This window comes from Gossypium raimondii, chromosome 7 (assembly GCF_025698545.1).
Source record: "Gossypium raimondii isolate GPD5lz chromosome 7, ASM2569854v1, whole genome shotgun sequence".
Taxonomy (NCBI): Eukaryota; Viridiplantae; Streptophyta; class Magnoliopsida; order Malvales; family Malvaceae; genus Gossypium; species Gossypium raimondii.
The window spans coordinates 288,664-359,532 of NC_068571.1; the positions used below are offsets into that span (position 1 = coordinate 288,664).

At 33.8% G+C, this 70,869-nt stretch overlaps 8 protein-coding genes across 22 annotated transcripts in view; 7 read left to right on the top strand and 1 right to left on the bottom strand.

Moving 5' to 3' along the window:
• The first annotated feature begins 15,484 nt into the window (after positions 1-15,484).
• LOC105769930 (uncharacterized) lies at positions 15,485-21,935 on the top strand. 11 transcript variants are annotated; one of them, XM_052633430.1, is made up of 10 exons: positions 15,485-15,957; positions 16,335-16,497; positions 16,705-16,905; positions 16,990-17,235; positions 17,347-17,494; positions 17,610-17,841; positions 17,954-20,008; positions 20,441-20,495; positions 20,583-20,816; positions 20,934-21,935. In XM_052633430.1, exons 1-7 carry the CDS (start codon positions 15,618-15,620, stop codon positions 18,286-18,288), a joined length of 1,665 nt encoding a protein of 554 aa, XP_052489390.1. In that variant the 5' UTR covers positions 15,485-15,617; the 3' UTR covers positions 18,289-20,008; positions 20,441-20,495; positions 20,583-20,816; positions 20,934-21,935. The 11 variants fall into 11 exon arrangements, with proteins under 11 accessions (XP_052489390.1, XP_052489388.1, XP_052489382.1 ...); XM_052633428.1 differs by having other exon boundaries at positions 17,954-18,937; positions 19,101-19,210; positions 19,813-20,816; XM_052633422.1 differs by having other exon boundaries at positions 17,954-20,495.
• On the top strand, positions 19,776-21,935 carry LOC105769945 (probable protein S-acyltransferase 7). The gene is given in 6 exon segments (XM_012590928.2): positions 19,776-19,962; positions 19,965-20,008; positions 20,583-20,816; positions 20,934-21,018; positions 21,021-21,179; positions 21,182-21,935. Coding segments are annotated over 6 exon segments (957 nt in total). The 3' UTR covers positions 21,430-21,935.
• A 2,589-nt stretch (positions 21,936-24,524) lies between these two features.
• Positions 24,525-26,676, top strand: LOC105769937 (glycerophosphodiester phosphodiesterase GDPD2). Its single transcript, XM_012590917.2, has 6 exons — positions 24,525-24,918; positions 25,000-25,184; positions 25,426-25,485; positions 25,578-25,955; positions 26,037-26,233; positions 26,320-26,676. Exons 1-6 carry the CDS (start codon positions 24,834-24,836, stop codon positions 26,540-26,542), a joined length of 1,128 nt encoding a protein of 375 aa, XP_012446371.1. The 5' UTR covers positions 24,525-24,833; the 3' UTR covers positions 26,543-26,676.
• A 5,825-nt stretch (positions 26,677-32,501) lies between these two features.
• LOC105769867 (NAC domain-containing protein 83) lies at positions 32,502-33,805 on the top strand. The gene is made up of 3 exons (XM_012590813.2): positions 32,502-32,921; positions 33,015-33,274; positions 33,354-33,805. The coding sequence occupies exons 1-3, from the start codon at positions 32,741-32,743 to the stop codon at positions 33,648-33,650; spliced, it is 738 nt and encodes a 245-aa protein (XP_012446267.1). The 5' UTR covers positions 32,502-32,740; the 3' UTR covers positions 33,651-33,805.
• Positions 33,806-40,789: 6,984 nt separating this feature from the next.
• Positions 40,790-43,648, top strand: LOC105769907 (uncharacterized). Of its 3 annotated transcripts, none has more exons than XM_052633205.1 (6): positions 40,790-41,090; positions 41,517-41,660; positions 41,901-41,983; positions 42,585-42,726; positions 42,813-42,896; positions 43,031-43,345. In XM_052633205.1, exons 1-6 carry the CDS (start codon positions 41,088-41,090, stop codon positions 43,097-43,099), a joined length of 525 nt encoding a protein of 174 aa, XP_052489165.1. In that variant the 5' UTR covers positions 40,790-41,087; the 3' UTR covers positions 43,100-43,345. The 3 variants fall into 3 exon arrangements, with proteins under 3 accessions (XP_052489165.1, XP_052489166.1, XP_052489164.1); XM_052633206.1 differs by having other exon boundaries at positions 40,791-41,090; positions 43,010-43,345; XM_052633204.1 differs by having other exon boundaries at positions 40,792-41,090; positions 43,203-43,648.
• Positions 43,649-63,477: 19,829 nt separating this feature from the next.
• LOC105765734 (uncharacterized) lies at positions 63,478-63,954 on the top strand. Its single transcript, XM_052633436.1, is given in 1 exon segment — positions 63,478-63,954. A coding segment is annotated over 1 exon segment (477 nt).
• A 2,684-nt stretch (positions 63,955-66,638) lies between these two features.
• Positions 66,639-68,111, top strand: LOC105769876 (CASP-like protein 1F2). Its single transcript, XM_012590824.2, has 3 exons — positions 66,639-67,380; positions 67,449-67,572; positions 67,666-68,111. Exons 1-3 carry the CDS (start codon positions 67,148-67,150, stop codon positions 67,921-67,923), a joined length of 615 nt encoding a protein of 204 aa, XP_012446278.1. The 5' UTR covers positions 66,639-67,147; the 3' UTR covers positions 67,924-68,111.
• A 132-nt stretch (positions 68,112-68,243) lies between these two features.
• Positions 68,244-70,869, bottom strand: part of LOC105769850 (uncharacterized) — a 2,932-nt gene continuing 306 nt past the window's right edge. The window contains exons 1-12 of one of the 3 annotated variants that reach the window (XM_012590772.2): positions 70,829-70,869; positions 70,341-70,547; positions 70,174-70,248; positions 70,035-70,093; positions 69,802-69,937; positions 69,610-69,706; positions 69,458-69,524; positions 69,275-69,373; positions 69,100-69,189; positions 68,865-69,019; positions 68,626-68,727; positions 68,244-68,537 (exon numbers count right to left, since the gene is read on the bottom strand). The exon at positions 70,829-70,869 is cut by the window's right edge and continues 306 nt beyond it. In XM_012590772.2, coding sequence (XP_012446226.1) covers positions 68,366-68,537; positions 68,626-68,727; positions 68,865-69,019; positions 69,100-69,189; positions 69,275-69,373; positions 69,458-69,524; positions 69,610-69,706; positions 69,802-69,937; positions 70,035-70,093; positions 70,174-70,248; positions 70,341-70,547; positions 70,829-70,869 — 1,300 coding nt within the window. In that variant the 3' untranslated portion in view covers positions 68,244-68,365. Of the gene's footprint in view, positions 68,538-68,625; positions 68,728-68,864; positions 69,020-69,099; positions 69,190-69,274; positions 69,374-69,457; positions 69,525-69,609; positions 69,707-69,801; positions 69,938-70,034; positions 70,094-70,173; positions 70,249-70,340; positions 70,576-70,721 lie in introns of all 3 variants that reach the window. The other 2 variants (XM_012590782.2, XM_012590792.2) reach the window with 2 other exon arrangements.

Consider the following 70,869-nt stretch of genomic DNA (forward strand, 5'->3'; position numbering starts at 1 on the left):
TGAAAAAAATGAAAGCATGCAAAAGATAAGAAAGAAAGAAAAGGAGAAAAGTTTACGGAAAACTTAGGTACTTTTAACCTTTCAACTTTAATTGGATAGTCAATTTAATCTATTTTCTTATAATTTTTCGTTTTGGAATCCCAGATGCTTAGAGCTACCCGACCCATGTCATAATTTTTAGAATTGTTTGAGATTTTAGATGTTACTATTGTTGAATATTTTAAGTATTAGGGGTTAAATAGATAGATTTTTAAGTTAGAAGTGGAAAAGGACTAAATTTTGGAATTATTTGTTGATTTTGAGCAATAGGAACTAAATTGTGAAAATTTTGAAATTAAGGGTAGAATTGGAAAATAGGGAGCTAAATTTAGCTTAGAGTGAAATAAGTATAAAATTTTGAGGTTAAATATGGATATTAAAATTAGTCTCGATTTAGGGACTAAATTGAGGATTAAGCAAAATATAGTGTAACATTTGAAATTAAATGAAAATTGAGTTATGTATTATTAATTTATTTTAATTATTTTATTCCGTAGCAAATGTCGTTCCGGAATCCTTGAGTAAGAAGGGGAAAGACAAGGTCGACATCGAGTAGCTCGAAATATACGATTTGTGTTTCTATAATCCGAACTAAGTTATAAATTGTTGCATATTGAATTGTTGTGTATGGTAAGTATTGAGGTGAAATTTTTTGTACTTTGGGCTGAATTGATTCCATAATTGATTTAAGTGGACAAATTTTGTATATCATCAAATGTGTTGCTTATTTGAATATTGAATTGAATATATGTCTATGTGTGATAATGTACATATACGAGATTTGGACATTGGATGTATTGAAAAGTGAAATGGAACCCTATTAATTGTTTCGGGCTAAGTCAGATATAGATGGTATGCCATAGGATAGGAAGAGTTCAGGGATTTCTTCGACCTCGAGTTGATGAGGCACTGGGTGCCAATTTACTTCAATTTAACCAATGAGACACTAGGTGTCAACTTATATAGCGTTGGGCGCAGTTATTACTTCGAATTTATCCGATGAGGCATTGGGTGCCAAACTAGTGTGTTGGTTGGATCTGTGTATCCGTCCGAGTCCGAGTCATGTTAATAGGGAAAATTAAGTGATAAAAATCGAGACATTTGATATTGAATGGCAAAGTATGTGAATGGTGAAATGAAATAATAAGTGAAATATGAAATGGTAGACTTTATTGTGAATATTGATAAATTATGAACAATGAATTTATTAAGTGAAAATGGGAATGAAAAATGTCATTATGTTAGTTATTTTATCAAATGCCTTCTTAAGGGCTATTGCCATGTTTTGGAAATTGCAAGACTTTGAATGTGAACATTGGTGAATAAAGTTAGCATAATGAATTCGATATACTTCATGACATTTCTTCATTGTATATTACATCTTACATATTTATATCAAAATTTAAATTGTTCGGATTACAGAAATACCACTGAGTTATATTCAGCGTGCAGTTTTGTTTTCCGTGCACAGGTTAGGTACCTTCATTTTATTGTCAACTCAGCATCCAACAACAATCCCAAGCTCAAATGCGGTGATGTTCTATTTTGTAATGGCATGTACATATGAGGTCTTTTTGGTTAATGTTGTTGTAAATGTGATGATATTTTGGTTATCAAGTAATTGATGTTTATATGCATATATAGTTGAAGTTGAGATTATGTTTTGGTATGTAGCCTAGTTTAAGGTTTTGGTATGTGATTTTAGCTTAAAGCTTGATATCCTAAGTAGCTAGATGTTAGTTAAATATTGGAAAATTTGGTATGAATGTGAATGAAATGGTTGATGTCTTGATTGTGTGTTTCTATGTGATCTCTTTTTAGACCTTGGTGTATTGTAGTCTTGTTGTGCTAATTGATCACTTGATATAAACCTTATAAAGTGCTTGAATTGAGGTGCCATTTGAGACACATTGGTTAGATATTTGGATGTGTGCATATGTGAATTTATAGTTTTTTTACTTCATGGATGTGCTTGGCATGAAATGAATTTGTTAAGGATGAGATTTTACCACTTTTGAAATAAGGTATCGATATTTTGGCATTTGGTATCGATACCTTACCATATAAACAGTTTTAAAACAAACAAAATGCTAAATTGGTATTGACTTTTATTTGAATATCGATACTTTTTCATATAGTATTGATACCTAAGTTTTGATATAGTAAGCAGAATCATAAATTGGTATCGATTTTTTGTAAGGTACCGATACAGTATCGATACCAATTATGAAATATCGATGCCAACTTTTAAACTTTGAAATTTTACTCTTTAAACCCTTTTCATGCCAAAGTTATTACTAGTATATTCTTATTGTTTTCAAATTACTATGTTTGAAAGATATATAAATTGGTGAATTATGTATAAACTTATTATTTGTGTTTTAATAGTAGTTAAAATTAAATATTAAATAGAAAATTATTTGTATTGATTCATAACATTCTATTGCTCAATTCTGGCGACCGAAACGGGTGAAAGGTGTTACAGAGAAGGACAACGAAGTTCTTCACTTGCCTGCAAATCCAACCATGGCGCAGCTATAAAATCACAATGAGAAGAAAAGAAGAAAGTCCAAAAGCTAGAGCTATGTTATTTACTGTAGTCTCACCAAAAATCTTTGTTAGAATTATGATAAAGAAATCAGCATTTGAAGTCTAGAATTTCCTGAATGAAGAATATGAAAGAGATGAAAGACAAGAGAATGCACATTCTCAACTTGATCAGTGAATTTGAACTTTAGAAGATGAAAGACTCCAGATAGCTAAAAAGTATTCTAACATATTACTCTACATTGCCAACAAAGTAAGATTACTTGGTTCTAATTTTCCTGATTTCAAATTGGTTCAAAAACTTCTTGTAATAGTTCTTGAAATATTTGAAGCAACTATTTCTTCACTGGAAAACGCTAAAGATGTAACAACCTGTTTTTCAGTGGTATCAAAAGCAGTAGTTTCAGGACCACCATTTCGACGAGAGAGTTTATAGATATATTTAATTAATATTTATGAGTTAAATATGGCATAATAGTGAATCATGATTTAATAGATTTTATTAATCGGTTAGTTAGTCAATGTACAAATGGTGCATACTGAAAGTCAAATAATTTTGAAAAATGAGGCATCGGGATCTCATTTTTGAAAATTGAGCCTGTGAATATTTTATTCAATATTTAAAAGCTATTATATTAATGAATTGAAATTTGGTCTAAAAATTTTAGTGATTGAATAGTTAATTAAGGAAAAATGATTAAATCGTAAAAGATGTAAACCTTAATCGCTATTGAATTTTATTAATTAAATGGTTTTGAAAGGAAAAGTGGGAGGTTTTATGTTGCAAATAGACCATAATAAAGTTAATATATTATATGTTTTAATTTAATTATTAAAGTAATAATATTAATAAAACAAAAGTAAAACATGTTTCATCTTTTTCATTCTTTCATTTTTCACAACCGAACCACCATTTTTATATCTTGGAAGCTTCAGTCAAGCTAAGTCCCTTGCATATAAGCTAGTTTTCCACTTGTTTCTTGTAAATTTCATGTTTTTGAGATTGTTGTAGCTTAATCTAGTTAGCTCAGGGACTAGTTTGTGATATTGACAAAGTTTCTAAATTTTTTCATTGATGTTCTTGAAGCTTTTTAGGAAAATTAATTTTGATCAAGTAAAATTAAATTAATCAAATTAATTAAAATTAATATGATATGTTTGGAAATTAATTTTCAAGTTACACAATTGGCCCAATGGGTAATTGAACTCGAAAATCAGATCTGAGATCGTAAATTGCGCTTAGGAGCCCAAAACCAAGACCAAAATCCAAAATTTGGTCAAACCGGACTTGGTATGTGAAACCGGGTGGACGGTCCAACTGGTGGCTAGACTAGACAGGCCAAGTTGTCACTGACCTGAACTGAACCGACAGAAACTGAACCAGCTCGGGGTGTTTATGGTCGCATTCCAGTGGTCGAAAAATGGTCGATGACAGTGAGTGTTCGGTGGTTGAGCAGTGGAAGAATTACACTCCTACTGAGACTCTACTAGAGAATTTGGTTTCAAATTAACTATTCCAAAAATAATATTATTTTATTAGATTTAATATTAAATTAAATTTAATACTTATCTTAATAATATTTTATTAATTTAATATTAAAGTGATTTTTTTAATATTTAATTTAATTTAATGTTTATCTTGTAGATAAATATTCTATTAATTTAATAAGATTTAATATTAAACTAATATAATATTTATCTTGATAAATATTATATTAGTTTAATATCAAAATGATTAAGTTTAATTATAGTTGAATTCTCTAAACTCTCTCTATATAAAGAGAGCCTTAATTTATTATTTACACGCTTGAATCTAAAAGAAAGTTGTACATAGAAATTTTTCTGAAGAAATTATTTCAAAAATTTTTAGAGATTTTTTCTTATTTACAACTTAGCCCAAAAGTTTAGAGAAATTACAAAATTACCCTACTGGTAATTTTTATTAAATTTTTATTCAAAGTAAGCTCACACTCGACAAACGTGAGCTTGAGGATAGTGGAGAACACTACTTGATCGAAGTGTTCATCCTAAACGAATTGAAAATGTACAACTTTGTTTAAGTGTTTATTACTTTAGATATCACAATCAAGTTCTTGTTTTGAAAAAAAAAAAAAACTTTGGTTTTTCCCTTTCCGCTGCATTTTCTAAACTTGATTTTTCAACAGTTATTAAATTATTACTTATTCCATTCGCTCTAGAAGGACAAGCAAAAGTTTGGTTAGATGTGCTACCTCCAGACACTATCACCACCTAGACTGAATTTGCAAAATTATTTCCACGTCGAGTTGTACCGATGACTAAAGTAATTAGCACATACGAGGAGTTATTTGAATTCAAGCAAAGTGCTACTGAAACATTGGGACAAGCATAAGAGAGATTTAAAGTGATTATTCGGAAGATATTAGGGGAAGGCATTAACCTTCCACTACAATTGCAACATTTCTATGATGGGTTGGATGGGCAAAACAAACAGCAATTTGATATCATAGTTGGAGGGAGTATTTGTTCGAAAACGGGTCGCGAAATAGTCAACTTGTTAGAAACGGTAAGTGGCAATGAGCATACATGGGGTATAAGAAACTGTCGAAACAGTATAGTTCACTTCACAAGAAGGAGTAACTGACAATCCAGAAAGGGAAGTGTTGGAAGCAATCAAGTTGAATGAGGACAAGCCAGAGGAAGAGGCAATTGATAATCCGAAACAAGAAAATGATGAATTGGTCCTTTAGCTCGACTGGTGGCTTAAAAGTAAGGAACAACCAGAACATGTAAGTCCAACTACAACTAAAATGGTTCCTTCTATTATTAAACCGTTTTGGAATTTAAACTGCTACTTGAGCATCTGAAATATGATTATTTAAGAAAGCAGAACACATTACCTGCAATTATTGCAATAGGATTATCAGCAGAATAGGAAGGAGTGTTGTTGAGCATGCTGAAAATGTTGGATCTAGTGCCCTAAGTGTAGTATTTTCGTCTAAGTACACTTGTAATTTTTTTGAACAGATTGATTAATAAAATTATTCATGAATTACATTAATACTTTGTATATTGTCTTCACATGGTTTTTGCATGCAAATTAAAATGGAAGCAAATGTTGTTCATTGATTTATTTTAAAAATATAAGGTTTTATTTTTAAATTTTATAAAATATAAAAGTAGAAGGATTTTATTGGCAATTTTCCAGCCAAAATTTGAATTTTTGAATTAAATTAAAAATTTCTAGGACGAAAACTACAATTATGAAAGGCAGAGATTCCAAAAAAAATAAAGACAAAACACGGGGAGACCTTCTGAATAATTTAAAAAGGCAGAAGGCATAAAAAATCTAAAAACACAGAGGGACTCTTTTGTAATTTTCCCACCTTGCCTTTATAAAAGCCAAAATTTTATTCTATTCTCATTTCCTCTTAAAACATTTTCAGAGAAACCTTTTTATTTTTATTTTTTTATATTCTCTCTGCTTCTCTATTTTTATGTTGGTTGGCTCCGCTGTTGGAGAAATGAATATGTCAGCCGACTTTGCCGCCGAAGAACCAAGCGTCTCTAAGTCTCTGATGGCGAAGAGTCGTGTACGATGTCCAAAAACTTTTTCTTTTATGTTTGCAAATTCATCTTTATATTCAATTTTCAAATTATCATTAATCTTTAAAAAATGTATTTGATTAACGAAAACCCTGTCTAATCTTGTTTTGATTTGTTTGTTATTCAAAAAGCTGTTTCATATTTTGTTTGCAATCTGTTATTGTCACTTTTCCTTGTGTCCTCACTGGCAGCCAAAAACTAATTAGGTTTCAAATTAGGGTGTTGAAACGGTTAACTGTTGGATTAACCAAATCGAATTAGTATAAATTGAATTAATCAAATTTTTTAATCAATTAGTCGTTAGTTGAATTGAAAATTTTTCAAAAAGAAAATAATAAAATCGAAATATTTCTGTTAATACATATCAAATTAACAAAAATTATATATTTTTATTTTTTTGTTGAAACAAGTATAAAACATATAAAAAATAAATTGATAAGGTTCATTTGGTCGAATTAATCGAATTAAAATTACATATAATTTATATTATTAATTATTAAGTTCTGTTAATTACTTGATTTTGAACTAATTTATTTGATAATTGAATTTCTAAAAAATTATTAACCAAAATAAATTGATTAATTCGGTTTTAACCGAAATTTGAACATTCCTATTTCAAACCCTATTTGCAAAAAAAAAATAAAACAAAATGGGCTTTTAGGCGCTGAAGATAAAATGGATGAAATTGGGCCTGAACTCAATTCAGGATTTTGAAATGGAGTTTAAACTAAACTCTGCATCAAATTTATGGTTAAAACAAACCAGGCTTGAAATTTAAAACTGGACCTTGAATGACAATTGGGCTTCAAAATTGGATTGAAAACACTTGGGTTAATATGGGCCTCAACATTAAGCCCAATAAAAGATTAAAGAATTCATAGAAAAGTGATTGTAACAGCCCATTTTCAGTGAAATCGGAACAGTGGTTTTGGGACCACAAATCTGAGTCCAGAAGGAAAATTATTGTAATATTATTTCATGATCTGCATTATGATAGAAATATCGTATGAAAAATTCGTAAAAAAATTTTACTGATTGCATGTTTAATTGATAAAAGGACCAAATTGCATGAAATGCAAAAGTTGAGTTCTAGTAGGTATAAGTATCAAATAGCTATGGAATTCAAAATTTGAGGTCCTTATATGGAAAATAAACCATTAAGAGGAGTTAGTAGATAAGTATGTTGGTTCATCCATGGAAAATTAAATAAAAATGACTAAATTGAAAAGTAAAAATAATAAAATATGATAAATGATTAAATAAAGAAAATATCATCTTTTTCATCATCTTTCCCAAATAATTTTACATGGAAACCCTAGTTAGAAGAGCTTGAAGATAGCAAGCTTATTTAGCTCAATTAGGTGAGTATTCAAGTCTCGTTTTTAGTAATTTTTATGTTTTCGAGATTGTAATAGCTTAATTTAACTATCTCGGGGATTAATTTGCAAAGTTATCAAAGTACTAAGGTTTTTCCATGGATGAATATAGTTGAATTATGAAATTTTGTGGTAGAAAATGAAAGGTTGTTGATAGGTAAACAACTTTTGTAAAGGGAATTTTGATGAAATTCATGGAAAAATTATGAATTTTATGAAATACATGGGCTGTTATTGTGACATGTAAAAATTGACTAGGTTTAGAATAAGGATTAAATTGCATGAATTTCATTTTCCGAGCCTAGGGACAAAATTATAATTAAATAAAAGTATAGGGGCAAAATAGTAGTTTTTCCTAAAATGTGAATTGGATTGAATTGAATATGAATTGTATTAAATTAAGCTAAATTTACTCGTATAGATCCGGATAGACCAAATACAGAATTGGATCGAAGAAAAGAAAAGTATCAAATTACTAGACTACAATTCACGAACATTTGTCAAGGTAAGTTTGTGTAATTAAATTGTATATTTATATGTTTTAAATTGAATGTTGTGTATGTGTATTGTATAATTGACATGTATGAAAATCGGTGACATATTTGATAATGCTCGATAAGTATTAAGTCTCGATTAAATAAATAAAATTTGATAGATACTGGGTTCCCGAATTGGTTGTGGTCCTGCATATGTTGCGGACACACCATAGCTTGAAAGAGCGTCCCATTATTAGCTCTTATGAGTAGGGGTGTTCATTCGGTTAACCGACCCGAAATAACATTAACCGAATTAACCGACCTTTCAAAATTTTTAACTGTTAACCGAACCGAAAATTTTTCAAAAAAAAGTAACCGAACCGAAATTTTTTCGGTTAATTCGGTCGGTTAACCGAATTAACTTAATTAACCGGATTACACGAATTACCTGAATTAACCGAATTAACCGAATTGAATCGCTACATAATTAAATTATTTTTAGACTTTTAGACTTTAGTTTTAGTTTTAGTTTTAAAATTTTATTTTTATTTATTAAATTATTTGTAATTTTTATGATTGGGTTGAGTTGGGTTGGGTAATTGGGTTGGGTTGAATACTTGGGTTTGGATTGGGTTTAGATGAATAGTGGGCCTATTTATATATTATAATTTTATTTATTAATTTTTTCGGTTAAACCGAAAAAATTTGGTTAACCGACCGATTTCGAACCGAATTAACCGTTAACTGAAAAATTAAAAAATAATTAACCGAACCCCGATAAAAAAATTTCGGTTAACCGACCAATTAACGAATTCGGTCGGTTAACCAAATTTTTTCGGTTTTACCCGAATTTTGCACACCCCTACTTATGAGCATCCTGATATATGGCCCTCTTGAGCTTCATGTTATATAGTTCTTGCGAGCTTCCCGTTAATAGTTCTTCGGAGCATCCCGATTGGTTGTGATTCTGCATGTGTTGTAGACACACCACAACTCTTATGAGCGTCCCGATATATGGCTCTTTGTGAGCTTCCCGATTAAAGGCTCTTTGTGAGCTTCCTAATTAATGGCTTTTCGAAGCTTCTCGATATTGGCTCGCTTGAACTTCCTGATATATGACTATCTAGAGCTTCCTGATTAATGGCTCTTCGAAGCTACCCATTATTGGCTCGCATGAGCTTCTTGATTATGGCTCTTATGAGCTTCCTATTATACAGCTCGTATAAGCTTCCCTTTACATGGCTCACATGAGCTTTTCGTTATATGGCTCGAGAGAGAGCTTCCCGTTTATGTGCTCGTATGAGCATTCCCGAATATGAATTGACGGTTTACAGTTTTGTACACTTCATGTGTACTACCCTTGTATCCATCGATATTTTAAATGATTCAATGGGTAAAGTTCCGATATGAGACGATATGAATTCAAGATGAATTACTATGAGAAATACTTGAAATATAAAGATATGATATGTACATGTTCATGGACACTTGAAGTGATAAATACATGTATGTGGAAATTGAATATTGATGAGCTCATTCATGTTTCTTGGTATTTATGTGAATTACATGACTAACATGCTTGATGAGGATATGTGTTTAGGCAAATGGCCAAATTGGCTTAAGCATGTTTATTTGCTTATCTTAAATGTGAATTAAATGGTAAGTTAAATTTCCTGTTATACAAACTTACTAAGCATTAAATGCTTACTTTATTTTATTTCCTTTGTTTTATAGTACTTCGGAAGCTCGTTGGGTTGGAAGCTTGGCGGAGATACCTCACACTATCCAACGGCTCATTTCGGTATAAAAAGTAAATTAAATTTTAGGTTATAATGGCATGTATAGGCTAAAAGTGGTCAAGAATGTCATGTATGTGTTTGGTTGAAATTTAGCCATTGGTATGGCTAGTAATTCGTATGTTTTGATATGTAAAAAGTAGCCTTAATATGTTGATGTGTGTTTGAAATGGATAAATTATGGAAATCATATATGTATGTTGAGGTTTGATTTGAGATAGTATACATTTGGTAAAATATGCCTATATGTATGTATGGTTGTTTTGGTAAGTTTGGATAATTGAACATATGAGTTTATATGTTATGTATAAGACTTCATTTTGGTTTGATTTGGATGTATTGTATTGGCTTGAGAATATGTTAAAGTGTTGATGAAGGATAAATACAATTTGGGTGAGAAATAAGACTTGTAAATGGCCTTATTTTGTCTACACGGGCATAGACACAGACGTGTGTCTCAACCGTGTGTGACACACGGCCTAGTACATGGGCGTGTGTTTTGGCCGTGTGTCCCCTACAATCTTTAAATTTTAAAACAGAATGCTCAGAATTGATCACACGGCCTGGCACACAGGTGTGTGTCTTGGCCATGTGACCCCTGCACCTATACACGACCTAGCACACAGGCGTGTGACTTGGCCGTGTGACCTAAGTCAGAGAGTTATATAGGCACAGACATGGGCTAGGACACGGTCGTGTGCCCTATTTCGAATGCCACACGGCCTGTAACATGGGTGTCTCTCTTGGCCGTGTGAGCCACACAGCCTGACCACACAGACGTGTGTCCTCTGCACCTAGGAAAAATTTTAAAATTTTGTGAAAAATTCTTTGAGTACCCGGATTAGTCCCGACTTATTTCTATTGCATATTTTGGGTCTTGAGGGCTCATATAAGGGACAATATGATTGATTATGATTAATTTTTTATATGAATGGGAAATGATATGAAATGTTTGTACTTGATCTGTAAACTCTGGTAATGCTTCATAACCCTGTTCTAATGACGGATATGGGTTAGGGGTGTTACAGTGGTTTTTTTTATTAAAAATGAATATTTTGGGTTATTTTTGGATCTTCACTTGAAAATGTTTTCAAACCTTTCATAGGAAGATATTTCCAAACTTCTCGTAAGGATTAAATATTTAGTTCATTGTTCAAGTTTAGAGGTCTAATTGCGAGGTTTGTTTACATTTCAGTTTGATTTTAAAGGCCTAGTTGTAAGGTCTATTTTCATTTCGGTTTCATGTTCAAGTTGTGAGGTTTGTTTTCTTTTCCATCTTGATTGGATTTGGGCCGAAGATTGTGTGTTTTAAATTTTAAGATACACATTACATAGTTAGAATGTGATTAATTGAAGTCTAAGTTGATTTTTCGCTTAATCAAATGCATCATTTCAAGTAGTTTTAAGGCCTTTGATTGTTGATTCTTGATATTTTAACTTGATTCTCTATTTTGGTTATGGATTTGAAGTTAAGAAGTGACTAAAAGCTCTACGTCCAAAGGGGAGGAAAATGTGACAAAGCTTAGTCGGTTTTCAATTTGTGCTATTCAATTTTCATGTAACAAGCTTATGGTTTTTGGTAGAGGTGTTCAAATTTCGGTTTAAACTGAATTAACCGATCTAATTCGGTCAGAGGTCGGTTAATGATTTTTTAGAAGTTCGGTTATCAGTTAATTTGGTTCAAAATCGAGTAATTAATCGAAATAAATAATATATATTTTATATAATATATTTTTTATATTGACAATATATTTTTTGAACTTTAATCGAAATAAATAATATACATTATATATAATATTTTTTTAACTATTAAGAAAATGAACATTAGCAATTTTTTTGATATGTTTTATACTTGTTTTAACAAAAAAAAAACATATAAATTTCAGTTAATTCGGTTAATCGACCGAATTAACCAAAATATTTTAGTTCAGTTAATTTTTTTTTGAAAAGTTTCAGTTCAATTAACTGTTAAAGGATTAAAAATTTTAGTTAATTCGGTTAATACTAGTTCGGTTTCATTAACCGTTCGGTTAACTGTTTGAACACCCTTAGTTATTGGTGTGTTGGATGCCTTACAATTGACAATTGTGTTACATAATGCGAATATGTTGCTACTCATGTTTGGATGAAATGATGCGATGATAGTTGAGTTTATAATCCATGCTTAATTGTTAAACAACCCTATTAAATGATTTGGAATGTGTTCAACTATAGGTGGTATGTTATAAGATCCATAGAGCTTTTTAAACTTTGTGTATATGTTAAAGTTCACTAATGCACTTGGAAGTTATGTTATGGCACTAGCAAGCAATTCTTGGTATGATTGATTGGCTAATTCGTGTTTTTACACCATCGAAGTATTTGTAAATGTATATGGCACTCATGCGTAACCTTGGTGTGTTAGAGGTTTCTTCCGATTACAGAGATAGATGAATTATTTGTGTATCTAGATTTCATTTCCTTATTTGGTTAAAAAGGGCATGATTTAATTAGTAAAAATTTAAATTGATGTTGTTATGTGAAATCAAAATATATGTGCTAGTGTCACGGGCTGCGAATCTAAGCTTGCGATAGATGCTCACAGACGTCCCATGAAGGTCAATTGATTAAACGGGGCTCATTCGACCCACTTGAACTACCCAATTTGTGGAACATGTGGAGAAGCACATCTACTTGAAGCCTTGGTGACTCAGTAAAACACTTAAGGAAAACTAGGGTTGCCATGGTAAATATGAAAAGTAATATTAGAATATCTGATTTTGTAATCTTAGAGGATTGTGTAATTCCCTTAAGAATCTCAATTGTAGATTGGTTTTGATCTTGATCATTGATGTAAATTAAACTATACATTTGGATTTGGGAAAGCTCGACTATAAATAGAAGTCTCCCCCTCATTTATAATCGTCTCATTCATAGTAATTGAATACTATTTAGAGCATTTACTCAAATACTTGGTGTACTATTGCTTTCTTGTGGTTTTTCTATTCGATTTAAGCTCTTTTGTTTTTGAGTTGTTTTCACTTTATTTTTGGTGCCTTAGAGAATTTCCATTGAGAATTCTCAACTTTCAAAAGTTAGGCTAACTTAAGCAAATTTAAAGCAAATAAATGGCATAAGACTGCACAGATTGCAAGACTAGAGTTCTAGCCCCGTGACACTAATATATTGTTTCAATTGTGGATGGATGATGTAATGCCTCAATATTTGTTATTGTTGTTGTTACATGTAACTTAGTGTTTAGATTATTGTTCTGTGAGCAAGTTTCAAGTATGTTTGGAGCAGATTTTGTGGTTGAGCATCATTGATCATTAGAGTCTCAACATATCAAATACTTCTTGCAATGGCACTTTGTTTTCTAGATAATTTTGGCATGCACTTAGCACTATTGGGTTGTATTTGATACTCTTATTTCACATTTTAGATAAGGATTTTATGAAATGAATATTTGTTTAAGTTGCTTTTTAATTACTTATTTAGTCAAATTTTGTTATACTATGTCTTTTTAGTATGAATTTACATGTCTTGAACTTGTTTTAGTATGCTAAATTTATTCGAGTACCTTTGGTTTAGTGTCTAACATATTAGGAAACATTTAGGATCATGATTGCATGACTTAACATCTTATTTTTCTACATTTCTAGGCTTATGTCTCGAGACAGAATGAACAAAATTGTGTGAAACATGCATGCTTGGGTGCATATCTCAAGACATAGCATGCATGTATTAGGATATGATAGGCCGAGTCTCAAGACATGTAAGCCCGTAGCTAAAATTTGGTTCCAAAGGTTTCAAGTCTCGAGACATGGACATTTTGTCTCAGGAAAACATACCTTGTCTTGATATTTTGAGACCTAACTCCTTTTTTTACCAAGTTTGGCCCTGAAACGTTGTGTTAGGGCCCATTTGAGCTCACTATTTACTAGTACTGATCTGTAATCTTATGATATATTGTATATATGTATAGAACTCAATTCTATTTGTAAATTGATTTTATGAGTGATTTTTTGAGTTGCTTCGACAACGAATGTGGTGCTCTATATCTGATCGTTGTTCGAATCAGATGTAAGGTGTTACATATACCTTCTGGAGGGGCAAGGTATTGATACATATTTTTGAGGCATTGATACCTGATCCAGAAGTATCAATATCTATTCTTGAGGTACTAATGCCTAACCTAGAAGTACTTATACCTACCTTTATGATTTCAATACCTAATTGTCTAGGCTTGAAATTTAACAAGATTTTTTTATTTTTAAATGGTTATATTTCACCCTCAATTGCTCCAAACAACTATAAACTCATCATGTGATATAATATACCTCAAGAACACTACAATATTTAAAAAAATCCTTGGCAAGTGAGGTTAAGGTAATAAAAGTCAACAATTAAGGCCAAACCATTATAAATCATCGTGTCGATTTATTTTTAATTTCTTTACCTTTCTTTTGAGATTTTAAAAATTCTAATTCAACCCCCTCTTGGTTTTTTTAGCACAATTAGGACCCATGAACCATTGATGGTCAAATGAGAAATCCATAGAAGAATTGGGCTCCATCCAAATTAAAGGTTGTAGGGTACCTCATCATCCCCCTTCCTAACCGATAGAGAACCCATCTATGACGAAGGAAACATGAGTCAGCTACCCTAAGAAGCTTACTAAAAAAGAAAATAAACAACAAACAATGGTGAGAGAAAGCATGATAGATGCGAAAGAGAAAAAGATGGCAACTGAAGTGGGGGGTTGAGTGGTGTCAACCAGGCGACCAAACAATCAATCATGCGATAAAACTCTCTCTTTATGGAAACAAAAAAGAGGGATGAGAGAAAAGATGAAAATCGTGCTCCTAATTTCATTCTCTCATTATTAGTCAAACTAAAAATATTATAATATAAAAATGGGTAATTATTTTGTTCACTCTCTTTGAGATAATTTTTTTTTTCTATAAGCGTCCTTATAATATATTTAAATTTTTTAAAAATATATTTAACATTGTGGTTAAACCAGAAATTTTTTTTGGTAGATCGAAATTAAATTATAATTTTATGATACAAAAAATATAATTCCATCATTTTAATAGACTATATCTTTATAATTTTTAAAGAATTAAATCAAATTTTTATATTTTTAGGGCAAGCCAAAGTACAATTCTACCTTTATTAATTTAAAATTTTAAAAATTTTAAAGGGGGCATATGAAAAAATTTTCATTTTAGGAGGGCCGAGGCCCCTGCCAGTGTCACGGGCCCCAGTTTGAACTTGATAATTTTTTCTGTTTTGATCCTTAATATTTTTTTGGCTCATATTAGTCTCAAAACTCCAGGTTTAGTTTCTAAATTTAGATTTCGTTAAAGTATTGTGACATGACATTATTAAATTGTGTCATATCATCATTTGAAAATATAAAAAAATATCAAATATCGAAAATTATAATTAAATTATTTTATTTTAAAAAGAATTCAATTGATTGCATGATATAATCTCATAAATCAGAAAAAGCTACCGAATTTTAAGACTAATAGGGACAAAACAAATTCACAGACCAAAGTGAAAAAATTATAAAATTGAAGGACTAAATATTAGTTATGCCGGATTAAAATCAAAGAAAAGAAAAATAACAATATTTTGCCATTGATAAAAAGGAACATTTTTTGAAAAACTAGGGTGGTGTCGCTGGCAAATCTTGTAAATCATGTTATTATAAATCTTGATTGATTATATATAAAAAAAAAAAAATCCAAACCAACCTCCACTCTACACTTGAAACTCCAAAAATTATCATCGAGGAGAAAAAGGAGAAGATGAGATATGGCATTTCGAGGAGGAAGCGATCTTCCGTGCGGTGGTTTCTGATTCTCTGCGCAGCCTTTACTTTCATCAGCTGGCTTCTCCTCAATCTAAGATCCGTCGATGCACCGCATTTGACGACGGCCGCTGACGGAGCAATGCTGGATTTGCCTGCCCAGCTAGCGCTCAGGGAGCTTAGGGACGCCTTTTTTTCTTCTTCTGCCCAGCCGCCCACGAAATCTCCTGCCAAGAACTGTGCGACGGTGGAGGAAATGGGTAAGGTTTTTGAAGGCAAGATTTTGAAGGAGACTCGTAGGGTTCGAAGCATTATTCGACGTCACTTTTCTATGAATGGTAATTACTTTTCCTTTTCTTTATGATCTTTACCTGGATTCCCACTGTTAATTTAAAAAAGAAACACGTTCCCTTTCCATTTATTTTTCTTTCTGGAGAATTAATATTTCCTTTGGAATTTCAAATTAGGAGAGAATAATTTAAGGTTAAAATTAACCTTAATCAAATTACATCTATTGATTTTTAATATTGTTCACCCGCCCTATGGGAACTGTTCAAGAAGAACTCTAGGTTCCATTTTCTTGAAATTTTGATGTGGAAATTCTTTTTTTAATTATATATAAGATCAATTCCTTTTGAAAGAAGGCGAAGACCGTTTATATACAACATACATAAATACATAGGAGGAAAATTACATGTAAAATTTCCAATTTCAGGCGCTCCAAGAATTCGTGAGCTTCCTCCAGAGCAGTTCTGTAAACACGGGTTTGTGATAGGGAAAGCGTCCGAAGCTGGTTTTGGGAATGAAATGTATAAGATATTAACTGCTGCAGCATTGAGTATAATGTTGAATCGGTCGCTGATCATTGGGCAAACCAGGCATATTGGTCCTTTCTTAATCCTTTCTGTTTTGTGTTTATATGTTCTTATTTGTATACTTATTGTTTTAGGGGATATGCTTTTGTAATGCTCCTACCATATAAATTGTCTGGAAACTGACTCCAATTTGTTTGCATCTCATATGCCGTTGTGGCTTTCTTCATGCTTTTCTTGCGTTGACTTACATTTTTACCTTTCTTTCTTTAGGGGTAAATATCCTTTTGGGGATTACATTTTGTATTCCAATATCACCTTTACCTTGAGAGAAGTGAAGCATCTATGGAGACAACATGGCTGTGTAGAAAATTATGGAAGGCATCTGGTAATGAGGATTGATGATTTTGAGAAGCCGGCAAAAACAAATGCTCTGTGTGGCAATTGGAGGACATGGCCCCAACCTATTATATGGTAGGGTGTGAACTGTATTGATATGAATTGCCCTTGAATTTTTGTGGATGTTGTCTATAATTAACTGCTATAATAATACTTTAGGTATCAAGGTACCACAGATGCAGTAGGAGCTCAATTTTTTTTGAAGAACATACATCCTGATATGAGGGATGCTGCAACTGAGTTATTTGGAAGACCGGAATCACTTCAATGGCGACCTAATGTATTTGGTGAACTGATGAGCATTTTGATTTCTCCTTCAAGAGATGTTGAGGAAGCAGTTAATTGGGTTCTTGGTGGTGGTAGGGAACCTGATATTACATTGCACATGCGGATGCTTATGAATAGGTATGCTGGTGATATTAAATTGCTTGTTCTTTAAAATCACACTTGACCATCTCGAAGATTATAATTAAGCATCTGGAGGGTATTTAAATGCTTATGAATGGTTCTTGTCAGGTCTATAAGAGCCGCACAGGCTGCATTATACTGCCTCAAACAAGCAACAAGCAACTTACAGCTTGGGTCAAGACCCAGGGTGGTTGTAGTATCTGATACCCCATCTTTTGTTAAAAGCATTGTACCAAATATAAGTGGATTTTCTGAGGTAATACACTTGGAATCCCCACCCCCAGCCCCTAAATGAAACTAGATCTAAATTAATAGAAACATTCTTAAAATGGATAATAAGAGATACTGATCTAGTTGCACTTTTTCTTCAGGTTCTTATTTTTGATTATGAACTTTTCGGAGGCAATGTATCATATAATACTGATGCATCGAAAAATTTGGACTTCAGAGTGAAAGATTGGGGTCCGGCACCCAGATGGGTTGCTTTCGTGGACTTCTTTCTTGCATCTCGCGCAAAACATGCGGTTATTTCTGGGGCACACAAACGTGTCGGGACTACGTACGCTCAGTTAATAGCTGCACTAGCTGCAGCAAACAGTATAGGTAAGGACATGTTGCTCCCTGCATTAATGGCTCATGTTTCTAACAGCTTATTTAGGTGGAATGTACTCATCGATGAAACGGTATCTTATAACTTCTTGATTGTAATGTTCAGGGGAAAATTCGACATCTTCAGGTTTTTCTTTCCTAAGCAGCTTCCAGAGTAATTTATTGGCAGAAGGATTGAATCTTCAAGTGGGATGGGGGCATGTATGGAACCGATTCGCAGGGCCGTTGAGTTGTCGGGGGCAGTCAAATCAGTGTGCTTTCACGCCACTTCTACCTCCGGCATGGTGGGAGGGGGTTTGGCAATCGCCCATACCACGCGATATTAGCAGGTTGGAACAATACGGTGTCCAACTCTCGGAGAATGGAAGAATAGATGAAAATCAACTTCGTTCATATTGTAGTGCTAGGAAAAATACTGTGAAAATTGTTACATACGTATAAAGATGTAATTGCAATTCTTTGCCTCGTTCTATACATTATTTTTGAGTTGATTCATATCATATTCCAGGCAGACACCTGGAAATCTTTGCTAATTTCACACATACCCTGAGAATTTTGCTAATTTCATATATTTAGTGTTAATATGGATGCGACATAAATTAAAATGTATTTTATTAATCGTTTAATATTATCTTTTTGCTGAAAAAGATTTCCCATTCTATTATTTGGAGAAAAAGTATCGACTGTTGTTTCAGATGATTGCTTAGCTAAACATTTGAAAAGTTTTATTGATAAAAATACAAATAATTTGGGAAACTCATCTTAACACCTAAGAAAGAAACCAGAAATGTGTTGGTCCAACCACCCATTCCTGAAAAACACATTATGTGCCCAAAAGCCTCATCTCTCCCCGCTCTGACTCACTCCTATCTTGTCCTTTCTCTTCTCAACTAAGAACCTCTTTTTCCCCCTTAAACCTACATTTTTTACCTTCCTGTTCTGAGAGTAAACCACAGAAAGATGTATGTGGTGCTACCACCCCATGGATCGGATCCGGCGGTGGGTCAGGTGATTTATGGGTTTACCAAACTTGGAAAGGCAACAATGGAAGATTCTCCTGTTTTTTGCTATTTAATCCCTTTTTCTAGAGGTTTTGAGTCTTATTACTTCTTTGGACTTCAAAATCCTTCATTTCCATCTTTCCTTTCTATTTATACACTAATTCAATTATAGTTACTAACTAAAAAGACACAACTTTTTTATTTTGCAAAACATCATATTTACTGTTTTTTTCTCTTTTAAAATGTTTGCAGAGATTTTTATTTAAAGGGAGGTTTATTCATTAAGGCTGACTATTTTACTTATAGTAGCTCCAGTGTCCATTTTCTGTGTGTTTGTTGCCAGAATTTTTCTCATCACTTGGGTATTTCAATTATGGCTTTTGCTGTTCTCTTCACTCATTATGCAAGTATCTTTACAATTTAATCTTTCAATCAGTTGCTATATAATTTATGCCAAATTTTTGTTATTTGTTAGGAAGATGATGGATATTTAGAGTTAGTTCATAATATTCTTCATTTGGCAGGTGATGATTTATAGTCCTCTTTGTTGTGTAGTTAATTATAGTATGAACTGTTGCATAGCAGTATTGATCAGGTTTGCATTTACTGATGGTACAAAAATTCTACCATATAAAGTAAATTAAGCTTTGTGATCTTTGCTCTCTCTTTTTGGTTTGTCCTTGAGGGGTCCTAAATGCTCAGCTGGTTCTCTTGGCTTATTATTGGTATTGTTTGATTGCCTTAATTATTGGGGCAAATAACATTCGGAATTGCATGGAGTGTCAGTTGGCCTGACTTTCTGGATGGCCATAGGCACCGCTACCTTGTTTTCGAATATCTGAATGGTGTCTTAGATGTACAAGCCAAAAAATTCTCCTTGGCTTTTAGAATGCATTTGTTTGAGTTTTGTAGAACCAGCAGAACTTGATGCTCATAAATGTGTTTTGTCTCTTTCATGATTTAGTTCTTCTGCTACTAACATCTGGAGGAGATCCTGGTATAATATCGCGCAATGCACACCCTCCAGAGCCAGAAGGTTTTAATGGGAATGTAGATGTTGGTGCTGTTCAAACTCCACAGTTACGATTGCCATGCATTAAATAAGTGGCGGTGAACAATTTGATCACCACTGTCCTTGGGTCAGGCAATGTATCAGACTGGTATGCTATCTTTTTCTTTAGAATAATGTCCTATGCTTTAATATGCAAAGAAGGATCTGCCCTCCCATCGATGAAAGGAAATTGAACATATCAAAACAAGAAGCCTCCATCTTGTGACTGCATTTCCACATGTTTGTGCTGCATTATGCCAAGTAGTTTTGACTGATCTTAGCAGTACTACTTATGGTTTGGATACACAACCGGAATTGAAGAGGACAATGACATGTTTTGCTATATTCCTATCCATAATTTTTTTCTAGAGGTCATAATCGTATGGGGAAAGCTCAAAGTGGCAAATTTATGACATGCTTGTATTTATCTTGGAGAAATTTGTTGAAGAGGGCGGTCTTGCTATTGGAACTTGTTCATTGTAGTTATTTTGCCTTCACCATTCAGCCAATCTGTGACACCAGGAAGCCTAAATCTATGCAGGAACCTTGCTTAGTTTTTACGTGTTTGTGGTTGCAGAATTTTTAAATTAATAGTGGTTAGATTTCTTTAATTTGATAACTTCTGATTTTCTCTTTTCTCATATTATGTACGAAACTCATGGTAATTTTATTGTGTTTTGCAGCAAGACTATCGGTTCTTCTTCATGTTTGTGTTCTCTACAACCCTTCTTTGTATGTATGTATTTGGATTCAGTTGGGTGTACATTAGAAGGATCATGGCATCAGAGGAGACAACAACTTGGAGAGCCATGATTCAAACTCCAACTTCCATAGTTTTAATAGTTTACACATTCATCTCAATGTGGTTTGTTGGTGGTTTGACTGCCTTCCATTTGTACCTAATCAGTACAAATCAGGTAAGATACTCGTCTTCTCTTATCATAAGTATGCCATGACAATGAGTCCATTAAAACATTGTTACCTTAGTTTATTTGTTAGATTGGCGTAATAATCGCGGTATCTTGCTTCTACAGACAATGTATGAGAATTTCAGATATGGATATGATCATTGAGCAAACCTCTATAGAAAAGGAGTGATTGAGAATTTCAAAGAGATATTTGTTCTAGCATTCCCTTATCCAAGAACAACTTCAGGGCAAAGGTACCCAGGGAACCTGTGTTACCAACACGACCTGGTGATTTTATGAGTCCAAATATGGGGAATGTTGTGGGTGACATAGAAATGGGTAGGAAAGGTGTGTGGGGTGATATGGGGCTAGCATTGATCATTGTTAAGGGCAACTAACAGGTGAACGTGTAAATGTTAAGGAGGATGAATTAGGAGAATTGACTCCAGAAACTAGTACAGCAGATGACACGGGTGACCATGCTGGTATACATCCCAGGCAATCTAACTGAGGTAGAAAAAGTGGTAGCTGGGAAATGCCGTCGGAAGTTGTTTCTTTGGCAGCTAGAGTGGGGGACTCAAATCGAGCAGTTAGGAGTAGCAGCAGGAGCTTGGCAACTTAGAAGCCTTAGACGTAACCAATGATGAAATATCGAGTGGCAAATATGGAAATCATTGCTAAGGTTGCTTAACATGCTCCCTCAATGTTGTGCTTTATGGGGAGAAATGTTTTGAGCCTTGTGCTCTGAGGAAGAACAGAGCTGGTGTGGTGCGGTATAAGAGTGAGGTTTGATTTTGTATTTGTGGAATTACTTGTTCCTAATTGTGTATTTGTCCTTGTGGATTCATTTTAGTGTCTTATAGTGTTCATTTCACCTCTTTCTCCGTCTCTTTGTGAGATTATGTTCATTGACGGGGTGCTGCTGATTGGCAAGTTTGGCAATGGCAGATGGGCTGTCAGTAGGTCAACAATTAGACTTTGCTTGAATGAATATTGGTGTCCCACAAAAGCAGCTGTCTCAATGCCATCCTGATGACACCTTCATCTTCTACATGAACCAAAATGCTCTATAGATAGCATACATTTGATATGTATTTTTATATCTATCTCATTTCTTTTTTCCTTTTAGAGTCTTATATTTTTTAAAAAATTAAAAAATTGAGAAATCAAAAGAAAAACCAAATTTAAGATTTAATAGAAAAATGTAATATGTATAAAATGAAAAAAAACATAACATATAGCAGAGCCCAACATCATGTAATGTCACTATGACATGGTTTTAATAATATTTAAATCCACAATACTCAAGATCCTAAAATTCAAATGCAATATCTTTAATTGTAGAAATAATATAAACAGGTACCATAATTAAGACTTTTATTTAATCTTTGGGATGTGAAAATGGTCTTATAATCTGAAAAATATATATTTTTATTTAAAAAGAAAAGAAAAAAGAAATTGATACCTATTTGATATCCTTATCGGGTTTAAAAGACTTAAATTAAATCAAAAGTTTTATTATTTTGGTTCTAAATACATAATTTTCTAAAAGACTTAAATTAAATAACTTCAAATAAGACTTACTTTATTCCTCTTCTCTCAAATTGTAATTTAATTCAATACCAAAATCTAAAAAAAAATATTTAATGAAATATTTCAAAATAAATCGATAATTCATTTTGCCCAAAACATTATAAAAACTGTAATCGTTAGGTAATATTTTATCTAAATACTTCTCTTAGTTTTTACCATCATAATACACACTCTGTTAACTTAAGCAATTTAAACTCTGGTGCCTCTAACCTTTAACTTCCAACTCAACTCTCTACTAAAAGAAGTATAAACAAAGGGTCAAATAGTAAATTTATAGATTGAGCATAGTAAGTTCAAGAGAAAGAATTATATGAAACTGTGATTCCATGTTATTCCTATCCCTTTTTAATAGGAGAATGACAAATCGGTTTTTTTTTTCTTTTGATTTATAGTATTTTTAGTTGAATTTGAATGTTTTCAAGAGAAAAAAAAAGCTGATTTGTCATTCTCCGAGATGACGTGGAATCACAGTTTAATACAATCTCTTCTCTTGAGTTGGGTTAATTCAAATTGATTAGATTATTTTTGGTTTCAAATCTACAAAGTATTTGTGGCTGATGAAGTTGAAATAGTTGGTGTGGGTCTCCTTTTGGGATCTTAATTAGCTAGCTAGCTACACCATCCCATTGGCAGATGGTATGCATCCCAAGAGAACACATTGGTTGCTGAATCAGATTGTGCTCTCCTCTTATCAACTGTTGAATGACAACCACACATAAACAGTCTTTCTACCACATAAAATGAATTTAATGCTAAGTTATTGACATCCACAACCAGTTTTAGATGAATTGAAATTGGAGAAATGACTAATATTGATATGATTGGATCCCAACAATAAAGAAAGCAGCAACTGAATTAGAAGAGGATCCAACACTACATGATAGTTGAAACAAAACTAATGACAAATGGGTAGGTTTCGCTTCGCTGCCTTGTTAGTACTGCAATGCAATAAATTTATCAATTAGTAAATGATCAAATTACACTTTGCCCCCCAAATGATAAATTTTTAATTTATTTCTTTAAAAATTATAAACATATAAGCTAATACAATGATGAAATTATATTTTAACTCTCAATAAAATTCATAACACAATTCCACTCCCCAAAAGAAAATTTATTTTGACTTTACCCTAACTGATTGACACATGAACCAATTAGGATTAATTGAACTAGACAAGAAATTTTATTGAATCAGTTGGACCAATCTTCTCTTTTATTTTTATAAATTTTAATAATTTATTAATAAGCGAACGATCTAATTGATTCAACGCTAATATGCTAATTATTTGCTTTAAACAAAAGTCTATATATGCTAATTATGACCAAATCAATAATTCATCATTCAATAAACATTATTTAACAATCTTAATCCTAACGTAATTAAAGTACTATTGAATATTAATCACTCAAAATAAAAGCACGTGATGTAATCTTAGCTACTTCATTCCAAGAAATTACTTAATCCAAATAATTTCACGTCCCTGACACGTCTTCAGATCCAACATTTACGCTATTATGTAATATATCTACCTGCTGACAAACAATACAAATCAAAACTGCAAAGCACATGCTTGCCTAATTCCCAAACCATATAATCAATTAATATCTGAAAAAAAATTTAGTCAGAATTAGATTATATACTTTTACGAATTTCATCATTTTAATAGTCTATATATTTATAATTTTTAAAAAATTAAATCAAATTTTTATCGTTTTTGAAGATCAAAAATACAATTTGATTGTTACTAATTCAAAATTTTATAAATTATTACCATATATATTTAAGTAATATTTTTATTTGTATTTTATTGAATCCTAAACCTGTTAACCTTATAACTAAATAAGTCCCTAACCATTAATTAACCAATTAACAGGCCTTTTCAGTCTACCCTGGAAACACGTCATGCCAAATTGGCAACGCTCCCCATCATCCACCCATGCATTCCCTTTTCCTATCTATATATCCAACTATATATAGTTTTTATGATATTATATTCCTAGTTAAGCTTGGCTATCGTGTACCTGTTATCAACATTATCTTATCCAATTATGGCCTTCCACGTCTCTCCTAGCTGTTCTATAACTTAAACGTTGAGGAGTTAACTCTTTTAAGCTATGATCTAAAATTAACCAATGATAGTCCTAATTGAGAGCGTTGAGGAGTTCCACCGACAATTGTCATGCACCCGGGAGTAGCAGATAAATAACTGTGTTACAACGCAATGAGCTGTGATATAACGGAGAATATGTCGAAGGCACACAAAGTTGGAGGGAATATGTTATATGTAGGACTGAATATTCCCTATACACATATCTTGTCCCCTCCTTAAATACCACACTTGTTCTTTGGCAACAATTCAAACAATCCCTCCCTCCCTCCTTGTTCCTTTAATTTCTTGTAGTAGCCTTTTAGTTTTTATTATAACAACAACAATGGCTCTTAAAACAATCCTTCATTTGTCCAACCTGCCAAACCTCGACCATGTCCCAGAAATCTACTCCACCTGTTTTTCCAAAGGTAATTTTTGTTTGTTCATTGTTCTCTATGTTGATTGAATGATATGATTGAGACCTTTTGTTTTGCTTGTGTGTGTTATAGGGTTGGATTTGAACAGAGCATCATCGTTTAGGATACCAAAGTTTATGGTGATAGGGCATAGAGGACATGGCATGAACATTTTACAGAGTTCTGATTCTAGAATGAAAGCCATCAAAGAGAACTCCATTCTCTCCTTCAACTCTGCTGCTAAATTTCCCCTTGACTTCATTGAATTTGATGTTCAGGTAACCATTCATTCATTCCTTTTTTTCTGGGTTTCTTCTTCTTTGAATCTTACACATGAATGAACCCACGTTGTTGTGTCGGTAGGCGCCGTGCAAGGCCCGCTTCTTTTTTCTTATAGATTTTTGCTGTTTCAAGTAAAAGATCACTGATGGTGTGTGTTTGTTTTCCTTCAAATGAAATAAAAAAAGATTTTATCACGGTAAAAAAATAAATAAAGCAAGCCATTGTGGTTTTTTGTAGGTAACAAAAGATGACTGCCCTGTCATTTTTCATGACGACTTTATCCTGACTGAAGAGAATGTATGTTCACTTTTCTCGTCTTTGGTTTCTATACTTTATGCACCATATGTTCCTTCAAAGGTTCAATTTTTATTTACTGTGTGGTATTGCAGGGTACTATATTCGAGAAAAAAGTCACAGAATTGTGTTTAGCTGAATTTCTTTGTTATGGACCCCAGAAAGAAGCAGGGAAAGAAGGGAAATGTTTATATAGGAAAACAAAGGATGGGAAATTCGTTAAATGGAATGTTGAAACTGATGATTCACTTTGTACATTACAAGATGCTTTCCAGAATGTGGAACCTTCTTTAGGTTTCAATATTGAGTTGAAATTTGATGACTTTGCTGTTTATCAGCAAGACCATCTCCTCCATATTCTCCAAGTTATCTTACAGGTGGTGTTTGAGTTTGCCAGAGATAGGCCTATAATCTTCTCCACCTTTCAGCCTGATGCAGCTCAACTTGTTAGGAAGTTGCAGAACAACTATCCTGTAAGGACCGTAGCTGCTTGATTGAGTTGGTAGGATGTTGTTTTACTAATGTTTTTTATGTTGGAAAAAAAAAATCAACAGGTTTACTTCTTGACAGAAGGTGGGGCATCAATTTACTATGATGTTAGAAGGAACTCACTGGGGGAAGCCATGAAGGTGTGCTTGGAAGGTGGTTTACAGGGGATTGTTTCAGAGATAAAAGGGGTATTTAAAGATCCAGGAGCAGTGCCTAAGATCAAAGACTCCAACCTCTCTCTCCTCACATATGGGAAACTCAAGTAAGTTACTAAATTTCCAATACAATGCTGATGCATGGAAGGTTCTTAATTATATCTAACAATGAAAATTGTTATTGTTACTGCAGCAATGTGCCTGAGGCAGTGCACATGCAATATTTAATGGGAATTGATGGGGTGATAGTTGATTTTGTTGAAGAGATCTCACAGACAGTGGATGATATGATAAAGCCAGCCAAAGAGATGACTACAGAAGGGAAAGGGGAGAGTGAGGCAAATTCAAAGCTTCAATTCTCACAGAAAGAGCTCTCCTTTCTATTAAAGCTAATCCCGGAGTTGATACAATTCTAAGTCTTGCCCTTAACAGCATATTTTTGCCCATTCTTTTTCCCTCTTCAAGGGCTGTAAACCAGTCATACAAATGTTTGTAGATAAAATTGGTGTTTTCTGAAAATCATTCCTAATATCATTTTCACTTTCTAGTCTTTTTAGCTGCAAGCATGTTTTACTCCCTTTGATTCTCCAATTTCTTTTATCCATATTAATCCTTGATTTTTCAATCTTAGTTCATGCGATGATGTGTCGCCAAATTCAAGTAACATTATGAAGGATAAAAGAGTTACTACTCTATAGTGTAACCATTAGATTAATAAAGTTTCTATCCTCCCTACTTTCTTCTAATGGTATGAAGGAAGAGAAAGATTTGTTAATCAAGCATAACCCCTTTCTTAAGCTTAATTAGATTTCTCTTTCATTAAACTTATAATTCCATCAAAAGTTATAAAATAACTACTAACATTATTAGGTTATTACATGTTGATCACTCGTCCGTTAATATAAAATCACCTTTATAGTAATATTTTACATTTTTTTAAAATAGTTTTTAAATCTTTTCTTTATTAAGGCATTTGATAAGAAAATTTTAAATCACCTAAAATTAATATTTTCATGATTTAATTTTTTAATTAAATTATAGAATTTTTTCAATGAACAAGTGTGGAAAATGGTAAAATTCTTTTTCAACTATTTCTATTTTTTTTACTCTATTCTTTTAATATTATCCTTTAAATATTTTATCTTTAATTTTTTAAATTACATTTATCAAACAATTTAATTATTCTGTACTTTATTTTAAGAAAACAAATGTATATCTTGAATTTAGTACTTAATTTTTCAATTTATCAAAACATCCCTTAAGTTGATGTTTGGTTAGTTCATGCCTAGTTGAGGTTTTTATAATAATATAGGTAAATTAATCTTAAAGGATATTTTTTAAAGTTAAAGAGGGAAATTTTTTTATAACACAAAATAGTGAAAGTTGAAAGTAAGTTAATTTTTACCCATCAAATATTAGTCTAGATATTTGTTAAGTTGCAGTTAGACTAAGTCACTACTAATAGGAAACAAAGATGGACACTAGAGGTTTGTTCATGTAGTTTAGGAACCTCTTATATCTACGGGACCTTACCTAGAGAATTAATTTGCTTTGCTCAACAAGTCAGACCCATTCACTAAACAGTAACTTCGCTCCTATACTCACTCAACAAATAGTAGCTTCACTCTTATACTCAATTTAGATAACTTTTTTTTCTAAAAGTTTTTCACTGAGAGCTTAAATCTAAATTGATTGACTAAATTCAGATTACTTAAAATATTTTCACTCAATAAAACTGTTTCTATATGACAAGAGTGTACTTCCAATTGTCTCTTTAACCTAACTAGTTAGTGCATATATAAGAGTTAATATGAACAAGTTACAACTAATTACAATTACTTAATTTCACTAAAATAACCACAAAAACAAATTTTCAATAGTCTACATAATGGCGGAGATCTTCTCGGTATCTTCTTTTTAAGGAAACTTAGATTATATTAAAAGTCTTCAATCCAAATTTCACTTGTCTTGATTTTAGCTCAGTTGATTTCAATAATGAGTTCAATTCACCAACATAAACTCCAAATAAATTTCATAAAAAATAAGTCGATTTAAATATGATAAATTTTAACTTTGTTAGCTTTTCTTCAAGTTGTATATGACATTAAAGCAAGCACTGACAAAGGTGACGAAAACAAACTATCTATAATAGTGTTGAGGGAGCTAATTTTTTTGGAAGAAGTTTTTGAAGTGTTGTCTCTCGTATTTTGTTATGAGCCAATGTACCATGAGCAGTTGCTTGGTGAGCATGATTCATAAATCTGGGAGCGCCTCTGTTGGTGCACCTACAAGACCCATGAATGTATGTCAGTATATGACATGCGAATAATTATTAAACTATCTGGGCGTGGGGAGATTTAAACTATCAAACTGAAACTTATAAAATACTTACCCGCAATAATAATACCCTTAAGGTATGAAGCTCAAAAATCATTATTTTTATGTTATTTTTCATTCTTTAGCATAGAAAAGTCTTTGTATATAAACCTTGTTGATTAATAAGATTTTTTGGTTTAACCTTTCAACTTTTATAACATTAATTTAATTAATAGATAGATAGATAGATAGAAAAGAAAAAGGGGGAAATGGCTATTCATATAATTTAAAAGATAGACATGTTTTATAGTTAGAATGATGAATGAAAGAGAGAAAGTTTCCTAGAACAGTAGCATTCAAATGATTGGAGAATGTATAGGAATAGGAGGTAGACAAATAACAGCCCAATTTGCCCAAATATGGCGGACGACTTGTGCTTGTGTTATCATTTCATGGACATGAACACAAACTATGCATACGCGTAGTGTAGTGTAGAGCTGAATATGGATTTGGGCTTCATCCCATCTTAACCAAAGGAGTGATTGGTCACCTGCCCTTTTCAACTCTCAAAATTTGCCTTTGCCTTGCCTTCTTTTCCATCCAGTTTCGGGACAACTGTATAATAATGCTAAATGTTTGTTCAGAGTTGGGTGCAAAAGGATGCCATAAACATCAACTTTCAACACTTTCTTCATACAACTTGAAGGTTCCATATAGATGCACAAAATATCATTAAAACAAAAGTCCACAGTATTTTGCTACTGTTAAAAATTGCTCCCGATTCGAGCTACTATATCATATCTACACATTGATTTCCCTCATGATATATGTGCTTGAGAAACCATTCAATTCCTTGTGACAAGTAATTTTTATAAGGCATAATATTTTTTTAATTTTGCTGATGTGGGTTACCTTGTGGATGACATGTTCGTATTTAATTAATTTTTTAAAATTTTAAAACTTCAAAAAAGTTATTTTTAAAAATTAAAAATTATTTAAAAAGTATAAAACTTTAAAATTTTAATTAAATGTTGATTTGTCATTCACATGACAATCCACGTGTATGCCAGGTCAACAAAGATAACAAACATTAACTTTTGCATCTATTTTGGGGTGCTTTGATAAAGAATACAAATTTAAGGACTAAAAAGATAAAAAAAATTACATGAAGGACTAAAATGATTTTTTTGTAAAATTGGAGGGCAAAAAAATCATTATGCCTTTCTAAAAGTAAGCTGAGATATTGGGTCCCGACCGTTAGAGAAGCAGTGGATACATTTTTCTGGAGAAAGGGACAAAGTTGATTAATTTGCATAAAAAATTAATATAGAGATACAGGTGCTTGTTAAAATCTTTGAAGAGTTTTTTTTTTTTGTTTGTTTTATTTGGTAATTATTTAATACAGTCGGTTAGTTGTATTTATACACTAAAAAAATAAAAAATAAAAATAGTTGGATTGAATTTTTAAAAAATGTAATAAAAGAAAAATAAAGTAGAATGCAGGAAGAAGATTGAAGGGGAAGGCTTTGATTCTATTGATGGAAAAAGAAGGATGATTGTTTGATTAAGTCTGTAATTAAAGATGCAAACAGGTCATTATGTTGACTCTACAGATTCTGCGGACAAGAAACTGAGGTTAGCTACAAGCATAACTTGCTTCTACTATATACCTAATTTCAATTATTGATATATGTTAATATATAGAAATGAAAGACATGGTTCAGAAATATAAGGTGAAACAGCTGTGTAGGACCAAACTTCCAATTTTTAATTACGCAAGAAATTTTAATGTATTAATGATACCACCCATTTTCTCAATATTTTACAAAATCACAGTACGTTTGATACTCTTCAAAGACATTACAAAAATGAACTTGATATGACATTGTTAGGAGCAAACAAACATGTAATTATACCAAAGATTTTTAGGAAATAAAGAAAAAAACCATGGGATTTCTTAGAATGGGTAAGTATCCATCATCATTGTTGACTTAGGGCCTTGAGGAGGCCATTGTTGCTTCTTCATGAGGATGACTGTTTTTGAAATGGGTGGTCATTTTTTAGTGGAACTCTTCTTTAAGATGCACATTTCCAAGAAACAAATATGGGGGCATAACTGACTGACTATATTTCACTTTTCAGGGTCAAAATAGTATTAAAGTTTTTGTCTCACCATTCATATTTATCACATGTTTTGAATACTTGAATTATACAAAGAAAATAACACTCTAAACACTATATGTAAGAAAACCATTTTCTTAGATTTGATATTTTATAGTACAGATGTTTTTTTTATAATTTAAATGGTAGTTAATTATAATAAGTTTCAACTTTCAAGTTGGTTTCTAATCATTAATTACCTACCTACACAAAGAAAGAGTAGTTTATGGTCGGAGTTAAGTATGATATTAACATATTTTATGTTTGTTCAAGTTCAGTCGAGCTTGAAATATGAGCTTAAAATTTTGCCCAAATTCATTCATATTTGCAAAAAAACTAACCCAAACTCATTTTAAGCTCATTCATTTTTTTATTTTTTATTTTTAAAAAATATTTATATTATATTATTTTAATATTTAATAATTTTATACATTTTTTATTTATTGAGATCTTTTATATAGTCATTTTAACATTATTTTATTATTTACATTAGAGTAATATTATATATTTAGTATAGATTTATTTTTTTAAAGTATTATAAATTACATAATATATAAAAATAACATAATATAAAGTATTATAAAATTAAAGATAGGCTGGTCAAGCTAGGCTTAGGCATTGAATATTCAAGCCTAAGCCCGACCCCTATTTTAAACGAGACTAATTCTTTTATCTAATCTCATTTTGTAAGTCTAATATTTTTATCTAAACTCTCTCAAATTTCAAATCGACCTGCAGAGGAGTAGCCAGCTTATTTCCCCTAAAAGTCGGAGCAGTAAACAAAGGTAAATTAGTAGTAATCTAGATGTAATATTTCACTTTTTCCTTTCTCTCATAATAACACCAAATATTTGAACTTTTTTATAAGTAAAAGATTTTAGTGAGAATAAATCTAGACATAATTTATAAATTGTAAGATTTAAATGTTTAAAAAAAAAATCTCAAGTTTCACCCATTTTTGTCCAAGTCTTGTTCACAAGACAATATACTTGTCTTAAAACTTTTCACCCTTTACTCTCATGATAGTGAGAAATAGTGGGGAATAGAAGCTGTAAAAAGATGGAAAAGTCAAAAGATAAATGATAATTAATATTCCATAACCAACAAAATTATGAAGCAAATCTAGTAGTTGGGGGAATAAAACGAAACTTTTAAGCTTTGAACATGTTGATGTGGGCAAAAACTTTGATTTTAAGCCAAAAACATAGAATTACAGAACACAGTAAGAGGTAACAACCATGTCCATGTGCATGATTAAGTTGGAGGGTAACCAAAACATAAAATCTAACAACAAAATCTTTATCTCATTATCCGCTTGAAGGATTAGAATTTAGGAAACATAAAAGGATCCCACTTTTTCACTTTGGGTGAACTGTAAGGTTTTCCCTTTCATCATACACTTATAAAAATCTGTTTTCCAATTAACCTTATTTTCATTGACACTTCTAATTGATGATATCCACACTTATCTTTCCTTTTTTAAATTAGATCGAGGTTGAGGGAATTAAGGAAGACATTTTCAAAAGTTAATTGGGTGAACTAATAATCATAATGTTGTAAAGATGATAGTATTTGAAATGGACGATGGAGATGCAATGAATGGATGTAGTAAGTATTACAGAAAAGATATGTGCCCTTGGATGTGTTTGGAGGGGAGGGGCTCCACTTAAAAAGAAAACTAGCACCAAAGTGGGCTCATTGCAGAAAATGCAGAGAGGGAGAGAGGGTGCTTTGACCAAAAACGGTAGAAGTTTTCTTACACGTTTCTGTAAGAAAAGACCCGTCAACATAAAGCAATGGTTTTTTTTTTTTTTTAAATTACGGTCAAGGAAAGAGTTCCAAGCTCCGAGTCAGAATAAGAGCAGTTGTTTTCCTCTCTCTATATATAAAAGGAACCTATCTGTCTTTCTTCTCCCTACAAGTCTTCCTTTTGTTCTTTTGCCTTTTCTTTGCTTTGGGTTTATTTGGACATTTCAATCCCACATGGGTTACTTTGCTTGATTTCAATAAGCTAAGCTAGCTTCGAGTTTGGGGACTTTGAGAGATTTCATATAAGTTAAAACATATATACAAACTTGAGCTAGCTGGTTGAGGAGGGTCTTTTTTTTTTCTTTGTCGAGAGTTTTTAAGTTTTAAGCATGGAAGGTCAAAGGTTTGTTGTAAATGGAGGGATCAAAATGCCCATTGGTTACAGGTTCCGTCCTACAGATGAAGAGCTTGTGGTTCATTACTTGAAGAGAAAGGCTTTGAACCTTCCTTTACCTGCTTCTGTCATTCCTGAGTTTGATGTTTTTCAGACTGATCCTTGGAGTCTACCAGGTTAGGCAATGAAGTTCAATGCAAAGCCTTGTTAAAGTTTAATGAAACCTATGTCTATATCATGATGTTAATATTTGTGGGTTTCACTTTCAGGTGATGTGAAAGAAAAAAGGTATTTCTTTAGCAGCAGATATGGTAATGACAGTAACAACAAGAAACGTAAGAGAGTAGTAGCTGGTTCTGGTTACTGGAAGCCAATTGGTAAAGAGAAACCAATTTTAGCTTCTGGTACTAATCAAGTGGTTGGGATGAGACAAGCTTTGATTTTCTGTGAAAGGAAGCTTTGTACTGATACTAAACCCCGATGGCTCTTGCATCAGTTTCGTCTTGTTGGCTCTGCAGATCAAACACAGGTATGAACATAATATAACTTTGTAGCATAGCTCATTTGCAGCACTCGTCATAGTAATTATGGATTCTCCATATATGCAGATGACCAAGAGGGAATGGCATGGGGATTGGGTAGTTTTCAAAGTGATTCAGAGGAAGAGAAACGCAAAAAAACATGGAGTCATATGTAGCAATAGTCAGACTACTAGAGCAGCAGCCTACATGCCTAGTTGTATTGATTTTACAGTGGAAGACAGCTCTATGTTTGGTCCTCCTCAACCTACTTCACCAAGTTCAAGTGAAATCACTGAGGTGTCTCCCAATGGATTGTTAGATCAGGAGGAAAGCAGTGCTGCTGTCATTACTACTTTTTTACATTATTGTATGAGAAAACAGTAAAAAAAAAAAAAGTTTCACACTTTTTCACTAGACTTTGTATGAGATGTTTTCTTTAACTGTGTTGTGCAAGAAATGAGCAAAAAGGGAACAGAGAGGGCAAAAAAAATTAACAGTTGGATTTGAAGGACTATAAGAAATTGTGTTGTTGAAGCAAATCCCAAACCCTTTTACCATATATGAAAGTTGAATTGTTGTGAGAGGGGAAAGTGGTGGCACAAATTATTGCTGAGTATCTAAGCTTTTGTTTTATAAAAAAGGCAAATGATTTTTAAGGGATGACCAAAAGTAGATACACAAACTTGAAAGAAAAATAGAGGCATCAAAGGAAACAGGTAAAAAAGAAAAAGTGGGTTATGGCATTACTATTATCTAAATTGTAAATCATAAGATGGTGGCACATGGGGACTCATTTTCCTTGTATATTATACATATGAAGGCTTCCATTTATGGAATCTATGAGAGGTGATTGAGATTATTATTTAAAGGGGTTTCAGTTCCAAACCACATTCAAAAGTAAAGAGATTCTTTCTCAATGTCTCTCCATTCAAAATGATTCTTGTATGTATATAATTAATGTGGTGTTGTGCTAAAAAGAATGGTTTTGGTTGTGTTGGGAAAGGGAACAAAAGACAGACAATAAGTTTATACTCCTAATATATATATTATATATATATATATTCCCAGGCCAACTTCTTCTCATATGTATGGCATGATGATCAGAATAGGATTCTTGTTGTCACCCAAAGAAGAAGAAAAAGGAAGCTGGATTTTTGCCTAAACTCAACTCTTCCGCTTCTGGTTTAGCCACCTGCATAGCATAGCACTTAGCAGTGAAGATTACGGTTTTTGTTAACGTTTTATTTTTATAATCGCAACTATCCATAAAAAGTAAAAGTCATGTAAGTGAGTGCAGCAATCAGAAAACAGGTTAAGAATCATCCTGCAATTTCTTGATTCCTAGAAGAGCATCATTTATATTTTCTTTGGTTTGGGAGTAGGACCCAAATTCACATGTCTTATGTACTAACAACATGTGAATGTACAAAAGACAGCCTCCCACCAACAAATGCAAGCAGCTAGATTCAACTCAATTTCAACTAGTAGTAGATGTATGTCGGTCGTATATTATTTAGTGAAATGGGGGAGAGGTTGGGGTGTTACGGAACTGCCGACCAATGTTTCTTGTGGGAGTGGGTTTTATTAATCATGGTGTGGGTGTTATCCCGTAAAAGACGCCATTACAGTTGGTTTGCGGCGTAGATTGCTGACTTTACGGCTTCCGTTTCTTCACTCTAGGCCTGGATTGGTAGGCCCTAAACCAATCATATTAACCCATCTATTAAAACCCACCAATTTTGTTCTAATCTTTAAACAAGGAAAGTTCAACTTTAATTACCCACAATTGCATTATGCATTTATGTCATATGTTTATGGATTTATGTCTTTTAAAATTTTTAAAATTTTAAAATTGTAAAGATAAAATTGCACTTTAGTTCTCTTAAAAATGATATAAATTTGATTTAATCTTTTAAAATTTATAAAGATATAGACTACTAAAATGATAAAATTATATTTTTACTATCGTAAAAATTACAATTTAATTTTTGCCCCTCTAAAAAGTTTCTGACTTCACCCTTGAATGTATTGTGACTAAATGGCCTTATAAAAGAAATTGTCTATTGTCCATGCAGTACAGTGGTTGATACTTGGGTTAATCAACCGTTGTTTTAAAACTTGATGTTTAGTGAAAGAATAAAATATACGAGAAATCTTGCTCTTTTATAAGAAAAATAACAAATCTAAAAAAATCTTTAAAAATTTTCATATCTAATCATTTTTCAATATTCAAGAGTAAGACTTAATTATACAAACAATTTATAAAAAGAAAAACATGTTTTATTAAGATTCATCACCGTTGTTAGGGATCGACCCATATAAACAACAAGATAGTTAAAGTGGAGAAGAACGAACATAAATATTTTACTTGAAAAACCCTCAAAAAGGGAAAAACCACGAGCAATGGAGTCTTTGACTTTTCACTAAATGAGTAAACAAACAAGAGTACAATATGGAAAAACTAAACCTAAATGTATTAAACGTACATTACCCAAACCCTAAAAATAAAAACCTAACTCAAGAATAAAATTCTCTCCATAGTTACCACAAAACTTTCACCAAAACTTATATGCAACTACATCTTGTCATGTCACACCCGATTCTTATTAAAGTCTGGAATTAAAAAGGATCAAGAGTTAATTGAAATAATTTGTAGATTTGGTGGGCTCTACTGAAAAATATGGATAATTTAGTGGCTGAATGGTAAATAGTTGGATTTTAATTCTGGTTTAGTTAAGTTGGAACCGGCTAGTTCCTTAGTGAAAGGTAAAATGATTATTATTGGATGGTTATTTGGGGCTTTGATAACCATGTGTAAGAGGATATATATATGTGCGAGAAGGATCATTCTATAGGCAGAATTCTTCTCCATTCTGTTTCATTTTCTTCTCTTATGCATTGTCTTTTTTGGTTGCTCCGAAGAAGAGAAAGTTGAGGAAAACACTACATGGGATAATGATCATGAGGTTTAAGTCTGGAATGTAATGAATCCAGTGAACTGGTAAGCTTCTTAATCTTACTGTGTTCGTGAATTTGAGAAAAAGAGAAGTTAAGGGTTTATGAAATCTTTGGAAACTTTTGCATGAAACTGGATTCAGGGATTTAAAGTTGCATAATTGGTTAGGTAGTTGAAGATAGGAAAACCTTGGTGTAATGGAGGAATGGATGAATTAAAAGAGGACTTAAGGATGACTAGTTGGAGATAGTTTCTACAGGCTCTTCGGAGCGACACATCAAAAGAGGCTTATTGACTCTTCGAAGTTGAAAGTCCATGGCGAGCCATGATACAATCCAGTGGAGGACAAATACGACTCATGGTAGAATGGAATTTGTCAAGGTAGTAAACATGGAAGCCCGTCAGGTCATATAAGTGGAAATCACTGTATGATTCACGTGGCAAAAAGTCTGACATAATGATTTTAGCGTGTATGGGAACGCAGACAAGCGTGATGATAAGATGTCTCGCCAAGATGCGAGGTAAGAGGAACATGTGGAAACCCCTTGTATGTGTGTATATGTGGCGGAATGGGGTTTTCTCTCAAAGTATATGCAAATATGTATCCGCCATTAAGAGTCTGCCAGAGGAGATGCACAAGCCAACATGAGTTATAAGAAAGCATGATGGCTCTAGAAAGAGTATTACTTTGTCCAAAACCAACCTGATATGTCTGCCAATGCTGCGTTCAAGAAGAACGTATGGACGTCGTTTGCGTTAGTGAACTATGAAGGTTTACAAGAAATTCAGGGAGTTTACTTACGCGCATCAAATCTTTATACTTGTGATAACATTGAGTTATTCATAAATAATTAATGTAAGAAACCTCACTAAGTTCATTTGAACTTATGAGTGGTTTCCTTTAATGCAAGATCAAAGGCTGACAGGGTTATTATAGGAAGGGACCAAACCAGACATTGCCAAGTTCACACGAAAGGCGTAATAGTTGCTTCATGTATATAGAAGGGCACCCTTAGAGACTACGCATCAAGGGTTGATTAAGCGTATTTTATAACGAAGTCTTATGTTTCAAGTCCATGTAAATAATTGTTTATGCGCAGTAAGGCAAAATGATTGTAAGAGTATTAGTGATTGTAGAAAGGTTATTTGAAGTTAGATTTCGAAACATGTTGATATATAAGAAATTAGAATAATGTTATGTGGTTAATATGAATTAAATTTGTTGTTGATTAAGTTTGTAAATAAATCAAATTAAAAATGTTGTTAAGTAACTCGAGTTAATTGTGACATTTGGTATCCCGAACCCGACGATCAGGTCGAGTATAGGGTGTTACATGTCGCCTTCAAGTAAAGCCCTTGTTGATTGGCATGTTTGAATCAGGGTTACAAAGGCCCTTTAAATAGGCTAAGATTAGAGGTCTAATTATACTAAAATAACCCTGAAGTAATTAGAGTCCAACTGGGAGAAAAAGTCTTATTTGGAGTCTAAAACACGGCTACATTAGGTGAGATATCGTCGCGATGTCACGACTCTCTTCATCATGACGTCGCCCCTGGTCTTGCCTCAAGAGATTGTCGCCTCGTCCTGACGACTCTCGTAGTGACATCGTCCCTTGCTCGTTATGTTGTCGCAATGTCACATATCTCCTTGTCGTGATGTCGCGTGTTTGTGTCCGATAAGTGCCTACAAAACGTCCAATAAATATGAGACACACCCAACAACCGTCAACATAATGTTTAAAAGAAAAAAACCTTAGAACTTAATTAAATAAAAATTATATATATATAAAAAAAAACACCTTTCAAAATTCAAAGCTACCAAAACAATGGTGGGGATACTTTCGAGATTGATGAATATCACAAAGGTATGAAATAAAATATGAAAAATATAGCATGAAAAGGAAAATCCTGAAATGATTAAAACTGTTTTTTTATATATAGAAAAAAAAGAGAGAAGTGCTGAAATGAAAGTATTTAGGTTTAAATGGTATAATAAAATGGTTTAATAAGAAGTAAGGGCCTCCCATTTTTACGTTTTCTAAAAGGGCTCCCACAATTTTAAATAACCAATTCAGTCCTTTATATTTTGTACAATTATTATTTACATATTTTAAAAATGACATAATTACAATTACGACTTCCCATCTTTTTAACAAATTATTTATGTACTTCTGCTTTTTAAAATTACTATTCAAGTCCTCTAACTTTTTACATTGTTATAACTAAATACATTAAAGTTAATTAACAATGACTGAATTAATATAATTTGAAATGATTTAAATTAATATTTATTTTGAAATAATAAATATTTTAATAAAAAATAAATTATTTTCTATCTTAAAAATATTAGCATTAACTTATGACAAGAAATTAAATAAAATAAAAATAACATATTGCAACTTAGTTCATTCAAGTACATGTAAGTAAATATAAACATATAATTTTAAATTAAAAATCATAAAATGTAATATACAAAATTACTAAAACAAAATTTAAAGAATATTCAATAATGATAAATATCATTATATGGTAATACTATTTAAAAATTATATGTATTCTATTATTGTAATAATTCATATTACATGTTACATAAATATTTATATCAAATTTCATAATTAAATGTCTAAATCAAATCCTCTTTAAAATCAATATTTATTTAACATTAATCCATACATTTATTGGAAATTAAAACTGCGACAATTTTTTTATTTTTGGGATATCTTCAGGTTAGGTCCTCCAATTTTGTCAGGCATATATTTAACTCTACTTTGTTTTAAAATTTTCAATTAAATGCAAGGTTTGTCTTTCGTATTTTTCCTTTAGCTATTGTAAAGCTAATAGTAAATTTATACAATTTCAAAGATTATAATAAGTATAAAAATTTACTTAATAATATTTTTAAAATATACAAACCTTTATTTTTCATTGAAATGTTTTTAAGCTTATAATTCATATAAAAAATTATTTATAATATTTTTAAAATAATTAAAAATTAAACAATATTTGTAAAATTTTAAAAAAATTTAGTGACAGTATAAGTATTTTTACAATACTAAATATAATATTTAAATCCCTTACAATATACAGTATTTTATTTTATTTTATTGTGAAAATGTACAAATCTTTTAAATAAATCTTACAAATAAATTTAATATTTTGTAATTAATACATTGACCTGTGCATCGCACAAAATAAAAAAACTAATATAAGTATATAGCGAGTTTTGAAGCTCAGAGAGTGTGGACCATAAATAGGGTTCCATCCATGGCTAACATCTCTCTCTTCATACTTTAATTTTGAATAATTCGGTTTTTATATTTTTATAATGTCATTGGTTAGTTTAAGTAGTTAAGGTCGTTAATTAATCGAGTTAGAATGTTGGTGTGAATTTTACTTAAAATCTCTCTTCCAACACTAAAAAACAAATCACGAAATGATAAGTTGATAAGGGTGTATCTATTTTGGTTAAAATATGACATAAGTTTCGTGTTCTTCAGAATTTAAAATTTGATTTCTATACTTTTATTTTTAGGAATTTAATCCTCTACGCTTTGATTTCAAAATTCAGATACAATTGTTAAAACTATTTTGTTAAATTCAAGTCCATTTAAAAAAATTAACAAAATAATTTTAAATTTTGAAATCTAAATGGTATAGAGACTAGATTGCTAGAATAAAAGTATAAGGACTAAAATTTAAATTTATAAAGGGTACAGGGATTATGACATATTTTAACCATTTATGATTCCGTGCAACAGTATATATTCTATAATTCTGACATTACAACCAACCAAGCAGTTTTGGGTAAAATCAAAAAGGTGTCAGACCAAATCTTTGTGGGCCATACGTTTTAATTTAATTGTGTTCATCGCCCAAACCAAAATTTTGGGCTTCAATTTTATGGTTAGTAATTCTGTACATTACCATAACATCTTCAATCTTATTTTTCTCTATCAAAATACCCACTTAAGCATCTCCTGAAGTATAAGCTTCAACGGCATTCCTTTCTACTTCACCCGCTATCTCTCATTTCTCACTCAATCTGAGTTAAAAAAAATGTGATTCATTTAAAATATGATTCAAGGTTTAAGCCCGACTTGTCCCAATTTATTTTTATTTGTAATACTTAAAACCAAATCCATAGCATTATACAATACTATAATGTAACTATTGAAAGTTGTTTATATTTAAAATTTTAGTAAAAAATTATAAATTTCTTAAATTTAAAATAGTACAATATCTTTTAAAATTAAAGAATAATATGAAAAGAGCTTTAATTGGTTTAACCTAACTATTTATGATTATGAGTGAATTTAAACAAAATCTAAGATTCCTGTTTGAGATCGAACCAAACTTGAATAAATATAAAATATATTAATATCACACACAAATTCAAATCCAACCCGAGTCAATTATCTGGGTGTAAAAATAATCCACTTGCTTCAAAGGATTTGACTGAATGGATTGTTAAACAAGATTAAAAAATATTATATATCTCACCTATTTTTTTTATTTTTTAAAATATCAATTTCATTTATAAAATTTAAAATCCTTTCATTGTCAAAATTCAAAACACTTACACCATGTTTGGTTGGTGTATTGGCCCTCATTCCTATGTTTGGTTCATGGTATTGCTAATACCATTGTAATACATTACTGGTCTAATCGTTGAAATCCACCGATTTGTAATCCGTCCCTTTTGCCCAGATTAGGCGCCGCTTCAGTTTACCCTCCCATCGGCTTCCCCTTTGTTTCTCTTCTGTTCCTTCTAGCCTCTGCCGATTTTCTCCCTCTGTTTATTTTCTTTTCTTTTCTGCCGATTTGCTCCCTCTGTTTCTTTTCTTGATATTGTTCTTCAAAATCAGATGGTAAGTGTGGAGGTGCTCTTTTCTTTGTCCCTATTGGGACTCTCATTTCTTAGTTGCACTAATGAAGAAAGTTAGAAGAGTTTTGTGCCAAAAAGTTGCCAAGTTATTAAAATTTCAATTCTGTAATTCTCGAAAAATACAGATCTTTGTTTTTTTACTTCTCTGTTGCCAACTTACTTACAGAAAAATGTTCTGACTCTGGAAGGAAAATTAAAAGGCAAACAGATATTCGAATTTCACTTTTCATGATAGATGGAAATCTTCAGTTCTAGCAGAACCACAATAAAAATTCATACAAGTGGTTTGTTACTTGACTTGTATCTTATGTTCTAGCTCAGAGTGCTTCTTTCCCTGTTTTGAGTAGTTTCATTTTTGGTATTCATTTGCTGTAATAGATCCAATCCTCCGAATCCATTGGTTATGCAGGATGGCCATCTAAAGACTATTCTGGAAGGGATCTCAAAGTTGGCATCTGATAAAGTGTTAGCTGAAGATGAACTAGCAAGTTTGCAATCCATCTTGGTGAAGCTTCTTTCTCATTTTAAGGACTTGGAACATGTGTTTTCTTTGGTAATTTTCTAAACTATTTTCTAGATTGAATATTCTTCAATCTTGGTTAGTTCCTCTCTCTCTTCCTTCTTCAGGTTTTCGTTACCATTTTACATGGAAATTGCCCTACAGATGTGCTGAGAATACCTAGTAACACTTTAGTCGTTTCATGTTTTCGTGTACTAGCGTAGCTTGGTGTAATTACAGAACTAAGTTATCACATCACTAATGAGTGGGTGGCTGCAATTTGTTGTTTTGTAGAATCATTTTCTTCAGATCTTAGATATGATGCATGGGAACTCTCGGGGCATTGTCAATATGCATATACTTGATATGGCTACAAGGTAATTTTTGTTTGTCTTATGGTCCTAGTTCATGCAGCCAAGGCCTTGCCCTTTTGTTTTTATTTTTTTTGGTGCTGTTTATTGTTATCATGGCTACTTTGCTTGCCTTGATGCTGTCATAATCTCTGCCCAGCCACTGCTGCATAAGACACTTGGACTTGTTTTCATCTACTATTTACTCGTAACATAATATCTCAGTGAAAACCAAAGATTCACCTCAAGATTCTTATGACAATATCTCTATTATGTGTTAAAGATAGCATCAGGTATAGGTTATGCATCCTTTATAATTTTTTTTCATATGTACATGGAGCAGGTTGAGGTTTCTATACTGTCGGAATGCATGCCAAATATTTTGTAGGTATTAACACAATTATTTCTGTGATGTGACATTCAAAGCAGTGCAGTGGCAGAAAATTCTATAAACCTAGTCACTGAGGCTGGCATTCATATGCTTTATAACAATTGGGGATATCTGTTAAGTTTCTTGTAGGTTATGCTGCATTCTTTTCCTTTGGTTTGTTGTTGAAGGGTATTTGTATTTTGTGTTTTTGAAGCACATCCAGCTAGAGTTTTATCTCATGCTTGTGTTATTGAGCAGGAATGGTTATGTACATGATCCAACAACCATACAGTTACTCTTTGAAATATCCCAGGCTTTACATAGTGATACTGATCTTGTAAACATGAAAAATGATGATAACCAACAGCAAGCACGGTTTATTTCTCGTTTTGTCCGAATGGTATTTTTTCTCTGTTATGTTCCTCTAGGTTGTGATTACTTTTGACTATCAATGCGACTTGTTGACAGCTATTGCTCTATGTTTAGGTAGACCATGGAGTAGAGTATGAACGACATTTAGCATTTCTTATGGAATGTCATGGGGCCCTTGGTAACATTATTGAACTCAAGGTATACATTTATCTTTCTGTTTCTCTTTGATTTAATTTTGTTAGCCATTTGAGCAATAGAGATAATGTGGTGGAAGGATTCATAAATCTATTTGGTTCAATCAAACTTATCAGGAGAATATGGCTCATTATTAGGAAATAGCTGATAAATGCAACCATCTGCTGCTTTTAAACTCAGTCCACAACTTAATTGGAGAATATTAAAGAACGATAACAGTTGCAATGGTTTTTCTCTGTGGGGGCCAGAATGTAGTCGTAGCATTGGGTATGATCATGCCTTCAATGTGTCTTTCACGTGTTCATGCAGATAAACGAACATGTATTATCTGTCTGCTCGAAACTGATTGAAACTGCCAAATTGTGTTTGAATGCGAAGGACAAGTATCTCACTTCCACCATTAGTTTTCTGGACAAGAACTTGCCTGCTGCAGCTGTCTCATCGTCTATTGCTATCTGATACACATGAAAATGGTTCTCAATAACAATGTTGATCGGATCGGGCCCTTCGTTTTCTATGAATTATTCATGTGGGACACATGAATTGACATGATGGTATGATAAGTTCGTAGAAAGGCATAGAAAAAAAAATTAATTATACTTGTATTGGATGTTCATCATGGAGTCCATGTAACATAATTGAAAACCGGTAAATAGGCCAGGAAATTTTCTTTGCATTCCTTGATTGTTAAACTTGGAACAGTTCTTGAAAAGAAAAGCCTTTTGTCTTTTTTATAGATCATTCATTTATCTTGATGTAAGTTGTATGCCATTATTACAACTAGATTTCAACAAATGATTATGGGTGAAGTGGGGGTAAGACATTTTCATTTTCATTTTCATTTGTTATTATTTGAATTTTTTTATAAAAGTATGAAATAACAAAATACTCTTAAAATAATATTAATTATCCTTTAAAGTAAACGCATTTTAATAATTTTCCAACCGAGTTGGTATAGAGTTAGTTTGTGATATCAATTCAATTAGTCATTTTATAAATAGTATAGATTAAGGTATAGGATACAAATATGTAGACTTGTAAATGTGATGCCTTGTGATCAGTTTTCTTTTATAGTATCATATACTATGATTTGAGTAAATTCATATAAGAATATTAATTATTAAGAATTTTATTAAATCATATATTTTAATTAAAATATATTTAATAATAATTATGTTAAATTATCTTTTATAGTATCATATATTATGATTTGAGTAAATTCATATAAGAATATTAATTATTAAGAATTTTATTAAATTATATATTTTAATTAATATATATTTAATAATAATTATGTTAAATTATCTTTTATAGTATCATATATTATGATTTGAGTAAATTCATATAAGAATATTAATTATTAAGAATTTTATTAAATCATATATTTTAATTAAAATATATTTAATAATAATTATGTTAAATTATCTTTTATAGTATCATATATTATGATTTGAGTAAATTCATATAAGAATATTAATTATTAAGAATTTTATTAAATTATATATTTTAATTATAATATATTTAATAATAATTATGTTAAATTATATTTTATAGTATCATATATTATGATTTGAGTAAATTCATATAAGAATATTGATTATTAAGAATTTTATTAAATTATATATTTTAATTATAATATATTTAATAATTATGTTTAAATATGATTAAATTATTTATTATTGATATTAATAATCTTATTAAAATTTAAATAACAATAACAATAATCATTTACCCAAACAAATTTATGCTAAGGGTATTCTAGTCATTTTAGTTTTTTCCATTATGCTATTACACCTCTATTCCATTTAACCAAACACAAGAATACTATTACGCCTCTATTCCATTACATTCAACCAAACAATTGATTTGCTATTACACCTCTATTCCATTACACCTCTATTCCATTACGCCTCTATTCCAATACAGCGAACCAAACGTGCTCTTATGATTTCCCTATTTTAATAATCTGAAAAACATTTGTTGACACCATTTTTTTGTGAAACGGGGTCGACTTGGATTTTGAAAATGAAAACGAACACGGGAGTCGCCACCAATCTTTTTTGATGAGGTGTGATCGGATCACCTCGAAAAGCGGTTGTTTTTAATAAACGATTTGATTTTATTAAAACAACGATTTTGGTCCACGAAATTCAGAAAAGTAGGTTTGAGAGTCGGTTACATACGAGGAAGGATTAGCACCCTCGCAATGCCCAAAATTGGTACCTAGTTGATTAATTAGTGTCTTACTGTCGAAGATTGAAAACTTTGAAGAGTTTTAAAAAATACGATCCTAAAAATTTTCGAATAATATGAGCTGAAATTTAGGATTCTCTAATTCCAAAATAATATCATATCCAGCACGTTAGGATACGATACTTTAAACCCTTGAAACCAAGATCACCTTATGGTTTCCAAAACCCGTACTTGAAATTTTTAAAAGGATATTTGGCTATTTGGCTAAACGATAAATCGAAACCCAGCACGTTAGGGCACGTTTTCTCTAATTTCCAAACGCAAAATATTGCCTTAATTTAAAATTTTATTTTTGAATTTGGATAAAAAAACTATATATGACGGAATAGCAATCATGATAATGTAAGTAAAAATAATACGAGCAAAAACAAAAAATAAATGAATAAAAAGACGAATCAATTATATATACAATAACAATTAAATAAACAAATAGAACTAAAACGTTCTTTTAAAATAATAATCAACGCGTAAATATATAAATAAATAGTAATAAAAATAAGGAAAATGAATGAAATTATAAAAAATGCAAAAAGAAGAAGATATGTATGCATGTATGTACGTAAATATATAAATATGTATATGAAAATTATAAAATATAAAAAATATATATAAGTATGTATATATATTTATGAAAATAAAAAATATGTATATAGATATATATATAGATATGTATATAAAATATATATAAGTATATATATTTATATAAATAAATTATAAAATATGTACGTGTATATATATATACATCTACATATTATAAAGAACGTATGAATGTATATATATAGCAAAATTTGAAATTAAAAAAAAGTATAAATGAGTGAACAATAATAATAATAAATTAATGGTATAATATAGTAGTAATAATGATATTAAAATAATTAATTTAGAAATAAAATAACTAAAATAACAAATGAAGGATTAAATTGGAAACTAAACTAAAACTTGGGGTCAAATCGCAAATAAATTGAAGGGGAGAGACTAATCTGAACGCACGAATAACATAGAGGGGCCGAAAAGGAAATTCTCCCTTCTTCTCTAAAACGGCGTCATTTGAATAGGACCAAATTGAAATCGAAAATAAACTAAATGGGTAAATTTAAAAATATAAAAAAAATTGATTGCGAACACATTAAAAAGAGGAGGGGCCAAAAGCGAAATTTACCCCTCCACATAAAAACACGCAGATCCTGGTTATTGGGTCGGATCAATTTCAGGTCTAAGACAAAACGGCGTCGTTTTAGCCACTGATGCAAGGGCTCAAAACGGCGCCGTATTTCCCATATAAAAACCAAAAATCAGAGAAAAAAATCAGTTTAACCACCCCCTTTTAAAAAAAAACAAAGAGTTTGAAAACTCTCTCTCTCGACTTCTCCAAATCCAATAGCAGGTAACCGCTTACGCCGCCAGGTCGACGACGACGGCGTCGCACGAGGCTGCCTCGATCGTAGCGTTGAAACGTGTTCAAAGACCAAAATCTTATAACGGGGAAACAAGGAGAGAAAAAAAAAGGTCTTAGCCCTTCCCTAAACTCGAATCCGACGGCGGCGAAGGGCCGATAACGACGGATCTAAGGGCCGATTTAGGTATGTTTCTTTCTCCTTTTCTTTTTTTATTTTCGTGTATAAAAATAAGAAGATAAAATGAAAATAAAATAAAAATTGAAATCTAAAATAATAAAGATAATCACCTTGAAACTTTGTTTTCTGTTTTTATTTTCTAATGTTCCTAAAAAAAATACAGAGATCCGATTTAGACTTTTATAGCCGGATACAACTCTTGATTTTCATCTTTTTTTGTTTTTTTGCTCTTTATTTTGTTGGATTCTTCTGTTGCTTTGCATTAATTTCTCTCTGCAAGTGTTAGAGGCATGCGATGCGAGTGGAGGAGGTCAAGGCGTCTTGACGACATGACAAAGAATGGCAGCCTAGGTCTTGGCAATCAAGAGGGTTAGGGGCTAGGGTTTATTTGTTTTGCTGAAATGTTAAGATAGTGGGTAGGGTTAGTTTTGGGTTATTGGGTTTTAGTTTGGTTTGTTGGGCTGGGGTATTTTGGGTTAATGTTTTTTTTTGGTACCAGGCCCGGGTAAAATTAGGTCTGTACAACATTATTGTGGGATCTTAGAGTTTGGATTTGATGGTATCAAGGTCAGGTTGATGTTATTCTACTTTGAAATGACTTTTTTATTGACCATAAATTTAAAAGATAAGTTGCGGAGCTAGAGGAGCTGGCAGGTCCCAGTCTTCTTAAAATGATTTTTTTTTTCATTTAGATCATTTATAATTTATAAAATTTTAGATTAATAATAGTAAAATTGTACTTTGGCCTCCAAAATAACAAAAATTAATTTAATCCTTTAAAAATTAAAAGATATAAACTATTAAAATAATAAAATTATAATTTTACTATCATAAAAATATACAATTTAAATCCGTCCAAAAAAATTTTCTTAGCTCGGTAACGATATTAATCAAAATAAAATATAAAATTAAATCAAATCTCATGCTTAAATATTTTATTTAAAATAAATCATATCAAATTCAATTTTCACACACATGGTAATATAATAAATCCATGAATAAATTATTGGTGATGGGCCCATGGCTCTTTGCCCTTTCCACGTCCATATATAAAAATGTGAGGTTTGGTTTCAACGCTTAAGAAAAGTTTTGGAGTGGCGCAGAAAAGAGAGAACAAATAAATTTTGTTCCTTTTGATGATTTCTTCAATGCAGCTGATTTGTAGATTGTAGTTACTACATTCCAGACGGTGAGATTTTCTATATACATATATATATTGTAATTTCGGATTTTTGGTTTTCAATTCAATTTTTATGATATTTATTCCTAAAATTATTTGTTGGTCAAATTTTCATTGCATAAATACTTAATTTTACTACTCATTTTAGCCGAATTTAGGAATGTTTCTAGGAGTGTTTTTGAAAAATTAAAAATATTTTTGTACCAATTTTAACTTGAAAAATTTATTTTTCTCTAAAAATTAACTCTTTAGGAATGCTTTTATCCTAAAAATTATCTTTTATTTTAAAAATGTTTCTTAAAAACAATACTAAATACCAAATAGGTCATTAGACGAAAATTTTGACTCTAGCTTTCTTTAGAGCGCAACCTTTGAAAGTAAAGTAATTATAAAAAAAACTGCTCTACTTTTATAAGAAAAAGAAAAACATTAAGAAAAAGAAAAGAAAAAACAGCAAAAATAGCGGATTGATTATTAAAGAAGAGGGTAAATCTGAATTTACTTGAAAATCTTTCAAAAACAAATCAAGAAATTCATACTATGGGAGTATAATGTTACGAGACTAAAAGTTGAGTAGACAAAGAAGAAGAAATTTGAAGAAGAAAGGAGAGAGAGGATGAAAAGAACTCTGGAATGAGAGGGATTAATTCAATATTTTCCGGATAAAATGTTTCCATGCAATACATGCAAAATATAAAGGAAACTAACAAAGTGACGTGGACAATTCTGTTATAACAAAAAACACAAAACGCCCCGTATGACTAATTCTCAAAACTCCCCGTTTCAATTAACTCCGCAAAAGTCTTCTGCTAACTTTTCAACTCGTAACAATACTCTCTACCCCGAGAGCAGCCTTGTCCTCAAGGCTGAAAATGAGGAAATTTGACTTGCAGGACAGAAAATGATTCCCAGGTCGCGTCTTCTGGAAAAGAGTCAGCCTACTCTACTAATACTTCAGTCACAGCTTGACTTCCCTTCTTAACTATTCTTCTATCAATAATGCGAACATGCTCCTTTGGTAAAGCACCATGAGCATCCACAAGTGGTAACTGTAATTGAGTTGGAACAGATCCCACATGCTTCTTTAATTGTGAAACATGAAATGTAGGATGAATACGAGAATTTTGTGGAAGTTGCAGGGTATAAGCCACTGTCCCGACTTTCTGAATCACTGGAAAAGGACCATAATACTTGGGAGATAGCTTCTGGTTAAAAACCTTCCGAAGTGATTGCTGTCGATAAGGTTGCAACCGCAAATAGACCAAATCACCCACTTGAAAGCTTCGCTCAGAGCGATGCTTGTCTGCAAAGTGCTTCATGCGGTGCTGAGCTTTCTTAAGGCAAAAATGAAGTAACTTTCGAGTAGCCTCCCGCATCCGTAAGCTTTTATCTACAACCGCCACAGGAGAAACACACGCGGATAGGGCATGTGTGCGGTGAAGGGTGACCATCTGAGGCCTCGTGACGGGTGAGTGGATAGAAGAATGGTAAGAAGAATTATACCACCATTCAGCTAGAGGCAACCATTGGTACCAGTGTGCAGGCGTCTCCCCGGTTATACAACGCAAGTAATTCTCAAGGCATCGGTTTAAAACTTCAGTCTGGCCATCCGTTTGAGGGTGGTAGGCAGTTGATAGTAAAAGCTTAGTCCCTGACTTCCGGAATAGTTCCTGCCAAAAATTACTAATGAAGATTCTATCTCTATCCGATATGATAGAATCGGGCATACCATGCAGCCTGTAGACATGACTTAAGTACTCAGAAGCTACATCTTTAGCTGTGTAGGGGTGAGTCAAAGCCAAAAAATGACCATATTTAGTGAGATGGTCAACCACGACAAGAATGGAATTCTTCGGATTCGAAACCGGTAACCATTCAATAAAGTCCATAATAATCACAGACCAAGCTCTATCAGGTATCGGTAAGGGCTATAGGAGGCCGGGAGAAGCCACTGATTCCCCTTTGCATTTTTGACAAGTGATACATTCACGGATCCACCTCTTAACATCCGTGGTAAGGCCCTTCTAGTATAATTGACTCGAAAGTCGCTTTCTAGTCACATGCACCCCAGAATGACCCCCGATAGCACTAGCATGAAAATGAAGAAATAACTCCCGTCGTAACTGTGAATTCTGCCCCACGACTATTTTCCCTTTTCTGAACAAAAATTGTCCATCCCAAGAATATTTTCGGTCAGGATTCGGATGTTGCTGGGTGCGTTGAATAATTTGTTGCAATCGATCGTCTTGAGTATAAGATTGCTGCACCTGTACCAAGAGATCTGAGATCACTGAACTTACTGACATCTGATAGTACTGACTATGTTCAAGCTGTGGTTGTCGAGAGAGAGCGTCCGCAACTTTGTTGTTAATCCCTTTTCGGTAGGAAACTTCAAAATCGTAACTGAGCATTTTAGCTACCCAACGCTGCTGGAAGAAAGTAATAGCCATCTGATCCGACAAAAAATGCAAGCTTTGATGATCTGTGCGAATTTTAAAATGGCGACCCACCAAGTAAGCATGCCACTTTCGAACTGTTAGTAAAACTGCCAACATTTCTTTTTCATAAATGGATAAAGCTTGATGTCGCACCCCAAGAGCTTTGCTAAAGAATGCTATCGGCCTACCCTGCTGTTGCAAAACTGCACCAATGCCCCGCCACTCGCATCTGTATCCACAGTGAATTCAAGCTAAAAATTTGGAAGTACCAACACAGGAGCTGTAACCAAGGCTTGTTTAAGTGCTTGGAAGGCTTCAGCAGCTCGGTCGTTCCATCCCCAACAAATTTTCTTTAATAAATCAGTTAACGATTGAGCAAATTCTCCATAATTCCTTATAAACCGTCTGTAGTACCCTGTGAGACCAAGTAAACTACGCAGCTCCTTCTCTGATCGAGGAGTAGGCCATGAAGATATGCAATCCACCTTAGTGGTATCCATAGAGACCGTTCCATCATGAAACACATGACCCAAATATTGAATTTGAGGGGAACCAAAGCAGCATTTTGATAGTTTAGCATACAATTGTTGTTCTCTTAAAATAAGAAGAATTGACCTCAAGTGTTGTAGGTGTTCAGACCATGATGCTGAGTAGACAAGAATGTCATCGAAGAAGACTAGCACAAATTTCCACAATAATGACTTAAAAATAGAGTTCATGAAGGCCTGAAAACTGGAGGGAGCGTTCGTGAGACCAAAGGGCATCACGAGAAATTCGTAGTGCCCTTCATGTGTCCGAAATGCCATTTTATGTACGTCTATTTCCCACATACAGATCTGATGATATCCCGATCTTAAGTTCAGTTTAGAAAATACTCGAGCGTTCCCTAATTCATCCAATAATTTCTCGATCACAGGGATAGGGAATTTATCCTTGACTGTGTGCTGATTGAGTTGCCTGTAATCCACACATAATCGCCAGCTGCCATCCTTCTTTTTGGCCATGACGATAGGAGAGGCAAATGAGCTGGTACTATCGCGAATAAACCCCGCTTGAAGTATTTCCTGAATAAGCTTCTCTATCTCTGTCTTCTGAAATGCTGGATATCTGTAGGGCTTAATTTTGATTACTGCTTTTTAATCCATTCGAGGAATTTTGTGATCATGTATTCTCCTAGGGGGTAACCCTTTTCGAACTTGAAATATGTCATCAAAATCCAACAACAGTTTCTGAAGCTGATCCCTCTGGCTCATGTCCCCCTTGGTAAAGAGCGTCACCTGCTCGGGTGAACTTAATACAGCTGTATAGTTAAAGAACCGGGAATGATGCCTTGAAGAACGCATGACTCCCCCGCTAAGTTGAACTGCATAGTTAAAGAGCTGAAATTCCAAATTATGTCTCCCAACGCCAATAACCATTGTACCCCTAATACCATATCACAACCCTTCAAGGATAAAACCATGAAGTCAGTTTCGAACTTCTGGTCTTGCACCTCCCACTTGACCCATTTACATAGATCTTTGGTAAACAAGCAATTTCCATTGGCCACTGAAACTTTCAATTGTTTTTGGCGTATCACTGGTAAGGATACTCTATTGACCAACTTTATGTAAATAAAATTATGCGTACTTCCCGAGTCCACCAGGATGATAACCCAATTTGTTCCCACCCGAGCAGCCACCCTCATGGTGTTGTGCCCTTATAAGCCCGTCAGAGCATGTAGCGAAATTGTAGGGGATTGAAGACCATCTTCCTCATTCCCGTTTCCATCCAATTTGTCAGAACACTCTTGAAATTCTTTCATTTCACCATCTGGAAAAGGTTCCAAACGAAACGGATACAATTGGGATTTCATACATTTGTGACTTGCGTGGTATTTAACCCCACACCAGAAATAAAGGCCCTTCTATTTCCTTTCAGCCATCAATGCTGGAGAAATAGTCTTAGACCCTGAAATGGTTGATGGTACAGTAGAAGCAGACTGTGAACTTGCCACCGGTTTTGTGTGAAAGGAAGAATGCCTTGAAATAGATGGAGTACTGGTTACAGTCCTTGGCGAGCAGACCCCCACTGTTGGAGGGCCCTTCACCGAATGGGACGCGAGAACTTCGATTTTTCTAGCTAACTGAAAAGCTTCCATCAACGTCGCAGGTGCAAATAAATCTAAATAGTGACCTATTTCGGCCTTCAAATTCCCAATGAAGATACTAAGAGCATATGATTCTCGCAGATGCAATTGATTAAGCAGTCCTACAAATAGATCTTGAAATTGCTCAACAATACCTTGCTGTTTCAAGTTGACCAGCTCCCTTATTGGATCCCCAAATAGTTCACAACCAAAACGATCCTGAAGGCTCTTGATGTACACCGGCCAAGTCAGCATTGGCAAGCCACCATTCCCCTGAGAATAGAAATGATACCATTCCAACGCTCTGCCCTCTAAATTCAACATCACCAAGTGAACCTTACTGGCTTCAAGCGTACCTTTCGCTTCAAAATACTGTTCCAGTTTGGTCCACCAACCCCGAAAATTAGTGCCATCGAACTTAGAACACTCCAAATGGCTGAATTTAGTAGAAACCCCAGCCACAAAAGAATGATCTCTCGCATGTACACTACCTCCATCCGCAACATAAGGGTCCGTCTGTAATTGAGCAAATCAGTATTCTTAGGTAAAAATCCAGGATGAGCTCCCAAAACTCCTTTACCCTTATCAACCGCAGCATTCACCGAAGAGCCTGTTGGGGGTGGTCCAAAATACTGGCCCAACAACGACTGTAAGTTTCCTCGAAATTCCACTTTGAACTCCTGTAACCGATTCTCCATTTTAGTTTCCAGCTGAGCGATTTCTTCTTGGATTTTTGAAATATCCTGTTGCAAGCTCCCTACCTCCTTCTGTAATCTGGTCGATACCCCATCGCCGGCCATCAAGAGGGATCGTGAAAGCTCTGATACCCTTGTTATGAGACTAAAAGTTAAATAGACAAAGAAGAAGAAATTTGAAGAAGAAAGAAGAGAGGGGATGAAAAGAACTCTGGAATGAGAGGGATTAATTCAATATTTTCTGGATAAAGTGTTTCCATGCAATACATGGAAAATATAAAGAAAACTAACAAAGTGACATGGACAATTCTGTTATAACAAAAAACACAAAATGCCCCGTATGACTAATTCTCAAAACTCCCCGTTTCAGTTAACTCCGCAAAAGTCTTCTGCTAACTTTTCAACTTGTAATATATAAAGAGAGAAAGATGGAGATGGGTGTTACCCTTCTCTTCACATTCTCAACATTTTCTCCACCTTCCTTTCTCCATAAACAAAACAAATTTAACATCTTTAATTTAAATCTACCTTTCAAAATAGAATTCAATCTTCCTATTTAGCCTTCTGTTTTAATTCGATAGAGAAATTTATATTTATGGCACATCATTCAGTGATTCATCTGCCAAAAGTACTTGATCACAACCTTCTCTATCGGTGCGTAAATAAATTTACTTTAATTTGATCATCTTTTTTTATTATTTTAATTTTTTCTGATCAAGCTTGGGTTTTTTTTTGGCTAGTTGAATTTATTTTTTTATATAAGCTAATGTAAATGGGTGCCGTAAAGCAATCCCTTTCAGTGGTTTTGGCCTTTGTACTGGTGTTTTTTTTTTATTATTGTCTCAAGAATTAATTTAGGCACCTTTTTGCTTTTCCTTTGCTAGTTATTGTTTTGGTTGGAGACAAACTATGGGTTCTCTTTTTTCATGTTTGTCCTTCCTTTGTATCCATGGTTGATTGGAGTGTATTGATTTTGAGGTAGTTGAGTAACTTTTCTTGTTCCGATTATGGTTTTAAAATATAGTTTTGTGTTCCTTTATATTGATTGAAGGAGCTCTTTACACAGTATTGAATTTGCATTATCTCATTGCATTAATGGCTTTTTTATTTTTTGATGTAATTCTGATGCTCAAAGGAAGAAAATAAGGTTGTGGTGGATTATATTGTGAATTTTATGGAGTAGAAATTGGCAATACCGTGCATGAATACATTTGAGCTGAGCTGAGTATTGATTGTTTTGATCTTTTTTCCGCATTCAGCTAATATTGTTACCTGCAATTTTCAGCAGGCGGTCACGGTGATTCTTATTGTTAGCGACATGAATTCTATGTGCTTTGTCGCTTCCTGGTATGGAGGCCAGAAGATCTGTGCTACCAATTATCTTTGAATAGCTAGTTTGTGTTTGGCTTTCTCAATGGAAGCTCCTAAGAGAACTGCAGCTCAAATGTGGATGCCATTGCTTAATACATAGTACCATAGTGCGCTATTACTGAACCAGTTTTGTAGGAATCTTTTGATTACTCTTCAATGACATTGGTAGAATTAGGAGACTTTAATTTCCTTTCATGTTATGTTCTACATGAATTTAATTAATTAGAACGGATTAGAAAATACTACATTATAGAGAAGTAATAGAGGCAAACTTAGTTTACCATTCTCTACAATTTTAGCAATGGGGTTACCGCAAGTTCCCCTAGATGATAGTTCTGAGGAAGGTCAAGAAGCATCCGTAGATGTATTTTTGCAAAGTCCACCACAGTTTTTAGGTGCCAGCACCTGTGGCTTGGATTGTATGCGAGGAGGAAGTTTTAGCCAGACTATTGGGGGTTCTTTGTGCTCTTCACTAGGAGATTTTCAAAGGAAAACTTCTTTGGAGCTTTCGGAAGTTTCACAGAATTCTTTCAAACTTGGAGGGAAAATGAATGTTCATCCAGTGTTTATGGGCTGAAGATTGGCTGTGCCAATGATGTTGGATCGTTTACCACTCCTAAAAGTGAACAAAAAGTCACATGAAACAAGCAAGGTACCTGAGGGAGTTACTAGTGATGTTCACTCTTCTCCGATTGGTTTCAGAGCTAATGACACAGAGTCTAGTCCATTATTAGTCAGGAAGCGACTATTGTCTCCTTTAAATAGCGTGCTTTCTCAGGTCAATTCAATTGTGATCCTTTGGACAATATCTACAGCGACACTCAAGTAGTCTCCTCTTCCTTAAATGATAAGCATAAGGTTTCTGTCTCACAAGACAATAAGAAAGCAAATATTGGCAGCAAAATGAATATCACAACATCATCCTGGTCCTTGTCAAGCTACTTGGCACATGGAGTCAATCCATTTAACAAAGGTAGAATGCATCATTTATTTTTTACAGATGGTCCTTTACTGGAAGATAAGGACTCACACCTTTCTCATAATTTTTCATATTCATTTGGGCTTGATCAATTCTAAGAATCACGTAAGTTAAAGTTTGGAAATGGAGCAATATCTATATCCCCCCAAATTGCAACTTCATCTGTTTCTTTATCACCGCTTGGTCTGGTCTGAAGTTCAGTGAAAGGATAGCAATTGATGAAGGCTGCAGGAATCTTACAAAGGATATCAGTGATTCTCATTCATCCTTAAAGAATATAGAGCAGTCAGTTGACAGGTTCGACACTGGGGTTATATTTGTCTCTGATGAAGAGGAGTTTGAGATTTCAAGCAGATCATTTGACGTTATTGATTATTCGCATGAAGAATTTTGCCCTTCTTCTCTGGAAAATGCTGCTGGATTAAGATGGCCCTTGCCTCAAGAACCAGCCCCCACATCTCATTGTAGGAGATCCATAAAAAGGCTTGAGTGGACTTCCTATTAGGAGATCTTTGGTTGGTTCATTTGAGGAGTCATTATTATCTGGAAGATTTTTTTCTGGAAGGCTAAGTCAGGTTAGTTGTAAATTTAGGCTCTTGTTATTCTGAGTCTTAGTGGGAAAGTTTTCACTCACAGATGATTGCATTACTCATATGTTTACTACTTATGTTTTGCATTTAGAGGATTGTTGGCTTCTTAGCTGTTCTAAGCATAACTAGAGGGACCTTCTCACCACAATCACAAAAACTTACATTTCCCGTAACCAGTATGGATGGAGATTGTTCTCTCTTTTATTACGCATCCATAGACCTTTCAAGGAATTCATCATCGAATAAATGTCGAGATCAGAAGCTGAAAAGAGGTATTGGCAATGATGAACAGCAAGCAAGTAGAAGCCGATTGCATATTCCTATGAAAGGGCGCATAAAATTGGTATATATACTCCTCACCAGAATTTGATTGACTACTTCTCATTGTCTTGATGTCATCAATTAAGCTTTAGTCTAGTTCTACAATATTGTATCATCTATTGCAACTCAAATATGACCATTCTAATTGACAAAAAGGGCCTGCCACTAATTGTTTATGTTTGAGCTTTCATAGCATGATTTTGTAGCCTTCTACATCAAGCTTTTCTTTCACTCTAGATGGATTTGCATGTGGGACCCTGGTTGACAGCCTACAAAGATTTGGTTAATCCTAGTAGTTGGTTCTTAAATTGCATCAAACTACAAACATTTTATGATTTCGTTATCTTGTCTATAGTATTATGTCAGAAATGGGTTTCATTTCTTCTTGGTGGGTTCCTATGCAAGTTCTTAGCAATCCAGAGAAAACACCTCTTCACATGTTCTTTTGCAACTATGATCTGACTGACATGCCAGCTAGCACCAAGGTAATATGAATTATAATCTGCCTTATCTTTCTTCATTAAGCCATTCAGGACTTTCAAGTGAATGTTACAAAAGGAATACATTTCTTACTAATTCTTTGCACTTCAAAAATCACCTGTATTCTATAAGTAGGGATTGAAATTTGGTTTATTCCGGTATTAAGTTACCTTCATGGATGCTTATTTCTCTAAATGTTTGTGCTTCCCATAATTGGGTGTAATCCAAATACCAAAATGGTTTGAGGCACTGTAATAATAGTGTCAATTCTTATAATTATACATTTGCGTATACATTTTACTATGATGAAGTTTTGAATTTTAAGCTCTTCTTTTGTCCATAGACATTCGTGCGCCAGAAGATTACCCTAACATCTTCTGTTCCAAATTTTGCTGAGCTGAACAGTAGTGAAGGTAAAGGTAATGAAGGCTTGGATTCAACACAAATAATTAGTTGCAACAATGTTCATTGCAAGGAGCACAGTGATGCATATCAGAGAACTAACCAGAAGCTTCCCATAGTGGCATTAAGATCAATGAAAATACTAAAGGTACTGGTTCCCGGCGATATGCTATTCATCTCGGATTTCTATGCCTTCCCCCTAAAAAAAGTTCAATGTCTTTTCAGAGAGGTAAATCTGATCTAGGACCAATTCCACAAAAGACTGGCTCTGACAGGGATGGGGATCGGAGATTCTACTTGTACAATGACTTCTGAGTTATCTTCCCTTAACTGCATTCAGATGCAGATGAGGAAAGGTAATATAATTTATTACATTTTCCATATATACACAGCTGTTTCCTAAGGTTCTTTACATTCTACAGCTTCTTTCTTGTGTGTTCTAATAAGGTGGTTGGTGTATAATGGCAGTTGAATGTGGAATACCATTATCCAGAGGATCCAAGATACTTTGATATTAGCAACTGAAACATCTAATTTACATAACAAGAGAATGCTTTGTTTTTGCCGACTTTGTACATAGTTATCGTATGTTCCATTTCAGCCATCTCATCTGCAAATGGCACTAACTTTGATCAACCTTGTATATATCTTTAGTCTCAAATAATTTTATGGGTTCAAAACATTATTAAATTGGCCAAGCCTGGCCTCCTTGTAGCGTTGTTGGAAACGTGGAATGTATATACAATTTTACAATTTTCCTTTTATCTACTAAGTTACTATTCATGAAGCAAAAGAGCCAAAGTGGAAAAATTGATGGTGCCAATTAGTAAATGACCCTTGATAATATCTCCCATTTCATGTTGATACATTGTTTTGTGTTGTATTGTACATGGAGGGAATGTCTCTCTCCGATGAGTGTGCACCAATTATAACCTTGAGTTCACGTAAGTGTCGCCTAGGTCTATCTTTGCCTAAAGGGAGGAGTCCAGGGCTAGGGCCACGCTGAGCTGTTTACAGAACCTAAGAAGAGGGAGTAATGGGAGATTTGGATTAGGGCAGTCAGTCACTGTCACTAACATAACAAACATACTGATGAGGAGAGGTGAGGCATACGTGATGCCTCCTACTGTCCTTTTATTCTCTTATTATAATCCCTCTTTCCTTCATTTCCATTTTGCCCATCTTTTTTATATAATAGGACTCAAAACCAACTATTACTTAAAACACGTCTCTTGCAACCACATTTCACTTTTGTACTAAAATGTTTCCCCTATTGAATGTGTAATTTGCATGCATCACATATATATATTCCGAAATCAGAAGGGTAAATTCGCGCTTCAACTCACTACTAATCATCGCATTCCTGTCAGCCTTTTGTGGATGTGAATATAAACAAAAACCTTAAACCCCTTATATAAACCCCTTTCTCTTTCATGACGAACCTGTTGAGATAATACTCAATTCCATTCATCAACAAGAAAATATACATAGGGTATTAATAGGTAGTACATTAGCAGCAGTATATTATAAGTAGTTATTAACAGAATAACAACTGCCTAACAACTAACAACTTCTATATTCCTAACATGGCCCATGCATCTTGACTTCCTTCGTTCCTGATTTGTCCTTACTGCTGCACATCACGACTTTCCATAGGAATTAATCTAAGTTTCTTTCTGAATTTTTCAAACAACCCTGCTGATAATGGTTTAGTCAAAACATCAGCCACTTGCTCTTGGCCAAAGATGTGACCAACTTGGAGCGATCCATTTACCACATTTTCCCTTACAAAAAATAAGTCTAGCTCTACGTGTTTGAATTTAGAATGCATGACCGGATTGTTTGCTACAACAATGGCAGCAGAACTGTCACACCAAACCAACGTCTTGCTTCGAACCTCAATACCAAGTTCTGTCAGCAATGATCGAATCCATTCTATTTCTGCAGTGATATGAGCTAAGCTACGATATTCGGCCTCTGCTGTGGATCTTGATACCACTCTTTGCTTCCTAGAGCTCCAAGAGATTGGATTTCCACCAAAGAAAACACAAAAACCTGATGTGGATAGCCTGTCATCAATGTCTGAACCCCAACTTGCATCAGAGTAGCCCTCAAGAATAAGTTTGGAGTTGCGAGTGAACTGTAGTCCATACTCTAGTGTCCCTCGTAGGTATCGCAGAATTCGTTTTATGGCTTTGAAGTGTGTATCGAGAGTTTTGTGCATGTATTGACATACCTTGTTGACTGAAAACGCAATATCCGGCCTTGTTATGACTACATACTGTAGGGCTCCCACAATACTCCTGAACATACTCTCATTCTCTATTGGATTCCCTTCATTAACTGACAATTGACATGTAGTTACTATTGGCGTGGGAGAAGACTTGGATGTGTCCATGGAAGCTCGTCGAAGTAGCTCCAGAATGTACTTCTTCTGACTAAGCAACACGCCACTCGAAGTGTGTGTTACTTCGATCCCAAGAAAATAATTTAGAGGACCCAAATCTTTCAAGGAAAACTAAACATCAAGACTTTTTACAAACTCATCAATAGTAGAAGAGTTAGTGCCAGTAATTATTATATCGTCGACATATATGAGAACATAAAGAACTTGAGATCCTTCTTTTCAAATGAAATAGAAACTGTCAGCCTTAGATATAACAAAATTAGTTGTTACCAGGAACTCTCGTAGCTTCTGAAACCACACACGAGGGGCCAGTTTCAACCCGTAGAGAGCCTTTCGCAATTTGCAAACGAGAGGTTTACCATCAACTGAGTGTTGCTCAAGCCCTGGTGGTTGAGTCATATAAATTTCTTCATTCAGGTCTCCATTCAGAAACGCATTGTTCACATCGATTTGTCTGAGAGACCACCCTCGAGACACTGCGAGAGATAAGATCACTCTGATCGTCGTTGGCTTGATCACTGGACTGAAAGTCTCAAAAAAATCAACACCTACTTCCTATAAATAACCTTTGACCACCAACCGACCCTTGTAGCGAGCGACTGTCCCATCAGCATGATGTTTAACTATGAAGATCCATTTGCATCCTACTGCTCGGCGCCCTTCAGGTAATGTGACAAGGTCCCACGTTTTGTTTGCCAGCAAGGCTTGATACTCAGTATGTGCAGCTGTAGTCCAGACAGTGCTTTTGAAAGCTTCATCAATAGTGATTGGTTCCTTCTCTTCAGCAACAGTGGAAAAAAACTGTGGGCTTGAAGATTCCATTCTTTGACCAAGTGCACATGGGGTGTCAGTTGGCAGTAGGGAATACCTGAGGGGATATCTGTACAGTAGATGGAGACATGGTGGAATCGACCTCATTATCCGAACCCCTTGATACAGACCTGTGACTGGAGGACTGGTGACACCGTGAAGATTGTGGGGACGTAGAACCAGGAGGAGCTTCAGGTGCACGCAATGGTCTTGGGACCAACGGGTCATTCGGGTGAACTATTGGGACAGTAAACTGGTGATGACAAAACCTGGCACTCGTGGCAGTCCTTGACGAGACAAACCCAGTCTGAAACGGAAACAGTGTCTCATTGAACACCACATGTCTTGAAATATAAACTCGGCCATCTGGAGCCAGACACCTGTACCCCTTCTGGTTAGAACTCAGTCCAAAAAACACACACTGTTGAGACCGAAACTGGAGCTTATGTTGCTGGAAAGGTCGAAGGTATGGAAAACAAGCGCTCCCAAAGACCTTCAGCTGAGAGTAGTCTGGTCTAGCTTTAAACAATTTTTTATAGGGAGTTTTGTGCTCTAAAACAGGTGTTGGTAACCTGTTGACAAGATGGACTGCATGCGAGAAAGCAGACAACCAATATTCTAAAGGCATTGAAGCACGAGCTAGTAACGCTAGTCTCATATCAGCTATGTGACGGTGCCTGTGTTCAGCTACTCCGTTCTATTCTGACGTGTGTGGGCATGTAACCCAATGTCGAATTCCCAGACTAGCCAGAGTGTTGGACAATGATCGATACTCACCCCCTCCATCTGTCTGCAGCATTTTGATGGTTACATCAAACTGTACTTGAACCATTTTGTGAAAATTAAGAAAACAGTGAAAAACTTCATTCTTCGATTTGAGAAAGTACAACCAAGTAAACCTACTGTACATATCTATAAAGGACGCATAGTAAGTACAACCATTTGAAGTCACATAGGAGGGTCCCCAAACGTCAGACACTACTAACTCAAACAGAGCTGAATAGACTGTCCGAGAGGTGTTAAACGACAGTTTGTGAGCCTTGCCTATCTGACAAGGTGTACAGACAGAATGTAGCTTGTTGTGCTTGAATGGAACATCACAAGACTTTAGAACACGTGCAAGAGTACTGGAACGCGGATGTCCAAGCCTGTCATGCCATACTTCAGCAGAGGAGGCCATCTGAACATTGCAAACACTAGGAGACTCGAAGCTGTTGGTGGAGAGGAGACGCCGTGAATTGGAAGGAGAAACATCAAATCTATACAAGCCATTATGCATGTGGCCCTCCAGTAAGATCATTCCTATCTGTATGTCTTTCATAAAGCATAGAAAAGGATGAAATTCAAAATAGACTGCATTATCTCTTGCAAACTGTCCTACAGAAAGTAAATTTTTACAGATGGAGGGAACATGCAGTACGTTCTTTAGATGCAACAATCGAGACCCAGCTATAAAGGTTGAAGAACCAATATTTGCAATGGACACTAACTCACCATTACCCATGGAGACCTTGGTGGTACCTGTGTAAGTTGAGGTATCCTGTAGACCAGTTACATTCGGGGTGATATGATTGGTTGCACCAGAGTCGGGGTACCACATTTGACTTGGCACTGCAGAGTGACAATTCGTCGAAGAAGATGGACACGTATGACAACTGCTCTAGGAGAGACAACAGTTTGTAGGAGCATCATGGAATTGATGATAGTTGACAGCCACCGATGAACTCGAATCAGGACCAGAAAAATTTTCATCAAAACGATGATAACAGGTTTGCACCAAATGTCCAATTTTACCACACAACTGACATTAGGGTCGAGATCTAGACCACCCTCGACCCGAGCCACGAGCCACGAGCATGACCACGAGACCATCCACGGCCTGAGCCTCTTTGTCCACGAGTGGAGTCATGACTAGAATTTGAGTTGGACTTCAAATTTTCAGAAGTGCCTTGCTGTGTATTAGATACCAGATTGGCTTGCAAATGTGCCTCAGATAACTGACTCAACTGATGTTCTTCACAGTTGAGGAGCATTTCAGTGATGAGATCAAGACTCAAAGATGTAGCTGCAGCAAGAATCCGAATAGATTCCAATTCAACAGGAAGACCGGCCAGGACAACACTGATTTGTTCTTGTTCAGACACTGGACTCCCAGCAGTGGTCAGATTGTCACTTAGAGTTTTAACCTTGGAAAGATAATCTTTAACCGAAAGACCCGCTTTCTTGATCGAATAAAGAGCATGCCTTATACTAGACAGCCTGACGTTGGACTTAGCACCAAACCGTCTGTCAATGGTAGTCCAAATATCGAAACTAGTTTTAGCTTTAGTTAAATGGATCAAAATATCATCAGAAACCGTGGATAAAAGCCATGCTGCCAAAAACTTATCTTGCTGTGATGAACGAGAAACGTCAGATTCGCCACAAGTTGACCATCAGAACCCAAAACCAATACAGGTGGAGAGACTGTGGTGCCTAGCACAAACCCTTCCATGCCATATCCTTCAAGAATCAATAGCAGTTGATGCTTCCAGAGCAAGAAGTTTTGAGTGCTGAGTTTAATTGTGTCATGCTTGGCAAAATATTGAACGGTTGTCAAACTGGAACCTCCAGAATCAGGTGAATGAATCGCGGCACCAGAGTTACTGGAGTAACGAGGCGCGTCATTTACTGGAACACCATCTGTAGCCATGCGCACAACTCACTGAGAAGAGAAAAAGAAGAAAAAAATTTATGCCAGAAACACTATGGCTCTTGATACCATGTGGAGATAATACTCAATTCCTTTCATCAACAAGAAAATATACATAGGGTATTAATAGGCAGTACATTAGCAGTAATATATTATAAGCAGTTATTAACAGAATAACAACTGCCTAACAACTAACAACTTCTTTATTCCTAACAGAACCAACCTATTCTGTTTTCACTCTCTACTCTAGTCTCTGTAACTTCAATGGCAGACCTTTCAATGTACAACTTCTTCAACCAGCCTGAGCCTCCTTCAACTTCAGAACCCATCAAGAAACACCCTCAAACAGCTTCACCATCTGCTCCTCCCAGGCTTTTCCCATGTCTTTACTGTCCAAGGAAGTTCTACACTTCTCAAGCTCTAGGTGGCCACCAAAATGCTCACAGGCGTGAATGAGCCGCTTCTCGAAGGAAGTTCCCTGGTGGTGGCCATGATCAGATTCGGGGTGCCCAACAATACAATCTGCAGCAACAGCTTAACCCTTTCCCCAGCTTTAAAATTGAGCCACCTATGGACTACCCTGGTGCACCATATCTTGACCACTGCCTCCAGCCCCACTACTTTTCTTCTACCGGCTTCATTCCTCAAGGTTTCACGAGTGTTTCTTCTTCTGAGACTTTATCTCTCACAACTGATGATGTTGATGAACCTGCAAATGTTAATCTTACTCTCTGTTTATAAGACCCCTTCATTGCTTTTTTGTTTTTATTTTTATTTTAAAGAAAGAAACTAACAATGCTAGCTTTTGATTGGGTTTCGTATGAACCTTCAACTTCAAATTGAGAGTGAAACAAAGCAGAATATATATATATATATAGGTTGTTGAGGGTTAGGGTTAGGAGGGTTTTAAAAGGATATTGATTTAAATCATGTCTTCTTGAGTTGTGATGTTGATATTTTCAATCCCATTTTCCATTTGCATCACACTTGCATGATGTTGTTCAATTAATCTCTCTCGCATATCTTAATTTGGAAATGGTAACCTAACATTATCTTTTCAAATTTCATCTACTATTGTTAGGGTGCAACATACTAACTCTACCTTTATTAGTTTGTTTATTTTTTTAATTTTAATTTTCCATCATTTCCAATTTCATGCTAAGCTAGCCATGGCAGAAAATGCCAGCACCTATATTATATATGTTGCTGGATTATTTTTGAGGGAAAAAAAGAGGTTTTATATAGATCATGATAAATGCTTTAAAAATTAGGAGTTTTTCTTTATCACCGAGCTTCCTATTAAGAGTTGGATTATATTTTACTCTCTCAACTTAAGAAATGGACAAATCAGTTTATATACATTAGATTAATGGTAAATTGGTCCATTTTGTTAAAAATTTCAACCATTTGTATAGTTAAAAACTAATGTGGTTGGCAGAATAATTGGACAGTGACACGTGATATGTCACATGTACCTCATGTTGATGTATAATGACCAATTTTAAACAATAGAAACTGATGAAATTTTTAACAAAGAAAGACTAATTTACTCTTTGATCTAATGTATAATGATTAATTTACATAATTTTTGAAGTAAAAGAAATAAAATGTAATATGCCTCTTAATACAGGAATCTCCATAAATATTTTTTTTTTGGTTTGCTGGCAATATGTGTATATATATTATTAATTCATGGGTAGTATTATGTCTCCATAATGGAGGGTCTTAATCCAATGTGAAATAGAAGTGGTTGATTTCAAAATGGAATGTAGTAATATTATTCAACTAGAATGCCAAAGTAGGCTAAATGATTTCATGATATAGGATAGGCTCTTCTTTTCCTTGGCAATAAGGATGAAAACTTAGGTCCAATTATTAAGCCCATTTGTAACGAATAAGAGAGGTTAGGCCTTTTTAGAGAGGCATTTGGGTCAAATATATTGGACCTTACCACATGGTATTATTGTGGACAACAAATCTTATATTCCTTACATTCTCAAATAATATTAGGGATGTAAATAAACAGAATGTTTGATAAACTGTTCGTATAACATTTGTTTATTAAGTTAAATAAGCGAGTATGAATAAAATTTTTATATCCGTTTAATAAACGAACGAACACGAATAGAGGTGTGTTCAGTTTGTTTATGTTCACGAACAAGCTCGTTTATTTATTAATGATATTTTCTAATAAAATTTCCATTATTATATATTAATAAAAATTATCTTGGTTTATATTTTTCATTTATAATATAATTATTAATATTTATATTTGACTATTTTATATCTAAACAATATATATGTGTATGTATTTATTTATTGTTTGTTTGTTTATTATTTATTAACATTGTTTGTGAACATGTTCGATTAAGTTAAATGAACGTGTTCGTGAACATTAACCAAACAAAACTGAACACACATAATTTTAAATAAACAAACATGAACAAAATTTTGAAACTCTTAACGAACACAAACTGAATATGTACAAGCTTAAAAATAAACAAATGAACATGAACAGAGTTTTTTTTCGTTCAAGCTCAATTCATTTATAGCCCTAAATAGTAACAAGATGTTGTAATATAATGTATAATTTCAACCAGATGAATTAAACAAGATAATTTAATATACGTAACCACCTTGCATATTGTTGATATATATGATTTGGGTATTTTATATATTTAGATGATTGTATTGTATGTGTTGGGTATATTATAAAATTAATGATGGAATTTATATAGATATGATTCAGTAGAAACAGAAGATTTGTGTTTAAGGGTGGGATCAAAACTTTTATAAAAAGGGCCATCAAAATTAAAATAAAATTACAGTGAAAGAAAAAGTTCCTTTCCACTGGTGATTGACATCTAATGCCAAAAAGGTGAAATTTTGCTGTTAGACCTTGTGTTTTAATAAAATTTGAGATTTAGTTTATGTACTTAAAAAGTTAGAAATCAAGTCCTCCAACTGTGTTGATTTAGAAAGCCCAGTCCAATGATTAGAAACGTAAGTACTTTCTATCAACATTTGTCAATTTGCCATCAAACGGTGATAATGGTTAGATTAGGATTTTTAAACTGAAAAAGTATGGGGATTGAATTTATAACTTTAGGAGTTTAGGGACTAAACCTCAAATGCTATAAAAGTACAGGGACTAATAGCATATTTAAACCTAAATATGTGATATTTTCACTAAATAGAAAAGTAATAGTTATGACAAGCACTTGTTGTCTCTTTGTATAACAAAAAACCCCACTAAACACACAAATTACCATCAATGCTACATCTTAGGTCTTATTTGTGTTTTTTTAGAGATTAGGTAACCTTTTATAATCACAAGAGTGAGACATGGCATCTACTTCAATAATAAAAATAAAAATGCCCAAAATTTACAAAGACATTAATACATTTTAGTTTCCTTGCAAAACCCAGCAATTAAGATAGTTTCCTACTTTCCTGAGGCAAACAAGACAAATCACCTTCTGAAATTTCCAACTCGATTTCCTTCTTGTCAGACTGTAATTAATTTGTTTCCACTGCCAACATCTCCCCCTATTTTATTACATTTATGCAGGTTGTTGGTCCTTGTCCTTTTTCAATAATAACTATTGAGTACAAGAAATAACACAAAGTTTCCTTCTACAAGTGAAAACGTGCCATTCCAGCTTCACCAAGTTTTAATTCATCCACGATATCCCCCTTCTTTTTGATTTTTTATATGCTTGAGAGTTGAAATCCAAAGTTGTTGAAGCGCATCATTGTTGATTCTCTTGCTCCTATAAGTCGGGACAATCTTCTGTTAGATTTTGTTCAAGCTTATTTATTAGTTTTGGGGGTGTTTAGCAAGTGTCAAAAATCATCACCACCATCCTCCACACTTCCTCTCAGTTAATTGCTTTAGCCTGGTTCTCCTTCTTTCTTGGCAAGAGGTCTCCAAATGGCACCTGAGGTTGCCAGAGATAAAGCTTCATTTATGGTCCAAGCCAAATCACTGAGCCTTGCAGTGTCACTTAACACTACAACAAGTCTCTTTATGGCTCAAACCGTGCTCAGGGTTTTTGCTGCTGTTTCCACATTGGCTGCAATCTGTGTTATGGCAACAAGTTCCCAAACCATTGTTCTATTTGGATTCACCATTAGAGCTCATTATAGCTACTCATCTGCTACGAGGTAATCAGTGGTCCAACATTTTTCGTATGTTTATTGCGATGGCTAACCATTTTCTCTTTTTCTTACAGGTTTTTATTTGCGACAGATGCCATTGTATGTGCATCTTCTCTACTCTCATTGATCTTTGTTTACCATTTGAGCCGCTCAGGATCAAATCTCAAGACCTGTTTCTATCTGTTTTTGCATGACATGGTAAGCAGATTGCTGGTTTATTGTTGAAACGGTGGAAGTTAATAAAGTATCCTAATTTGATGAAATATTGAAAATGGGGCATTGCATTTGCAGGTGATTACGGTGTTGGCCATATCCGGATGCGCGGCGGGGACTGCGGTGGGCTATATCAGTAGGTATGGAGAAGAAAAAATGGGTTGGATGGCTGTTTGTAACCGTGTGAAGAGCTTTTGCAATCACATGACGATATCCATGGTGTTGTCTTACGTGGCTTTCTTGTCCTACTTGGCTCTTGCTGTTATGTCCAGCAACAAAGTGATGTATGAGGCCAATGGTGAGTACCAACGCAATGAAAGGCAAGCATGCCCTTGAACATTATGTAACCATCAAAGGGAAGCAGGTTTTTCAACCCAGGTCTTGAAATTTTTCATCTCTGATGCTGTTGCTTTAGAAATTACACTTCTAGCTAGTAGGAGCTACAATATGTTTTATAGTTGAAAATTCGTACTTTATGTGTTATTTATCATGTTCAGAAAATACACACACTATGTTTCGAACCACCTCTTAAAGGTAGTTGCATTAATTATCGAGTCGTTGGTTGACACCTAATCTCATGTTCAAATCTTGGACCACCACACTTCCTCCCTATCAAACATCAAAAGTCTTGAACACCACCAAGTCAATGCTAATGATCAACATGAAAGTAACAATTTAACAATCATTCATTGCATGTGACCATCTGTCTTACTGTATAAATTATAAGGTAAACTAGTTGTATAAGAATAGAGATACAATGAGTGTAAATAAGGTGGTTTCATTCAGTTTCAATCTCATCCTCGGAGTCATTGAGATGGTCTTTAAGGGGCTGCTGGCCCTGTTTTTCCCAGTTTCCAGAATCCCAGGCTGGATCAATTGCAGGTAATTCATAGTCATCAGGTCTCAGTGATAGTTGGAAATCTGGTAGCTCAGGCAAGGATTGGAGAGCCCTGTTTTACCACCAATATATTGAAAGTAAATCCCTAAACCATTTATTCACAAAAATAAATTAAACTCCACTAATCAGAAACTGCTTACTTTTCTTGTTCTAAGAGGTAGCCATACATCTGAGATTTCCTTGATGCCACCTCTGGTATTTTCTGATGTAAATGCTTCATAGCTCCCCAAAGTGGAGGTGCCCTTTTCCACCAAAAAGAACAACAAAAGAAAAAGAAAGTAAGATATATATTCGTATCCGACATTTTAACCCCATGTAGGAGCAACATAGACGACAGCATAACAACTATGGATGTTCCTATCCTAAGATTGAAACCAACCTGGTTACTGGAGTTGCAAGGCAAAAGCTTATGCAGGCTTTCTTGCTCTCTACAAGTAGTTCTTGTGCAGCTAGAAAACAGCATACAGCACTGATATGGCATGTAGGTTCACTACCCTTGTCCAGAACCAGACCATGGTAGTAATAAGCAGCAGCCTGAATATACAATTACATAAAAAGAAAAAGTTAGATTCCTATTCAAAAAGTTTTTGGTATTAGAGGACTGTGGTTAAAACCTTTGCTTCAAGGAATTTCCATTTGATGAACCACATATGTTTCTTTCCATATCCATGGCTTAAGTCACATCCAGAAATGCATTGATAAGCCTGGTTATACAATAGGTAAGAAAACTGACTGTAATGGCTGAAACCTGAATTCATACAACCAAAAGCTAGAATTATAACTACAAACCTGACTGTAATATATCAGCAGTTCACAGGCCAACCTCCTTTTCACTGATAAAGTAGCCTTTTGACTTTCAATAGCTAATCCAAGCTGTATTTCAGTTCCCTGTATCAAACGTCCATTTCCATTTAATTTAAATCAAGAAATCAAAGATCCATTTCCATTGACTTTTTTCAGCGATATGGATACCTGGCCTAATGCTTGGATGGAAATGGCTTCTAGTACACCATCCTGCAAATCTTTTGACATACTTTTCCTGGGAATATTGATGAGATGTTCATGTTAATAATATGCTAGTAAGTAAAACAATGTTTTCAAGGGCTGTAAATTTATGTACACACTTGATTTCTGGTGGTATACAACAGAGTACATTCCGGACACAAAATTCGAGGTACCCTGCTGCCTTGAGCAATAAATCAACAGCATCTCTCTTACAATCTAGTGGTGATTATTACAGATGATTGTTAGTGATTAAAGTAACCATAGTTGAAATTTGAAATTGCCAAATTGGATCCTTGAAAAAGGGCATAAACCTGTAGATACGACCCTAAAGCCAGAACCAGAATAATCCTTGGGGATCATAATTGTGTCAGCCTCGCATAATGTGAGCATAGCCATCATGTGAACAACAGATAGCAATTCAAACCAGGCATTTGCTACGCTAGTCTCCTGCACATTTCGGACTTGGTTACAAAATTATTTACATGCCAAGCAAGAACAAAATTATAGAAGAAACCATGTATGTATTATTTGATGAACAACATACTTGTCTTCCATCTACTAAATTTTTCCACTTGAATTCCACCAAGTTCTCAAGGCCATGTTCTGCAATATGCACAGTTTATAACATCTTAGGACAAACATGGGACACAAAGGGAGAGCCAGAGAGTTGCAGATTATGAAACCTTTCTTAGTAAGTCCAATTAGAATTGACAAGTACTCCTCCAGTGCCTGCCGCAGTTCAGTAATCGCGGATCCACCTGCAACATCCACGGTTCCAATTTAGATAACAAGACTCATCATAATACATTAACTACCCAAAGAAAAGTGAAAATAGATATGAAGAGAGTACCGGTGTCGTCTGCAACAAGTGCAATCCGATTCCTTAGACAAGATAATTTGTCGATAACATCACCCGGTATTAGACCCTTGAGGGCTCTTTGAAGATCACATTGTGCTGGAATCCTCATACAAGGAGCAAATACAACCACTTCTGGGATACTCAGCTTCTTTTTCCTCCCAACTCCATACACAGAATAAGTGCACCCCATCTTTTTCCCTGGGGATTCTTTTCACAAATTAACATCCTACAAAAATCATTCAAATTATCTATACTTGATTTCCACAAATTGTACTTGTGGGAATTCAGGCACATATAAGGCCACTTGAATAACTAATAAAAAAGGAGAAAAGCTTGAGCACACATAACTAAAACAAGTGTATTTGAACTTACAAAAACAGCATCCAGGGTCATGCAAGAAATGAATCAAAGCAATTAAAAGAAAAAAACCAATACTGATGTTATGTATCATGTGTAGCAGAGATAATGAAGTAACTCACTGTATACAAAGAGAGAGACACAGAGAAAAGAAATTCCCAGG

Bases quoted from the DNA above. Each gene is read 5' to 3' on its own strand.
- LOC105769930 (XM_012590907.2), top strand. From the start codon at position 15,618: ATGAGATATGGCATTTCGAGGAGGAAGCGATCTTCCGTGCGGTGGTTT. The intron at 15,958-16,334 runs GTAATTACTTTT...TTCCAATTTCAG, and splicing joins ACGTCACTTTTCTATGAATG to GCGCTCCAAGAATTCGTGAG. The intron at 17,842-17,953 runs GTAAGGACATGT...TGTAATGTTCAG, and splicing joins AGCTGCAGCAAACAGTATAG to GGGAAAATTCGACATCTTCA.
- LOC105769937 (XM_012590917.2), top strand. From the start codon at position 24,834: ATGGCTCTTAAAACAATCCTTCATTTGTCCAACCTGCCAAACCTCGAC. The intron at 25,486-25,577 runs GTATGTTCACTT...GTGGTATTGCAG, and splicing joins TTATCCTGACTGAAGAGAAT to GGTACTATATTCGAGAAAAA. The intron at 26,234-26,319 runs GTAAGTTACTAA...TTGTTACTGCAG, and splicing joins CTCACATATGGGAAACTCAA to CAATGTGCCTGAGGCAGTGC.
- LOC105769867 (XM_012590813.2), top strand. From the start codon at position 32,741: ATGGAAGGTCAAAGGTTTGTTGTAAATGGAGGGATCAAAATGCCCATT. The intron at 32,922-33,014 runs GTTAGGCAATGA...TTTCACTTTCAG, and splicing joins TGATCCTTGGAGTCTACCAG to GTGATGTGAAAGAAAAAAGG. The intron at 33,275-33,353 runs GTATGAACATAA...CCATATATGCAG, and splicing joins GCTCTGCAGATCAAACACAG to ATGACCAAGAGGGAATGGCA.
- LOC105769907 (XM_052633204.1), top strand. The intron at 41,984-42,584 runs GTAATTTTTGTT...GTTATTGAGCAG, and splicing joins ATACTTGATATGGCTACAAG to GAATGGTTATGTACATGATC. The intron at 42,897-43,202 runs GTATACATTTAT...GTGTTCATGCAG, and splicing joins GTAACATTATTGAACTCAAG to ATAAACGAACATGTATTATC.
- LOC105769876 (XM_012590824.2), top strand. From the start codon at position 67,148: ATGGCACCTGAGGTTGCCAGAGATAAAGCTTCATTTATGGTCCAAGCC. The intron at 67,381-67,448 runs GTAATCAGTGGT...TTTTTCTTACAG, and splicing joins AGCTACTCATCTGCTACGAG to GTTTTTATTTGCGACAGATG. The intron at 67,573-67,665 runs GTAAGCAGATTG...TTGCATTTGCAG, and splicing joins ATCTGTTTTTGCATGACATG to GTGATTACGGTGTTGGCCAT.